At 34.2% G+C, this 55,530-nt stretch overlaps 1 pseudogene; it reads right to left on the bottom strand.

The window, feature by feature from the left end:
• Positions 1-21,174: 21,174 nt before the first annotated feature.
• Positions 21,175-44,928, bottom strand: LOC128033915 (two-component response regulator ORR23-like; annotated as a pseudogene).
• Between the last annotated feature and the right edge of the window lie 10,602 nt (positions 44,929-55,530).

Raw genomic sequence — 55,530 nt, 5'->3', positions numbered from 1 at the left:
AGTGTGGCTTCGGCTGCCATTTGTAATAGTACTCCTAGTTTCTTCAACTCCAGAAGATTCAAACTCCTCATCCATATCAGACCGTAATAAAAATCAATCATTCTTACCTGAAATGATGAAAATATCCAAAGTCAAACACATTTCTATCCAACAACAAAAATCTCTAACCACCAACAACAAATATCCAGAAACACTAGGATCCAAACCACCAACAAAAATCTACAAAAACCTTAAAATAGTAACTCCTAAACCTTAAACTCTAAACCATATACCCTAAACCAAAAACCTTAAACTATAGTGATAATTAATTCAAAATTTTAAAATTAATACTATCTCTTTTACGATTATATAAGGAATCATTTAATATGTAAATTAAAAACACTCAAGAATGTACCCAAAAACTTTTAAATTATTTTAAATAATAGTATTTTAATTTTTCCATTTTTAACAAATATTTTTCTATGTTTTTATTTCAAATTATTTCTACGTGTCATTATTTTTCTAAAGATTTTGAATATTCAATTAAAAATAATTTGAATTTTATTTAATATAAATAAACCAATTAAATAATAAATAGACAGATAAAATATTTTTTGCGGCGCTTTTTCAAAAATGCCGCTAAAAATAGAGCATTAGCGGCGATTCTTCAAAACTACGCCAAATCCCTGAGCATTAGCGGCGCTTTTTAAGAAACGCCGCTAAAGACCTGAGCATTAGCGGCGCTTTTTAAAAACGCCGCTAAAACCCTGAGCATTAGCGGCGCTTTTACAAAAACGCCGCTAAAGCCCCATACATTAGCAACGCTTTTCAAAAAAGCCACTAAAGCCCTCGAAAAATCAGAAATTGGGCTTAGGTTTTTTGCGGCGCTTTTTGGAAAATGCCGCTAATGCTCATTTTTAGCGGCATTTTCCAAAAGCCGCCGCTAATACTCGATCTTTAGCGGCGTTTTTTTAAAAATGCCACTAAAAGCCTTTTTTGGTGTAGTGTAAAATCTCTCTTTAAATGTGAATGATATGTTTGACGAACCATGGTTGGTTTGATGATGAGGCTAAAGGTTTTAGCATAGTATACGCTTGGTTTGATGGAACCCTTTAGCCCAAAGTTTGGTTTTGATGCGATAAATCCTCTTGCAATTGATTATATTTGTTGCTTGTGATCTCATATCCAATTGTCCATTAATACATCTGATAAGCTATAAAAGTAACATATTTTAATTTCATTCTTAATGCGTTTTTGGATGATTAATTATGCAATTTAGTGAATTTGATGCTCTTAATCCTTTAAATTCATGTTTCTATACTTAGGAGAGCATTTGAGAGTGAAATGAGCGAAAAAAGAGCCAGAATCGAAGAAAAATAGCTACTTTCAAGATCCACACGGGCTGGGCTCACATGGGCTAGCCATACACCCATGTGCCATCCCGTGTTGATTTCGCACTCTGCTTCCCAGATACGCGGAAAACCCAATTTTTAGGCTTTCTGAGCATTCTAAATACTATACATATCAATTAGAAGAATAGAGAAAGGGGAAATTAGAGAAGATCGAAGAAAACACTCGAAGAACGCCGTTGGAATCAACTTGGAAGCGGATCGCCCACAAGATCGAAGATCTCCATTTAATTTTTTTCAAAGTTTTATTGAGTTTCTTTATGTCTTATGGTTATCCTAACTTTGAGATGTTTCTATTCAGGATTATGAACTAAATTCCCCAGATACCTAGGGAGGATGAAGCCTATGATGAATCCTCTTATTTAATTTATGTTTTTAGGCAATAAATACTTGATTATTGTTCTCAATTATGTATGCTTATTTCATGTTTTTAATATTTTCAGGATATTAATTCATGTTTAATGTGCTTATTTCAGTGGAGCAAAAGTCCTTGTTTAAGAGTAGATCTAGTATAATTGAGTGGAGTTGTATGCAATCCTAGAAATATGATGACATAAATGTACCGGATTAGAGTCAAATCTAATAGGGGAATCCATAGATTGAGTTAATGCGACGATAGGGGTTTTAATTAGAGAGAGATTTCAATTAATCAACCTAGAGTCTGTTGTTCTTACTCTCGAAAAAGATATTAACACAATTTAGGGATTTCTACGGATCAAACAGCAAGTGAACAAATTGTTTAATTCAAATTCATAATAATAGGTGAAGTCTACGTGGATTTCTTTCCTGGGTATTGTCTATCTCATTGGTTATATTCGATTATTATCCTATTTCATTCTCTATTGCGTTATTAGATAAATTAGTTTAGTAATTTTAGATTAAAACACATCACCCCAATTTGTCGGCTAGATAATAAGAAGACAGTAATTACTAGTACTTTTAGTCCTCATGGATACGATATTCCTTACTCACCATAACTATACTATTATTCGATAGGTGCGCTTGCCTTTGTATTATTTATAGTTAGTTTAGTAACCATCAAGTTTTTGGCGTAGTTTCGGTGACTAAAATATTAGGAACACTTTATTTTTATTAATTTAGCCATTTATTTTTACTTTATTTGATTTTTGTTTTTAGTTTAATTTTTACATTCTAATTTTTATTTTGTTTGCTTTTGGCAGGTTCCTTTATTACTAAGGAGATGGGTGATAATCAAAATAATCAACTACCTCCTGTAATTACTGCAAATCTTGTAGATCCTGTTCTTGTTCCTCGTATTATGTACAATGGTTTGAATCCCTCAACTAGGCAACTAATCGATGTAGTAGCCGGTGGAACTCTGAATAATAAAACACCTGAAGTGGCTCATGAATTTATTGAGGAGATGTCACTGAATAATCATCAGTGGCATGTCATGAGGATGAAACTAATGAAAGCAGCCCGTGTCTTTAATTTAGATGCGATCACCATGTTATCAAATCAGGTAGAAATATTAAACAAGTAATTTGATGATTTATATCTTTTTACGCAGGTAAATTCGGCGATGCAATGCGATGCAAATGGAGGTGGAATAAATAATCCAGAAGATATACCTTTTAGTCCTAGCACAGAGAATGAGCATATCAATTATATAGGTAATAATTCTAGAACCCAACATAACCCTTATAGTAATAACTATAATGCAGGTTGGGGAAACCACCCAAACTTTTCATGGGGTGGTCAAGGAAACCAAAGATCACAAACCCTTTCGAGCTTACAACAACCTTATCAGCCAGAGAAGAAGCTGAACCTTGAAGAGATGTTGACAAAATTTATTTCGGTGTTAGAGACTCATTTTTAAAACATCGAGGCAACTTTAAAAAATCAGCAAGCATATATTCTTTGGCTCAAAAATTAGGTTGAATAGCTTGCTAAATTGGTTTCAGAAAGGCAACAAGGTAGTTCATCTAGTAATACCGAACCTAACCCAAAAAAGCATGAGAAAACAATTACATTAAGGAATGGGAAGGTGTTGGCTGAACCTGAAAAGAAGCTGCAACAGGAAACTGATAAGGAAAATGATGAGGGGGTAAAACCTGAAGAGTTTCAAACACCAGTGCTTAAAGAATATAAACCACCGATCCCATATCCGGCAAAGTTGAAGAAAGACCACATGGATGAACAATTTGGTAAAATTCTTGAACTTTTCAAACAATTGCAAATTAACTTACCTTTTGTTGAAGTTATTTTACAGATGCCCATATATGCAAAATTTTTAAATGAGCTATTAACAAATAAAAGGAAGTTTGAAGAGCTATCCACTGTGGAACTTAATGAGGAATGTTCAGCTATTCTTTAAAATAAACTGCCAACAAAGCTGAAAGATCTAGGAAGTTTTACTATCCATTGTTTTATTGGTAGTTTAAAAATTGAGAAAGCATTAGCTGATTTGGGTGCTAGCATTAATTTGATGCCTTATAAAATGTTCAAGCAACTTGGTCTTGGGGAACCAAAACCCACTAGGATAAGTAGTTAATTAACCCATAGATTTCTTAAATATCCTAGAGGTATTATTAAAGATGTAGTTGTAAAGGTAGATAAATTCATATTCCCTGTTGATTTTGATATGCTTGACATGGATGAGGGTAGTGAGGTGCCTTTAATTTTAAGTCGCCCCTTTTTAGGAACTGCTAGTGCTGTCATTGATGTGGGTGATGGTAAACTTGTGCTTAGGGTAGGTGATGAAGATATTACTTTTAAAATCTATGATGCCATGTGATTCTTTAGAGAACAAGATGATTCATGTTATTGTATTGACTCTATTGATCATGTTAATCAAGATTCATTATAAGAAATTATTCATAAGGACACGTTGGAACTATTTCTTGTTCAAGGAGAGGAGGTATATAACGATAATGCTATGATAAGTGAGGCAAAAATTGATTTAGATTCTAATGAGTCTTCACTGAGAAAGAATAATTATGAGGGCATTGAGGTTAACAATGAAATAAAATTAAAACCCTCCATTGAAGAACCTCCCAAATTGGAACTGAAGTAATTACCCAATCACCTAGAGTATACATTTCTTGGAGACGGTTCTACATTACTAGTGATTATTGCCTCAGATTTAAAGCCAAATGAAAAAGATGAGTTATTACAAGTGTTGAAGGAACATAAAAGAGCTATAGCCTGGAAGATTTTCGATATCAGAGGGATTGATCCTTCTTTTTGCACTCATAAAATTTTAATGGAAGACGAGTACAAACCATGCATGCAAGCTCAAAGAAGGTTAAATCCTAACATGAAGGAAGTTGTTAAGGCTGAGGTAATTAAACTTCTAGATGCTGGAGTTATTTATCCTATTTTTGATAGTACTTTGGTGAGTCCTGTGCAGGTTGTTCCTAAGAAAGGAGGCATGACTGTTGTGACCAACGAGAAAAATGAGTTGATTCTAATAAGAACAGTCACGAGATGGAGTTGACTATAGGAAGTTGAACGATGCCATAAGGAAAGATCATTTTCCTCTACCATTCAAAGATCAAATGTTGGAGAGATTATCTGGTCACATGTATTATTGCTTATTAGATGGACTTTCTGGCTACTTCCAAATCTCGATAGCTCTCGAGGACCAAGAAAAAATGACATTTACATGTTCACTTGGTACGTTTGCTTATCGAAGAATGCCTCTTGGATTGTGTAATGCTCATGCTACTTTTCAGCATTGCATGTTAACAATCTTTGATGAACTTGTAGAAGACATTATGGAGGTATTTATGGATGACTTCTTAGTATTCGGTAATTTTTTCCACCTTTGTCTGAAAAATCTAAAACATGTTTTAATGAGATTGAGGGAACGAACCTTGTGCCCAATTGGGAAAAATGTCACTTCATGGTTTGAGAAGGGATTGTGTTGGGCCATAAAATTTCTAGTAAATGATTGAGGTTGATAGAGCGAAAATTGAAACCATCGAAAAACTATCTCCTCTTGGTTCAGTTAAGGCTATTCGAAGCTTTTTAGGACATGCTGGATTCTATAGAAGATCTATCAAAGATTTTTCTAAAATAGTTAAGCCCTTAACTAATTTGCTAGAAAAAGATGTGCCATTCAATTTTAGTCAGGAATGCTTAGAAGCATTTGATACTATTAAGGAAAAATTAATTAATGCCCCTATTGTGGTTGCACCTGATTGGAATTTACCCTTTGAACTAATGTGTGATGCGAGTGATTTTGCAGTAGGTGTAGTTCTTGGACAGTGAAGAGACAAGCATTTTCAGCCAATCTATTATGCTAGCAAGACTTTGACAGATGTAAAAGAAATTACACTACTACAAAAAAAGAATTGCTAGCTGTGGTTTTTGCATTCAATAAATTTAGACCATATTTAATATTGTCTAAAGTTATTGTTTACACTGACCATTCTACTCTTCGCTATCTTCTAACTAAATTAGATGCAAAACCTCGACTTACAAGGTGTTTTTTATTATTGCAGGAGTTCGATTTGGAAATCCAAGATAAGAAGGGAGCTAAAAATCTTACAGCATATCACCTTTCACTACTAAAGAATCCTCATCTCAAGGAGCTTAATGAGAATGAGATTAATGACTCGTTTCCTGATGAACAACTCATGGTTATAATCGATTCTGAAGTCCCTTGGTTTACGAATATCGTGAATTACATGGCCGCTAACATCTTACCAAAAAGGTTGACACATCATCAAAAGAAGTGATTCTTTGCCGATGTGAAAAATTATTTCTGGGAGACCCTTTTCTTTTTCGTGTATGTGTAGATCAAGTAATTCGAAGGTGTGTTACAAAATTAGGAGCGAATAAAATCTTGGACCATTGCCACTCAGGATCGACAGGAGGACATTACAGTGGAATTAGGACAACACATAAAACGCTTGAATTAGGTTTTTATTGGCCTACATTGTTCAAGGACACTAACAGGTATGTTGCTTCTTGTGATAGATGCCAGAGAATAGGTAACATTTCTAAACATGATGAAATGCCTCAAACTTATATGCTTTTATGTGAAATTTTTTACATTTGGGGCATTGATTTCATGGGCCCATTTCCTAGCTTTTTTGGTAATAAATACATTCTAGTAGTAGTTGATTATATGTCAAAATGGGTAGAAGCTCAAGCTTTACCTACTAATGATGCTAGCGTGGTAGTTTGATTTCTTAAGAAGCACTTTTCTCGATTTGGAACACCTAAAGAGATTATTAGTGATAGAGGTACACATTTTTGTAATGCTCAATTTGATAAGGTCTTAATAAGTATGGAGTGCATCATAGAATGGCTACTCTTTATCACCCTCAAACTAGTGGGCAAGTTGAAGTTGCAAATCGAGAACTCAAATGCATCATAGAAAAAATGGTGGAGACAATAGAAAAGATTGGGTGATAAAAGTGGATGATGCTTTATGGGCTTATAGGACTGCGTATAAGACACCCATAAGAACCTCTCATTACAGACTTGTATATGGAAAGAGTTGTCATTTACCGCTTGAACTCGAACATAAAGCATTTTGGGCAATAAAATTTCTAAACTACGACCTTAAACTTGCAGGTGAGAAAATATTGATGCAACTAAATGAGTTAGACGAGTGGAGAGCTAATGCTTATGAGAACTCGAGACTTTATAAAGAAGCGACAAAGCGATGCCACGACGCTCATTTGAAGCAGCCCAAACAATTCACAGTTGCGGATCGTGTCCTTTTATACAATTCAAAGCTTAAATTATTTCCCGGAAAGCTGAGGTCAAGATGGTCAGGTTCATTCATGGTACAAACCTTTTTCCTGTATGGTACGATAGAGGTAACACATTCGACATATGGCACATTCAAGGTAAATGGATATCGACTCAAATTTTATAGTGGTGACGATTTTAGAGATGATAAAAAGGAGCTTCGACTCCGAGAAGCACCATAGCAATACATTAGGTAAGTCGAGCTTAAACTTTAAATAAACGCTTCTCAGGAGGCAACCCGAATGTCTAACTTTTTCTAATTCTTTTAATTCCATTGCATGCTAATTTAAAATCTTAAAAAAATAAAAAATGTGTGTTTTTGACCCACACGGCCTGGGCACACAGGCGTGTCCCAGGCCATGTGCAAATTGGAGTAGCCGATAGTTCGTCACACGGCCGAGACACACGGGCGTGTCCTTTGCCGTGTACATGAAAAAGTATTCGACAGTGAGTTACACAGCCTGGCGACATGGACATATGACCTACATGGCCTGGACATTCGAGCGTGTCCTTGGCTGTGTGGATTCTGGGACTTAATTTTTCAAAAATTTGAAGGTTACACAGCCTGAAATAGTTAACATAATCGTGCCACACGGCTGTGTGAAACCTGAAGCTATTTTTTTTCAATCTTAAATCAAGTCACAAAGTTACACGGGCAAGACACACGGTCGTGTGCGAGACATGGCCGAGCTACATGGGTGTGGGAGAAGCGAAGCAGAGCACACACGGCGTAGACACATGGACATGTTTGAGGCTGTGTGAAGTTTGGGCTGAAAAATTTTATTGCACACGGGTTGGAAAAGTCCCACACGGGCGTGTGGTCCAACATGGGCCTCACACGTCTGTTTCACCCTTAAAACCCTAGCCTCCTTTCTTTTTCTTTGTTTTGTCTTCTTCCCCAACTAGCCCCTAACCCTAGCCCCCGTTCCCAATTTCTTCCTCTATTCCCACCGCCGTTCCTCCCTCGTCACCGCTGAACCTCTCCCTCACCAGATCGGCCACCTCACCTCACCTCACCTCACCTCACCGCACCACCAACCATGCCCCCACAACCTAGCTCCTCCCTTTCCCTTTCTTTCTTCTTCCCTCCTCGCTGACCCACATTCGACCAAAGCCCTTAACCCCTTCAAACTCCATGCACACAAGGCCCCCTACGACTACCCTCTTTTCCCCTCGCGCCGACCCCTTATCGAACGCTTTCCTTCCCTTTATCCTCACCGCACCACACACAACCAACCCTGTTCCACCACCGTTCCCCTTTCCACGTACACACACACGCCCTTTCAAATGCGTCACCCCTCCACCGTCCATATCGGCCTCCTCCATCCCTTGCGTCGACCATCGCGCGTTTTTGACCGTCAGCACCACCCGTTGGACACCATTACAAACACATAAAGTAAGTCTAAGATTGCCGTTCTCGCTTCAGAAAAGCAGAGGACTCCGGGTGTGACTTCCTTTTTGGGCGCTTCCGCTGAGGCACGCCATCCGTTCCTCCATTTTTCTTAGGGTCTTAAGAGGACTTGTATAAGATTATTCGACTTAGGCCACTCGGCATAGGCTGATGGATTAATTGGGCTGCTTTGTAGCTGGTCCAATTAGCTGATCATGTCTGCGCCATCATTGCTACCACACCGCGGGACTGGTTCTTTTCCATCATCGAGCCCACTTACATGGAGCTTACTTTGGAGTTTTATTCCACATTTACCTTTCAGCAGGTGATGTCGTCTCATGATGAGCCGGGCACCATCACTTTCAGACTCGGTGGCATGGCGCGTCATATGAGTGTCCCTGAGTTCAGTGTTACTTTGAGACTATACACTTAAAAGTTTATGAGTGTCGAGAACTTCCTCCGCCTACATTGACACATCCACTACTCGCCATCTCTTTGCTGGAAAGACCTCATGGTGAGTATGACACCTTATGACGCGAGTCACTCGAAGACGATTTCTCTCCCTCTAGCTCTACAGTATATTAATGCCCTCTTTGCTCACACATTGACCGGTAGGAGAGAGAGCACCAAAGTCATCGGTACCACTGATGCATACTTTCTATGGAGCATGGCCATGGGGCTTATTTTTTATCTAACCTACTTTATCACGCTCTCCTTTCGTCATCAGATACAATGTAGTAGGAAGGGTCCTATCTGTTTAGGCCTTTACGTGACTCGACTCGCATGACACTTCGGTCTCCTTGACACACCATAGCAGTTTTCTTCGCTTACACTTGTCGAGCAGATGTCCCCGTAGAAATTATCGAGCATGACACATATGCAGATAATTGAGCGGCTTCGCAGAGTGGATCCTTCTTAGTATCGATTATTTAATTCTGACCCTCAGAATGAACCGGACACTTCACTGATGAAGCCCCTTTCCATCACGAGGATCCACCTCTTCACCCACCTTCGAGTCACCGTCTTGTTTCCTCTGCTGCTACATTAGAGGACCTCTCCAAGCAGTTCACTCATTTCGAATAGCATCGCTTTCAGAGGTTCGACAGTATTGACGGGACTTTACAGCAGATCTGCCAGCACCTTCATATCTCTTCTTCAGCAGCGGTGACTCACCCTACTGATGCCTCTATCGATGATGATCATTGATTTTATTTATTTTCTGTTATGTTTATGTTTATTTCTACTTTTAGTTGTTTTGTTTTTATTTTTATTTTCTTGTACTTCTTTTAATTATCTCTTGAAATATTTTTTTATGGTTGTTTCTAATCGAGTTATAACCCCTTAATCTTCTTTGTTATTTGTGTTTATTTTCTTATTAGTTTACTTGGAATCCTGCACTACATTTAGATTTGCCTACAATTCAGCTTTTCACCATTCTGGCAAATTCATCCAATATTCAGGGAAGTTTTAGGTTTCTCCCTCTCTTATGAATATTCTATTTATACTATGATTATATCTGTTTGTACATTGAGGACAATGTACATCTTAAGTGTGGGAGGATATTTATATAATTATTAGAAAATCCTTGAATCATGTCTTGTATTTAAGTAATTTTCTCATACTTCCATTAGAATGAATTTTTGTCGATTTGGAATTTTTGTTGATGTGTTTTAGATTAATTTGCCGATAATTGTGTATTGGTTGATTTAAACTTGAAGACATCAGAGAATCAAGCATGATAAACTATTTTTCAGAAATTAAAAAGTTTAGGTTGTTTCCCTAAATTGAAGTATTACCTTGAAGTTTGAGAATTGCAAGTTTGACATAAAAAACCATGAATTTTTGTAAGATTTTGAGCCTTTAGAGCATACATTTATTTTGCTCATTTTATTATTGGTTATGAGTGTGTCAATTTGATTTTTTATTTTAGAACTTGCTTTGATTATACATGTCGAGACCACACATTTGATTTGATATACTGAGATGATAAAGACACTTATATTTTAACCCACTTATCCCATAAAAGCCTACCTTCGTAATTAACCCTTCGTGAACCCCGTTGAGCCTAACACACATTTTCTTGATTTTTCCATTAATGTTAACCCATAATTCAACTTTTCATTGAGACTTTTTCCCGTTTTATTGACTTTCTTTCTGTCAAGATTTGATTTGGTTAGTTTCCTAACTATACTCTTTTGTTTGATTTGTTGAATTATTTCTTATTGTTTTTAAAAAAAGATCGAATATATATATATTTCAAAAAATTAATATTAATTATTAATTAGTCTTATTGATTGAGCTTGAACAGTTAAATTCATATTTTGAGAAGAAGATCATTTTATTATTCTTGAATAGTTCTTAATTCAGCATTTGTTTATTTTTCTAATTTGGAAATTTATCAATTCGATTTTGATTTTAAACAACTTTTTCAGCCGTTCTCCACACCCTTAACCTAAGCCCCACTACAACCTTTTAAAGACCTTTTTGATTTGTGTATCATATCATTTTATAATGGTGGAGATTTGATTTTCATGCAACCCTATGGTAATGACTTTTCTTGTTTGGCTATTGAGTGCTTATTCTTGAACCTTAAACACTTTGATTGATTTGAGTGAATCTTTAGTGGGGATGTCGATTCTTGTCAATTTTGAATTAAAGGTAATTACCTAGATAAAGGGGAAATACCTATGTTTTTGTAACTTTAAAATTTTTTGACTTAGATTGTTTGAATCTTTAGTAATTTTTTACTTGAATTGTCAATGCATAATTATTTGTGAATTATTTTGAGACATTATTGATGAGATTTATAAGTTGAGAAAAATTAATTTTAATTAGAGTTGAGGATTTTGCTTGAGGACAAGCGAATGCTTAAGTGTAGGGATATTTGATAAGCTATAAAAGTAACATATTTTAATCTCATTTTGAATGCTTTTTTGGATGATTAATTATGCAAATTAGTGAATTTGATGATCCTAATAATTTAAATTCATGTTTCTATACTTAAAAGCGCATTTGGGAGCGAAAGTAGTGAACAACGAGCCAAAATGAGATAAAAAAAGCTACTTTCAGGATCCACATGAGCTAGGCATTTCCACACGGGTTGGCCACATGCCCATGTGCCTGCCCAAGTCGTTTTCGCACTCTGCTTCCAAAATACACCAAAAAACCCAATTTTTAGGCTTTCTAAGCATTCTAAATACTATAAATACCAATTAGAAGAATAGAGAAGGGGGAATTAGTGAAGATCGAAGAAAACACTTGAAGAACGCCATTGAAATCAACTTGGAAGTTAATCTCCCTCAAGATCGAAGATCTCCATTTAATTTCTTTTGAAGTTTTATTGAGTTTCTTTATGTCTTGTGATGATCCTAACTTTGAGATGTTTCTATTCAGGATTACGAACTAAATTCTTTAGATACATAGGGAGGATGAAGCCTATGATGAATGCTCTTATTTAATTTATGTTTTTACGCGATAAATACTTGATTCTTGTTCTCAATTATGTATGCTTATTTCGTGTTTTAATATTTTCAGGATATTAATTCATGTTTAATGTGCTTATTTCAGTGGAGCAAAAGTCCCTATTTAAGAGTAGATCTAGCATAATTGAGTGGATTTACATGCAATCCTAAGAATAGGACGACATAAATCTACTGGATTAATGTCAAATCTAATAAGGGAAACCATAGATCGAGTTAATGCGACGATAGAGGTTTTAATTAGAAAGAGATTTCAATTAATCAACCTAGAGTCTGTTGTTCTTACTATCAAAAAAGATATTAACACAATTTAGGGATTTTTATGGATCAAGCAGCAAGTGAATAAATTGTTTAATTCAGATTCATAATAATAGGTGAAGTCTAGGTAGATTCTTTCCTGAGTATTGTCTATCTCATTGGTTATCTTCGATTATTTTCCTATTTTATTCTCTGTTGCGTTAGTAGATAAATTAGTTTAGTAATTTTAGATTAAAACACATCACCCCAATTTGTCGGCTAGATAATAAAAAGTAATTACTAGTACTTTTAGTCCTCGTGGATATGATAATCCCTACTCACCATAGCTATACTGTTATTCGATAGGTGTACTTGCCTTTGTCATATTTATAGTTAGTTTAGTAACCATCAACATCTATTTCCTCTGACATTGCTTGACGCCAAATTTTTTATTTGGCTACTTTTTTATATATGCATAGAGAAACGATAAAAGTGAATGTAGTATGAAAGAGTTTGGGTTTCAAGTTGTCGGTTTTGGATCTAGTAATCATGGAGTGTTGGGTTTGAGCATTTATATTGTGGTCTGTGTAGGATGAAAATTCATTTGTACGTTTAACGAGTGGTTGGGATATTGAGGAAGATGGTGGATTTGTAGTGGTGTTATTGGTAGGAGAAAAGAAAGGACTTGTTGATGGTGTTGTTTGTAAGTCTCTCGATTGTGTAGTAGGCGTGATATTTGGTGTTGGTTGGGATTCTATTGACTTAATAGGTTGTACAAGAGAAAAATAGTAATTGGTGATGGTGGTGGACTGAGAATTGAAGGTTGCCCATCATTTCCTTTGAATGGGAACACTTGTTCATCAAATATGACAAAAAACTTCATTGGTAGGTATTGAAAAACATTTATAACCATGATGAAGAAGATTATAACAAGAAAGACGAGTTTATTTTTAGTATAAGGACGAAGCCATGAATAATAACAACAACAACAATAAAACATGAAGAAAGTTATATTCCAGGTTATGTTGAAAAATTTGTTGATAAGGTGATTTGCACTTTAGCTTTTGAGTGGGTAAGCGATTTATGGTATAAATAACAATGGCAAAAGCATGATTCCAATATTTTGGTGGTATAGAGGATTTGTAAAGATAAGCTCGATCTGTTTCTATAATGTGTCAGTGTTTTTGTTCAACATATTTATTTTTTTGGGTGTTTATGAACAAGAGCTTCTTTGTAGAATGACATTTTAGGAAAGGTAGTGTTGTAGACCTTGATATTTCCCTCCCCTATCTGACTGAAATTGTTTAATGGATTTAACAAAACAAAAAAAAAAGAACTCAACTATAGCTCGGAAATTAACAAAACAGTTGAAAACATCATATTTATGATGAAAAAAAATCCATGTGTACTTAGAATAATGATAAAAAAAAGTAAAAAAAATCAAAAGAAGTAACTAAAGAAGGACTGCATAAATCAGATAGATTAATTTTAATGGTTCTTTTTCTTGATAATCGAAATAATGAAATGATAGCTTATGGCATGCCAACGGAACAAAGAAACTGAATGGAAAGCTAGAGAAACTAGACTTGAAACTAAATGATAGAGTCTATCTTTAATGTATCCATGGTGGGGTGGCTGCTTCATTTTCCAGTCTTTAATGAAAAAAAATTGAGAAAAATTCGATAAAGACATCATTAGAGTTAGTGAACTAACAAACAAATAACAAAATTATGTTAGATTTTGGAACTTGAAGCATAATATCTAACAAAAACTTTCGAGAATTGAGAGAAATATCACTAGAATCAATATGAGTTATGGGTAAGCTTTTACCATTGGCGAATGCCACTTTGTCAATGTTTAGAGTGAATGCCTGTATTTTCTAATTTAGAAGTCAAGTGATGGATTACTCCAGTGTGTGGCATCCCAAACCCAGTCGGAAGGGTTCGACCCAAATCTGAAATGTCACATTAACCACTTACATGACTCTCCTTATTGGCCACAAAAGCACACCACATGAACCACCATTCACACCATACAATACATGCATATTATTCAATTAGCCATTAAAAATAAACATACAACCTTAAGTCATGCTTCATCTGTCACTATCATCGCGATGTGACCTAGAGACCCTTTTTCGTCCTGATGACGCGATAAATGGCGTCCCGATGACAATCCTTCATCGCGGTGTTGTTTATGGCTCGTCATGACATTGACTGGAGTATTTGCAGAAAAATTATAGCAACTTAGATATGACACTTTGACTCTCAACTATACATACCATTTCATGATTTCATGCCAAATTCCTTATTCTAGCATGTCATATAGCATACGTAGAGCATATAAATCATGCTCAATTGCATAAGATCATACATGAACATACTTTGGCATCCAATCCAATTACCTATGCTAGCATGCTTTTCTAAAGTCCCAGTTCAATCTACTCAACATACCAAATTTGCATATAAGGAAATTTTAAGTGTAATATAGGTCCATACCTTGCCCTTTGGCCATTTTGCATTTGTCCAAGCATTCATCCAATCATTTAAACATCTGTAACCACAATTCACTAAGGCACATGCATGCTAATCCACATATAACCTAACCATTCATCTAGCATCATTCATGCAACAATCCAAGCAATAAAAGCATCCAAAAACCAGTTATAAAAGTCCTTAAATAGTCCATGGAATGTCCATTTACAAACCAAAACAAAAACTAAAGTCTAAAACTTAAAAATGTTCCCACATTGCCATTCTTTATTACCTAAGAAAACCATTTCACATACACAATCAAGTTGCTTTGCCTTAGGATCACAAGCTTGCTCACTTCACAACTCCACACAAGCTATTTCTCTACAAAAGAATAAACACAAGAGAGTGTGAGCTTAAACAAGCTCAGTGAGTGCTCAAGATGCTACAATAAACTACAATATCAAGGGTTAAAAACAAGACTCGAAAGCTGATAACACTTATCACCATTAATCATTTAATTATGATGATATATTGACATCTTGTGATTATGAAATATGTATAAAAATATAGCACATTGGATACTCGGATCTCCATCACACCAATGACTCATAGAGTCTAACATGTCCCAAGTAAGTGAGCATTAAGCTAACAATCTCTAATACACCAAACATGCCCCTTTGAATGAAGCTTAGTGTTGTGCGGAAGCGTGTAACAGAGTAAAATTATTGTACTAAAAAATCACACTAAGTTCAATTCCCAAGAAAGAGAGGTGGATCACAAGGATCGCTTAAGTACCAGGTCTTTCCTAGCCAGAATATCCCTCAATCGTAATTTAATAGCACAATAAATCACTACAATCACACTCACAATTCATACAGAATAATACAATAAATAACGCAAGAATTTATCAAGGTTCAGCAAATTTTGCCTACGTCCTCGGGCACTACCAAATATATTTCACTCCAAAATACAAGTGAGAATTTACAAAGAGAGAGAGAGAAAACAATGCCTTAAGTAGAGAATGGCAAATTTGGGATAATGAAGAAGAGAAATGGTTAGGCCTATTTATAGTTGAGGTTCAGGGATCAAAATTGCAATTATCTTATGCCAAATCTCAATCCCACTTTTGGTGCCTTAAATCTCAGATTTTGATACCCATATCTTTCGGATACCTATATCTTTCTGATACCCATATCTTTGACTTTCTATAAATATGGATGATTTCCAATAATCTCTACCTTGAAGATTTGATTTGAATAATCTTATTTTCATACAATTCTCTCTGTATTTTTCAACAACACTTGATAGTGCTTTCTTCAACTGTTAAACATGCCCTTTCATAAACTGATCAAATCGCTTGTACCACTGCCGCGGAGATTGTTTCAATCCATAAAGCGACTTTGTCAGTTTACAAACCCAATTTTCTTTATCAGCAACCTTGAATCCATCTGGCTGAGTCATATAGATTTCCTCTTCCAAATCACTGTGTAAAAATGCAATCTTCACATTGAGCTAAACTAGCTCAAGGTCATATTGCGCAACCAAGGCTAGCAAAATTTGAATAGACGAATGCTTCACAACTGGAGAAAACACTTCATTGTAGTCTATTCCTTCTTTCTGAGCGTAACCCTTTGCTACCAATCTAGCCTTGTATCGAACTTCATTTTTACCAGGAAATCCTTCCTTCTTTGCATATACCCATTTGTATCCAATTGTCTTCTTTCCTTTGGGTAGTGTCACAAACTCCCAAGACCTATTTTTATGAAGAGACTGCATTTCTTCATTCATAGCTTGCTTCCACTTTACACCATCAGGGTTACTTCTTGCTTCTGTGTAAGTAGAAGGAATATCATCATCTGCAATTGGAAGTGCATAGGCCACCATATCATCAAAGCGAGCAGGCATACGAATCTCTCTTCTTGGCCTCCTATATGCAATTGAATCATGTTGCTGTAGAAGTTTTTGGGTCGAAAATTCTTCATCATTTGTTACTTCAATATTAGCTGGATCATTATTAACCTTTTCAAGCTCACCTGCTGCAGAGTGCCACTGGTTTTGTTATCCTTTTGTGAATCCTTGTTCTTCATCATGGTTGATTAATCAAAAGTCACATTTCTACTGAAAACAATCTTCCTTGTATCAGGACACCAGAGACGGTATCCTTTTACTCCACCAGTTATACCCATGAATAATGCTTTCTTTGCTCTTGGGTCTAACTTAGATTCTTTTACATGATAATATGCAGTGGAACCAAAAACATGTAAAGAATCATAATCAGTAGCAGGTTTACCTGCCCACCTCTCCATAGGAGTTTTTCCATTTATTGAAGCTGATGGCAACCGGTTAATTAGATGGCACGCATATGTAACTGCCTCAGCCCAAAATTCCTTGCCCAATCCAGTATTTGACAACATACATCGAACTTTCTCTAATATAGTCTGATTCAGACGTTCTGCCACCCCATTATGTTGTGGTGTATCTCAAACAGTGAAGTGTCGCACAATGCCCTCATCTTGACATACTTGTAGAAGTGGATCATTCTTGTACTCAGTACCATTGTCTGATCGAAGTCGTTTGACCTTTCGACTAGTCTGGGTCTCCACCATCTTCTTCCATTTCATAAATGCTTCCAAAACTTCATTTTTCCTTTTCATTAGATACACCCATACTCTTCTTGAATAATCATCAACAAAAGTAACAAAATAGTGCATACCTCCCAAAGAAGCCACTTTAGTAGGTCCCCACACATCACTGTGAACGTAGTCCAGAATTCCTTTTGTATTGTGAATTGCTGAACCAAATTTTATCCTCGTCGTCTTGCCCAGAACACAATGTTTACAGAATTCCAATTTGCAAGAATTTGCACCTTTCAACAAGCCTTGCTTCGCCAAACTCTTCAAAGCTTTTTCACCAGCATGTCCCAATCGCATATGCCATAAGCTGGTAGCCTCTAAATCTGTATCTTTCGTAGAAGCTGTTGATGTTGATCTAATAACTATACTTCTATTTAAATAGTACAGGTTATTCCTTCTCGTGCCTTCCATCACCGTCAATACCCCAGCTACTACCTTTAGTAATCCATCTCTCAAAGTGATTATGAGCCCTTTAGATTCTAGGACCCCTAATGAGATGAGATTTTTCTTCAAGCTAGGTATGTAGCGAACATCTGTCAAGACTTGAATTGAGTCATCGTGATTCTTCAATTGGATTGTACATACTCCCATTGTCTTACAAGCGTTGTCATTGCCCATAAAAACAACTCCACCTTCTAGTTCTTTAAGACTAGAAAACCAGTCCTTATTAGGACACATATGGTAAGTACATCCCGAATCCAAAATCCACTCATCTGTATGACATGCCATTGCCATGCCAACCAAGCTAAAGTCTGACTCATCATCATGCTCCGCTACACATGCATCAAAAATAGCCTTGCCTTTTTGTAACTTAGGCCAATTCTTTCTCCAATGCCCTTTCTCATGAAAAAAAGCACATTCATCTTTTGCAGGTCTCCCTTTAGACTTACTCCTTCTACCAGATTTGTTGCTGTGCGAACGACCTCTTACTGTTAAGACTTCTGTATTTGTATCTCAGTGATCCTTTTTATCTTTCTTTCGAGTCTTAGATCTATACAACGCACTACAGACTGCATCAAATGTGATTGTATCCTTCCTATGAAGCAATGTGGTGGTAAGATGATCATATTCATCAGAAAGAGAATTCAACAACAGTAATGCCTTATCTTCATCTTCAAATTTCTCATCCAAATTTAGCAAGTTTGCTAAAATTTTATTGAATAGTTCACATGGTCATTCATCGACATACCGGGTGCATACGTGAATCAATAAAGTTTCTTTTTCTTATAAAGCCTATTTTCAAGACTTTTTGTCAGAAACTTTTCTTCCAGTGTATCCCACAACTTCTTCGCTGATGTCTCCCTCATGACAGAGTACTTCTGCTCTTTGGCCAAACATAGGCGAATTGTTCCACATGCCTGTCTATTGATCTTATCCCACTCCTTGTCATCCATCTTGTCAGGTTTTTCTTCAAGGGCTATATCTAGCTCTTGCTGACATAAGACATCCAGGATCTCACATTGCCACATACCAAAATTATTAGTACCATCAAATTTCTCTACTTCAAATTTTGCATTGGTCACAGTAGTCTTTGCTGATGACGATGCCTTTTCCATTTTTCTCCTCAATCCTAACTATTGTACGTGAACAGTGCCGTGAACGATCGTATTCCCCAAGTACGAATCTAGCTCTGATACCAATTATTGTGCGGAAGCGTGTAAAAGAGTAAAATTATTGTACTAAAAAATCACACTAAGTTCAATTCCTAGGAAAGAGAGGTGGATCACAAGGATCGCTTAAGTACCAGGTCTTTCCTAGCCAGAATATCCCTCAATCGTAATTTAATAGCACAATAAATCACTACAATCACACTCACAATTCATGCAGAATAATACAATAAATAACACAAGAATTTAACGAGGTTCAGCAAATTTTTCCTATGTCCTCAGGCACTACCAAATATATTTCACTCCAAAATACAAGTGAGAATTTACAAAGAGAGAGAGAGAGAAAACAATGCCTTAAGTAGAGAATGACAAATTTGGGATAATGAAGAAGAGAAATGGTTAGGCCTATTTATAGTTGAGGTTCAGGGATCAAAATTGCAATTATCTTATGCCAAATCTCAATCCCACTTTTGGTGCCTTAAATCTCAGATTTTGATACCCATATCTTTCTAATACCTATATCTTTCTGATACCCATATCTTTGACTTTCTATAAATATGGATGATTTTCAATACTTAGCTCACATTCTCTTATCTCTCCAACATGTCCCAATATCAAAACACATATATGAATACTCAAGTCTTATGGCATGCCAATTATATCCAATGTTTTCAAAAGATCACAAGGCTAATATATCCACATCACACTTTCATTTTTTGGTTTATGCACACTTACAATTATCATGCTTATCATGATCAAACACTTGCCACATGTTCATGCAATGCACTTCAAGTGCAATCACTTTGCTAATTGAGCCACATAAACTTTCATATTAGATGTGTGTCCATAAAACCAACTGATCATAAGGTACGTTCAGACGTATACTCAACACATATAATCACATTACACACTTAAGCATATCACATTACATGTAAGTTTTATTTGCAAAGTATCATAGATCAAGTAAGAAAACTTACTCTTAGAACTTAGGAAAGGTGATTAGGCTACCTAAGCTCCCATTTAACACTTTGATTTTAGCATTAATTATAGCACACTAGTTCACTCACCTTTGCAACATTTGCTTCCATGAGAAAAGCTCAAGTAAGCTTTTGTTTGCCGTTGTCCTTACTTGTATAAGCTCCCAATTGATTTGGCACTTTGGATACACATAAAAAACAATTCATATACATTACAAGCAACATAATGCACAATTAAATCATCCTAGAATCACAGATCTAAGCTTTTCATTCATAATACAAAAAACTAGCTAGTTTTGCCAAAATAGAAGTCTCGACACTCAAATCTCGTTTCTAATCCTTAAGTTTGTTTTCAGAATTCCTAAATATCATTTAATTACAGATCTAAACTATCAATTTCATTAAATTACTTAGATCTAACTTTTTCAAAAAATTAAGATTGTATGAATATTAAATAGGGAAAACGTCCAATTCATTAAGGATTTGTTAAATTAAGTTTAGAAAATTTTAATTAAATCAAAATGAGTTGAAAATAACTTTAAAATAGTAACTTATCTTACTATTACGAGATCTACCATTTTCATGCAAAAAATCAGTTTAAAATTATTAGATCTAGTGAAATATTGATTAAATCAATTAAAACTCGAATTGAAATAACAACATACTTACGCCACGTTTGGTTAACTGGAATGGAATAGGGTTGTAATGTAATAGAGCTGTAATGGAATAGAGCTGTAATATAGATGTAACAAAATCGAGCTGTAATCAATAATTCAATTGTTTGGTTGAATGGAATGGAATAGAACTGTAATAGTATTCTTGTGTTTGCTTGAATAGAATAAAGATTGTAATAGAATATGAAAAAATTGAAATGACCAAAGCACCCTTAACAAAAAATTTTAAGTAGATGATTATTGTTATTGTTATTAAATTTTAATTGGATTATTATTACATATAATTTAATAAAACAAAACAAATAATTTAATCATATTTTAATATAATTATTATTAAATATAATTTAATAAAATATATAATTTATTAATTATGTTTTTATTTTTGTAATAAAATTTTTAATATAATTATTTTTTAAAAGCATTATGTTTTTATTTTTGTAAAATAATTATATTTTACATCCAACAATTACATTACAAGCACACATCACAGTCATCAATTTGTGTTATGCCACTCTAGAAAGACTTTGATGACACTCGAAAAATAACTAATAATTCATATTAGAGACTTCTTAATTGATCGAGTCATTAGGCATTCGCTTGACTGACTGAATGATTCGTATTGCCATTATAATCATGCCTGCTATCTCCCCATTGTTGCTTTGTTGCGTAATCCATATTTACAATGATATAATTATTTAGACCAACATTAGAGATGTCTCCTTTAAAGTCCTCCAAATTTGCTGACATTGCCTTGAAAGAATAAAGATCAAGAAGGTCGGTACTAAGGGAAAATTGATTTCCAAATGCACCACTATGTTTTGTTTGTTGTGTGTTTGATTGTAACAACAAAGGGTTGCTTGAGGAAACAGGTAGAGTATTACACGAGCCACCAACTGCCACTCTGGCATCTTGGAAGTTCAGATCATTAACGTGATTAAATTCTCCACAACCCTTTGTGGGCTTGTTCTGCGACGATTAATTGAGATCTATCGATGTTGGGATCCCTTGAAACAAAGTTCCATCTTGATTCTAATTTGTTGGTACCACGGCTGGCTGGATCTTCCTAGAACCATTGATAGGATTGTTCGATGTTTGAGAATGTCTAGGTTGAATTATGCTAGAATAAATCCCACGTGGGCTTAAATCAATTGAAGAGTTCAGAATCCCAAACATTCCACCTGGTTGATAATATGGCAGAAAGGCACTTGAAATCTTTCCCGGTCTAGTCAATATGCGAAGATATCCAAAGCCGTCTAGTGGACCCCTGCGCAAGTAAGACGAATCTTTACTGCCTAATGGAGCAACATTGTTGAGTCCTATGCAAAGCCTATATTTCTATAAGACAACATAAGATAGTAAGCTTAAATACGGCACACTTTTATAAAAGTTCATACTTCAAGTATATGCAATTCTCCCATGTGTATGGCCCACTCTTAACTTTCACAACAGCTTGAATTGAAGTTGCAATAACTTCATTAACAATGTGTTAATTCTAAAAAGGAGTAAAATGGTAACAAAACACTCTACTAAAACTAGTAGATTGCTTGTTACATTTTCCCTTGTGAGCCATCAACATTCATGGTCAAGAACTTTCTTCGGAACATCCTCTAAATCATTTAAATAAAGAAAAAATGAATGTTAAAACTAAAAATGAACCTGGTATGCTGTGTCATAGTAAGAGACTCTAATCAAAACAACATAAATCTCACTATGAAGACCCAATTGGTTGACAGTTGAAACAAACTTCCGATGCACCTCTACAGACCAAACAACTCAAGGCTTTTCTTGGATTGAGGGATCCTCATCTTTTTGTTTGTTATCTTGATTCAGTGCATTAATGTGATCTTTGAAGTCAATTTTTTTTCTCACAACGTGTTGCCATATGTTTTTTAGCTCATCGATACAAACTGGATTCAATAAGTAGTCACAAGTGCCATGAGTAATCCCCTTTGTAATAGCCAATTTTAACCCGGGGCCCAAATTAACCAATCAAATCCAATAAAACTTGGGCCAATCCTGACCCAATTGCATTTGGCCCAATAAGGCCCAAGTGTGCTAACCCTAGCCTAACCGTAGCGATGAGTTAGCAAGAGCCACCGCGACGTCAGAAGAACCTTCAAAGGCAGCACGCCCACGCTTGATGACCTCCCAAACCGTCCCACATATTCATTGCACGCCCACTCGCACAACGCCACACATCTACAAGCCACGACAACACTAATAGGATATACACACAAAAAAACAGTTGTAAAAGGATTTAGGGACGGCTATATAAAGGCCAATGATTTTCTCAGAACTTGGTTAGAAAAATTTTGTACTAAAAGAGAAAAATCTTGTATTGGAAAAATACTTTGAAATACAAGCAAAGAATCAAAACAATTTTTAAGGTAGTTTTCTTTGTGTTTTATTTATTTATCTACTTTTTTTTCTTTGCTTCTCTGTTTTTGGTGCAAAAGAAAAGCAAAAAGAAAAGGACGAAACTTACCGAATCGGAGTCGGCGAAGCTTGAACGGCGGTGGCGTGGCGATAGTTAGGGCTTTAAAGAAGGCCTAGCAGATCCCTCTTTCCTCCCTCTGTTGTTTTAAAAAGAAAAAGGAAGATGAAGCAATTTTGCGCCTATTGTCAACTGCAGAGTAGGCTTTTAATTGGAGATGAAAAGGGTTTTAAACACCGATGGGTTATTTGCGCTTTTAATCCTTCATTTTATCCCATCATTTCAAAATCATTGTGGTTTGTTTTCAAATTTTGCCATGAAATGTTAAATTTGTTTTATTTTAATCCATTGTTGCGTGGAGTTTTGGACAGAGGATTAATTTCACTTTCGGTCCTCCACTGTTAACTGCATGTTCCATTTGATCCATTGGTATTTTGTTTATTTGATTTGCCCTGAAACTTCAATTATTTTCAATTTAATCCATAATCTTTCATTTTAAGTTTTTTAGTTTATTTTATTAATATAGTTATTATTATTTTATTATTACTATTATTATTATATTTATTATACTTACATATATACACGCATGTGTACTTTATAATATATGTGTATATTTTATTTCTAAATGTTTTAAATATATATATATATATATAGTGCGTATATATTTTATTACCATATTTTATATATATATAGTTTATATATATTATAGACATTCATATTTTTATAATTATTTATGTTTTCATGTTTTATAATTCATATGATTATACATTTTTATAATATGTACAAATCATATACTTCATTATTACTTTATTTTTCTTAGTTTTATATGCATACGTACATATACTTACATTTTATGATTTTCACATCGTTTTCATTTTTTAAAAGAAATTAAAATATATATTTTTTACATATATGCATATACATATATTATTCAAAACTTTTATAAATATATTTTCCATATATTTTATATATACATATATACCTATATTTTCATAATTATTAATATATTATGCTTACGTTTTATTTTTATGACAACTCATTATATTTTATGATTATGTTCTTTTTATAATTTTGTATACATATATAGGTATATTTTAAATTAGAGTAATGATTTCATGTTACGCATTAGCGTTTTATCATACTTTTAAAGAAAAATCTATTTTTGCTTCACAAAGCATTAAAATCGTTTTTTTAATTTTTAAATATTTAGCAATCATGGTTCTCGAGAAAGATCGTGTCCTAACTTCATCGGATCGTGATCATTTTTTCGATGAATTTAACGAGCTAAGTATTTATTTTACAATAAATTTGCAATTTTCAAATAAAACCTTATTCTCGGGAATTCAAAATGTCGGGTCCTAACTTACTGGTCGTGACATTTCGTTATCTCAAAATAAGAATTTCTAAAACAAAAAATAATATTCGGTATTTTGAAGATATAAAATATTGTGCCCTAACTTACTGGGTGTGATGTTTTATTTCTTTGAAATGAGAATGTTTTATCATTTTAGATCCATTCACGGGTTAAAAATTTCTATTTAAAATCTTTTCAAATTTTCGACATCAAGACATTAAATAATCAATTTGGTACCGATTTTTGGGCGTTACGAGGGTGCTAACCCTTCCTCGTGCGTAACTGACTCCCGAACCTGTTTTCTCAAATTTCGCAGGCCAAAATTGTTTTTAAGGTGAGCGGATCACACCTCAATCAAGGATCGGTGGCGACTCCAATTTTCATTTTCAAAGTCGATAACTTATTTTTGTTTTCAAAAAAATGGTTTCGACAGCTTGGCGACTCCACTGGGGACCATTAGAGAGTCGAGCCATGAATTGATTATCTTTTGTCTTTTTTGTCGAAAATTAAAGTTGTTTTAAAACCTGATTTTCTCTTTGCATTCATTAGTTTTAATTGTCATATGCTTGTTTGGTTGGTTTAAGTCTGTCGGTTTATTTGCATTTTTACATTTCATGGTCAATTTTACCCCTCTAAGTGGAAGTGAGAAACTAGTCCTTCGTGAGGTTTTCACCTCCGTGTAGGATAGTGGATCACTTTCGGAATACATCTGTACCTATGTCTTCGTGAGATTTTCATCTCCGTGCAGCCATAGGGAAATGTATTCCCCTGAACCGAACTTGGTCCATATGAGCCTATAATGGGTGAGGATCGAGGAATCTGCTGGTTTGGGTACCCTTGCTCTAGAAGCCAAAACCTCATATAGTGAACCTTAGGAACCCACCCTAGGTAGAATTACTTTGAACCTTAGTAGACACCTAATTAGGAGTTTTTACTATTTCTTAGTTGTATTGTATTTAATTGTTACTAACTTTTTGTGTTCTACTCTGATTGCATGGCATTACAATTACATGGCATTCCATTATAAAGAGGCGTTTCGTATTCAGTTGCTAGACAGAAAGTTTATCATGGGAAATGGGTTTCTTGATAAAGTGGAAGATAATACGGCTGCCTGAATATATTCCAAGAAACGCTAGAAGGGTGATGGATGAATACATGACTTTACTTCGTGCCTCAAGGTCAAGCTGATTATTCAAGAGTTTCTGACATTTCAACCTCCTTAAAGAAGCTGATAACCCTTACGGGGATAGGCAGACGTTGGATCATAACCAGGATCAAGCAAAAAGGAGGTAGAAGAGATACCCCTTTTGAAGAATTTACAAGATTTATCTTAGCATCGAGATGAAGAAGTAGAAAATGTCTTCGCCTGGAGTATGAGGGCAAAGTCGTAAATATATATCCGCTTTATGTAAAGAAATTTGTCTTCTAGTAAAGTTTTCTAAATGGAATTGAATTAGAATCAACGTCTCTTTTTGCATTCATCTCTTGCATTTGCATTACATTGCATCATATGCATTAAAATCCACCGAAAAAGCCTAATTGAGTAAAATTATTTCAGTTAATTTGGAAAACCAACATCCTCACGGCATCCAAGCAAAGACTAGACAAATGGACCAAAGTTTGGAGAAATTAGAGCAAATGCAAGTTCAGATACAGGAGCAATTGACCAAATTTCAGCAAGATATGAGAGATCAGTTGTTAGAATTCCAAAGAAATATAATGTGCCAGTTAACCCAGTTATTGGCTAAAGGGTTAGAAAGAGGAAAGACCCTAGTGACCCACTTTGGGGATAATAATGAGGACTCTACATATCCTTCAGGCTTCACCTCAACAAATACCCAAGCACAACCAAATGCATATCCACAAAGGGTAATTGTTAACATCCGACCCCAATATCGCATCAAAGACCTCGACACCGGTGAATTTCCAGATTGGCTCAGGTTCCAACTCGATAGGCGATTCAGCTAATCCTATTGTCATTGATGATCAAGCAGAAATAGAACAGACGATGGTGGAGTTCCTAAAACAGTTTGAAGATCATTACAAACGGAAGGGGCGAGAGTGGAACTCTCAAATCAATACTTTAAAGGCCCCAAGGAAAAAGGGGAATAATGGGGATAATGTAGGTAGATATAAAAAGGGTCACTCAAAACCAATCACTGTAGGCCGACCAAAGACAGAAATCACTAACCGTCAGAGCCCTTTAAAGCGAGAATCTTACACGAAGACAAATACAGAAGGACTTCAGTTCACGCCTATACCGATGTCTTATAGTGAGCTGTATCAAAGCCTATTTAATGCACATGTGGTGTCTCCCTTCTATTTGAAACCGATGTTGCCCCCATTTCCTAAATGGTATAATGCAAATGCTCAGTGTGAATACCATGTAGGAATTGTGGGGCATTCGATAGAAAATTGCACCGCTTTCAAGAAATTGGTTGAAAGGCTCATCAATATGGACATTGTCAGATTTGAGGATTCATCGAGTGCAGGAAATTCACTACCCAATCATTATTGATAATGGGGTTAATGTGATGTATGAAGAAGTGTTGAGAGGCGTTCACATCAATGCCATACATGAAGACACAATTGAAAAGGGACCTTATTAGATATCCATCCTTATAAACTTGGGAGTGTCCTAAATAATCAGACTGCAAAAGAAATCTCTGTAGTATTTAGGACTTGTTAGAGTAATGTTCAAAACACACTTGTTGCTTTTAGCCTAGAGGCAATAAGAATTCCTTTGTGAAATAGGCTCATGTCTGAATGTCGTTATTTTAATGAAATGCATCCTTGCGATCATTTTTGAACCAATATTCTTTCAGTCTATTTGAATAGTTATTCTTTCATTCTTTTGGATTTTCTTCCACATCATTCATTCATTCATAATCATATTGTACAAATAGTTCTTCATAAATTTATACATTCTTTTGTATATTCTTTGGTATTTATTATGGGCCCCCAAATATCAATGACATGAATGACACTGCTACAGATTTAGAATCTCCTTTTGAGCAAGACATGTGTTTAGAGGGATCTCATGACTTTGAAGATGACATAGATCGTAGTCTAACTCCAGACTTGTTGAGGATGGTAGAGCAAGAAGAGAAACAAATTTTACCTCTTGAAGAGACAATGGAGATTGTAACCTTGAGGGAACATGCATAACCGGAGAAACAAAGTAAGACCTTGTTGAGTTACCTTAAGGGTTCAAAGATGTTATCGCATGGTCATACCAGGACGTGCCCGAGTTAAGTACTAATATTGTAATTTGAGCAACAGCACAACGTCAAAAATCTGCAGTATGTTCAAGATTCACATCATGAACGATGTAGTTAGAATTCTTTACCGGGGCAATACCTTCTTCTCTGGCTTATTCCGTTGAAGTCAAGTTGTAACTTTTTCTGTATTTTTGTTAGATTTGATTCTAATTGAAGAGGAAGATCTAAAATTTTCTCGTCATAGTTAAATTTCACCCCAAAAGGCTCTCTGAGAGAAACCTGATGCCAAAGAAGATCTTTCGCATACAAAATGAAAGTAGAAGTTATCGGGAAGACCTTATCTGGAATAATATTGATTCTGATTGAAAGAGATGACCAGGACTTGCCTAATCCTATAAGTGCAGATTCAATCCAAAAAAAAAGAGAGAAAAAAAAACAAAAAAAAGGGGAAAAAGAAAAAAAAAGAACCCCGCTGTGGCAATGCCTTTCTCTTTAGCTTATCACAGTTTTCCATTGAAGTTGAAATTCTTTTTCTCCGGGTATTGGCTGAGCTGAAGTAGGATGAAGATCCAATCTCGATAAGATCAGTTGAACTTAATTGAAGGAAAAAGGCTATTCATCACGGTCAGATGTACCAAAAACGGATGATGCGAGCTTACAACAAAAAGGTTCGTCCCAGAAAATTCCACGAGGGAAACCTGATATTGAAAAAGATCCTTCCTCTACAAAAGGATTTTAGAGAAAAATGAGTGCCAAAGTGGGAATGTCCTTATATTGTAAAGAAGACCTTTTTTGGAGGAGCACTGATTTTGAGTGAGACAGATAGTAAAAACTTGTCTAATCCTGTAAACTCAGAATCAATTAAGAAATGCTTCGCTTAAAGAAGGAGAGGACCAAGGTAAAAACCTGCAAAGGGCACTTTGAGTCACAAAAAAAAAGAAGAAAAAAAGATGTGAAAAATAAAAAATGAAAAATGGAAAAAGTAAAAGTGGAGAGGCTAAGGTGAAAACCTGCAAAGGGCGCCTTAGACTAAAGGGGATTTGAGTTGAAAACCCGAAAAGGGCGGCTCAAATATTGATCAAAATGGGGCATGAAGTAATAAGAGTAGCTTAAATTTTGATCAGATTAGGGCATGTGGCGATCTTGCTATGCCCGAATCAGCAGGAAAAGGTACGCGACATCTTGGAGCATGGACAGAGTATTGTAGATCTCCTAAACACATGTCAAACTCAGAATGGTCTTCAGGAAGTTTGTACAGAGAAGTTCAAGCTGCGTTATCTGGGGCACCTAGTTTTCATACTATTTATTTTGAATTTGTTGTTCTTGGAATACTTCATTCTTTTCCAAGATACGCATTCCCAATCAATTTCTTTGTTATCCTTCTTTACTATTTTTGATAATTTATTCCTTTCGAGCTATGCTCAAAACTAACTTTATTCTTATCCATTGTTATGACCTTTTTGCAAGCATGTTGCATTGGAAAAATGATTAATGGACTAATAAAACTTTCACAAGGGAAGTTTTGCATATTACTCTAGAAGTTTCTAAACAATATAGGAGCCTAAAACAGGACTGTTGTTTAGAACGCACCAGGTTTAAAGGTTGGAAATCTGAGAAGGAAAAGTCTAAATTAGGACTTTATTTTTGATTTTGTTGTCAAAAACATTGAACAAAATGACAGAATGATAGGTTGGTGGCAACGCTTAGATGAACAAGCAAGCAATAATCACCAAGTAATAAAAAGGGGTTTCTTTGGAGAGAAGAATCCTTCATTCGTGCATAGGCATTTGGGTATGACACCCTGAGATTGGTATGAAAGACCAAAGAGCTTCACATTTTGCATCCTTGAATTGCGATAGATGAGGATTGAGAAAAGACCAAAATTTTCTACCATTGGGTTACAGCGGGAGAAAGATGGTACAAATTTTACGTCCCAATGGATGAAACTTTGAGGTTTACAGTGAGGGGCAATTTGATCAAGCGTTTATTTGGAGATGTGATCCGAGCAAAAGACGTTGTAGCACGTCAGTGATACGACTTTAATAAACTTCGAGTAATGACAACCTAAGCGGGATCATTCTCGGGGAGTAAAATTTTGCATTCATGCAAACACCATTCACACATGTCTAGTTAGGAGCATTTGATTCATTTTGATCATGCCATCCTAATCATTAGGCATAATTAGGTTCATTATACAGGCCATGTTCTCCGGAGAACAGATCAGTGAAAGTAGCAGATCTTGCCTTCCTGCATCGACAGCGAAGGAGATTGAAGATACTAATTCTATCTCCCTGGTTGGCAGTGGAATAGATTGAAGATTTCAGATCTTATCTCCCTAGGCATTAGTGGAGCAGATCGAAGATGGCAGATTTTACCTCCTTATGGTTACAGTGGAGTACATTGAAGCCGTAATTCTATCTCCCTAGTTGGCAGTGGAATAGATTGAAGATTTCAGATCTTATCTCCCTAAGCATTAGTGGAGCAGATCGAAGATGGCAGATTTTACCTCCCTGTGGTTACAGTGGAGTACATTGAAGCCGTAATTCTATCTCCCTGGTTGGCAGTGGAATAGATTGAAGATTTCAGATCTTATCTCCCTAGGCATTAGTGGAGCAGATCGAAGATGGCAGATTTTACCTCCCTGTGGTTACAGTGGAGTACATTGAAGCCGTAATTCTATCTCCCTGGTTGGCAGTGGAATAGATTGAAGATTTCAGATCTTATCTCCTTAGGCATTAGTAGAGTAGATCAAAGATGGCAGATTTTACCTCCCTGAGGTTACAATGGAGTACATTGAAGCCAGTAATTCTATCTCCCTGGTTGGCAATGGAATAGATTGAAGATTTCAGATCTTATCTCCTTAAGCGGTAGTGGAGTAGATCGAAGATGGCAAATTTTACCTCCCTGTGGTTACAGTGGAGTACATTGAAGCCGTAATTCTATTTCCCTGGTTGGCAGTGGAATAGATTGAAGATTTCAGATCTTATCTCCTTAAGCGGTAGTGGAGCAGATCGAAGATGGCGAATTTTACCTCCCTGGGGTTACAGTGGAGTACATTGAAGCCAATAATTCTATCCCCCTAGTTGGCAGTTGAATAGATTGCAGATTTCAGATCTTATTTCCCTAAGCATTAGTGGAGCAGATCGAAGATGGCAGATTTTACCTCCCTGGGGTTACAGTGGAGTACATTGAAGCCAGTAATTCTATCTCCCTGGTTGACAGTGGAATCGATCGAAGAATAGAAGATTTTATCTCCCTAAGCCGTAGTGGAATAGACTGATGACGGCAGATCTTGTTTCCTCGACATTGTAATTGGATAAATTGAAGAAGATAATCCTATTTCTCTGAAGTTGCAGTGGAGCGGATTAACACTACGGATCTTATCTCTATGAATTGCAAAGGAGCAGGTCGCGTCAACTTTCAGTGGAATAAATTGAAGCTACAAGTCATATCTCCTTGAAGTTGCAATGGAGCAGACTAAAGATAGCAAATTTTGTTCTTTTGAGAAGTTACAGGGTACAAGTCCTATCTCCTTGATGTTGTAGTGGAGTGGATTAAAGCACTGATTTCTATACCTCTGAAGACGCAGTAGGTTGGAATGAGGCTACTTGAATAGTGCCAAGGCCCAACATGACCGGGAAAAATTGGCCATTTTTGAGTCTTTGCTATGTTCCCATTACATGACAACGAGCAAGGAGGGGCAGCTGTAATAGCCAATTTTAACCCGGGGCCCAACTATACTCACTACAACTGACCCAAAGGCCAAATTACAACCTAACCCAATTACAAGGCCCAATTGGCCTAAGATAACAGAAGCCCTAAGCAGCAGGTAGCCTCAGCAGCGCACGTTCCCACATTGCAGCAACCGCCCATCACCCACGTCATTTCACCCATGATCAGTAACTCCGCATAACGCCGATTCCACCTGCAATAAATCAAAAAACAGAGGGATTGATTAAAGGGGGGCAGTAGAGGAAAAGAAAAAAAAGAAAAATAGTTTTTGTAAGTTTTGGGTACGTCTAAAAGGATTTTTGAATCTGTAAAGGGGTTAGAAATTTTTTGTATTGAAAATTAAAAAATAAAATAAAAGAAAACAGAAAAGCAAGGATTTTGAAGGTGTTTGATTTTTCTTTTGTTTTTTCCTCTGTTCTTTTTTACCTTTTTATATTTTATTTTGTTTTTCTTGTACTTCTCAAAACAAAGATAACGGAAAAGGAGAAAGAAAGGAGGACATACTGTCGTGAGAGTCGTCGGAGGGTGTCCTCGCTTCGTCTTGAGTCCTGAAACGCAGAGGGGGGTGAGTCTGTTGTTGTGTTTTCAAACAAAAGAAAAGTGACCTAGTTTTGTTTTAAAACAAGTTTTAAATGGCTTTTATGCAATATATTAAAACAAAGGCTGTTTAATGGCTATGGATCCGGTGTTTTGACCCTTGATGGGAAATTTAGCATTGAGTCCTCGCTTTTATGAAGTTTGTTTAATTATTTTTATATATTTGCAATTTTAACCATACGTTTTATTTCTTTTCAATTCGATCCATGTTCTTTGTCATGTTGTTTGGGATGTTTGGGTAAATTTCTTTTGGGTCCTCCACCGTTGATTGCGTGTTCTAAATGGTCCATTCAGATTTTATTTATTTCAAATTTACCCTAATTTTTAATTAAAGTGTAAATTAGTCCTTTTGTCATTTTTTTCACTATTATTATATTATTATTTATTGTAATTATTATTATACTTACGTATATATATGCATATGTGTTTTATAATATATTTTATGTATATATTTTAAATGTTTTTAAATCATATACATATTTTATTATTATTACATTTTTTTATTTTCATAGTTTTTATATATACGTACATACATTATCACTTTATAATATTTATACATTTTCCATATTTTTAATTCTATATATATATATATATTTCTTTTATAATGTACATATTTATACACTATTCAAAATTATTATAAAAATATTGTTCACATGTTTTTTTATATATATATTTTCATATTTTCATAATTTACTAATATATTATATTTATACATTTTATGTTTATTATTTTTAAAATGTATGTGCATATTTTATATATCTTATTATTGATTCATTTTCATGGTTTTTGTATACATATATATATGAATTAACATTTTATCATACTTTTAAAGAAAATATATTTTGGTTTCCTTAGCATTAAAATCCTCATATTTTTATAAATTTTCAAAATATTTGGCATTCATGGTTCTCGAGAAAGATCGTGTCCTAACTTACTGGATTGTGATCATTTTTCGATGAATTTAGAAAGCCAAGTATTTATTTTGCAATAGATTTACAATTTCCAAATAAAAGCTTATTCTCGGGAATCCAAAAATGTCGGGTCCTAACTTACTGGTCATGACATTTTATCTTCTCGAAATAAGAATTTTTAAAATCAAAAGATAAACTTGATTTTGAAGATTTAAAAATATTGTGCCCTAACTCACTGGGTGTGATGTTTTATTTCTTTGAAATTAGGATGTCTTATTTTTAAGTCGTTAGAGTTAAAAGTTTGCTTTTTAAAATCTTTTTAAATTTTCGACACTAAGATATTAAATAATCAAATTTGGTACTGATTTTTGGGCGTTACGAGGGTGCTAACCCTTCCTCGTGCGTAACTGACTCCCGAACCTGTTTTCTCAAATTTTGCAGACCAGAATTATTTTTTTTTGTGAGCCGATCACACCTTAATCAAGGATCGGTGGCGACTCCAGTTTTTGTTTTTAAAGTCGATAACTTATTTTTGTTTTCAAATAACTTGTTTTAAAACAAAACTAGGTCACTTTTCTTTTTGTTTGAAAACACAACAGCAGACTCAAATTTCTCTCGCTGTTTGAGACTCGGACGAGCGAGGACACCCTCCGACGACTCTCACGACGGTACGTCCTCCTTTCTTTCTCCTTTTCCGTTATCTTTGTTTTGAGAAGTACAAGAAAAACAAAATAAAATATAAAAAGGTAAAAAAGAACAGAGGAAAAAACAAAAGAAAAATCAAACACCTTCAAAATCCTTGCTTTTCTGTTTTCTTTTATTTTCTTTTTTAATTTTCAATACAAAGAATTTCTAACCCCTTTACAGATTCAAAAATCCTTTTAGACGTACCCAAAATTTACAAAAACTATTTTTCTTTTTTTTCTTTTTCCTCTACTGCCCCCCTTTGATCAATCCCTCTGTTTTTTGATTTATTGCAGGTGGAATCGGCGTTATGCGGAGTTACTGATCATGGGTGAAACGACGTGGGTGATGGGCGGTTCTTTAACGTGGGAACGTCTTGTGCGCCGAGGCTACCTACTGCTTAGGGCTTCTGTTATCTTAGGCCAATTGGGCCTTGTAATTGGGTTAGGTTGTAATTTGGCCTTTGGATCAGTTTTAGTGAGTATAGTTGGGCCCCGGGTTAAAATTAGCTATTACACCCTTCTTTACAAGCTTTGTATGGCCATGAGCTGACAACACTGGAATTTCATTAAGAAAAAGAAAATATGGTAAATCATTCTCAAACACTTCTAATCTACTAATCAAATTTAGATCTAGAATAATTATGGGTTTATAAAACCATCAAACTTCACCCAATTTTTTTTCTTTCATTCCACAAATAATTCAAACGAAAATAGAGGGGAAAGAGCAAAATAAAATGGGAATAATTTAGTGCCATAAAATGAAAAAAAAGGGTTAATACTTACTGATTACAGGTAGGTCCATTTCAAGTCCCACGAGTTCAAGAAGCTTAAAGGCATCCATGTCTGGCATGTTAACACTAGTAATAACCAAGTCATATCTGCTCCTGTTTTCCCTCAACATTTTGAGGGCCGTAGTTTCCTGATTGGTTATGGAAACTGCAGAAAAAAAAACATACATGATATATAAAAAAGAAGCCCACTGTCTTAGTATTGTTACAAGTTAAACCTAGCATTCTACAATTACAAAGACCCTAATCTAAATGCTCACTTCAAAGCACAAGACACAGATCCTTCTGATAGAAGAATTTATTTAACATTTTGAGAATAATAAATAAAACTTTGAATTAAAGATTGAGAATAAATAGAACAGTAAACACGTAACTATTGAGAAGAATCTAGAAGTAAATTTTAATCTTTGAGAAAAGAATAAAGAAAAATTTTCAAGACTATGCATTATGCATATATCAATTCAAAGAACTAAAACGCAGGTTGTCACATTTTTATTCTTTCTTTTTCTTCTTCTTTGGGAACAAAGCTTCCATAATTTTTGGTGATACAATCTGGCTTTGTCTTTGCATATTGTATCCGCTGCACCAAATTAATCATATAGTCAATCAAACCTAAGAATCATTACAACTAAAACTGTATATAAATTAGGCTTGGAAAAAAGCAATCGATTGCAATCAAAAGTGATGCACAAAATAAATCAAGTTTGGTTCAAGCAGCCACCCGCAGGATAGAACAAGTTTTGTTCAAGCTGCAAATGGTGTTATTGATGAGTAGCAAAAGTCTTCCATGGTTGCAGAAGTAACAATAGCCCTAATTTATATAGGAAAAAAAATAAAATGGCTCCTAAAATTTCAATAAAATGGGTTCTCAGTAAATAATAGAATAATTCCAACAACATTAGTACAAAATAGATTTCAATTAGTGGGAATACAGTAATAGTGGAATCACAAAACAAATGCAACACAAACATTATTAAAAATTGAAATTAAACTTCAAATACTAAATACATACTATAACTAAAAATTATACCCAATATAAAAAAAACAAGAAAATTAAACTTACAATTCTAACAAGATTGAGTGCCTTTTGTCCAAAGCCAGCTAAATCTCTTTTCTTCCACAAGTGATGCTCGTTCTTTCCAGCCTTCTTCACTGGTTTCTTACACCCTAAAAAATTTCGTATCTTTGGACTTCTAATTCAAGATTTTGATAAATTGAATTCAATCTTAGACCCACTTCTCAACAACTCTGGAAATGCTCAGTGATTGTTTACCCAACTTTTGTGTCCATTTAATATAGGGAGTTCTGCAAATTAAAAACCCATGACTTATTGAAAAAGCTCTTCATTTTGAACCTAGAAAAAAATTCAACCTTTTTAAATTTCAAATATTTAGTAAAATAAGATGGCAACCTAGAAAAGGAAAATGAAACCTGAAAGTTTCAATTTATCAATTTTGTTTTTGAGCCATGTAGATAATGGATAACTCCTTGATGAATACAACTATAAGTCATTGATTTACTTTTCTATTCAAGAGAGAAAAAAAACCTTACCATCAAAACAAGCAGGGCCTTGGTAAGCACCAGGCAATTCCAGTGATGGGTTGGGATTACAGAGGAGTGGTAAACAAAGTGTGAGCCTTTGGCCTTCAATTTGATTTGCTTCTTTTTAGGTTGAGCGTGAGATTATTGCTGGCCAAAGAAAAAAAAGTGAAACTATTGAGAAATTTCAGTCTAAGGGTGTTTTCGGAGGGGAAAAGAAGTGTCATTCGATAGAGGCTGGAATAGCCAATTCGAAACTTTCTCCCCTGAATGGCTATTCAATGATTTTCAGAATGAAGCTGTAATTGCCATTCAGCATTTTAAACTTTCCAATGAACCAAACCTCTACTTTATTGTAGAATCTGGAAGCGTCCCGTAATGGCTTTGCCATTACATTGAACCAAAGGAAGTGTTAGTTTGATCATAAGAAGTCAGATGTTACCTCAATTTGAAGAAATAAAAAAGTTGAGGATCAAACTCGAGCTAAAACGTGCTAAGAACAATGATGAAATTGAAGGAGAAAAGACGAGTTTTCTTTAAAATTGAAAAGAAAACTTGTGTTTGGAGGGCTAGAAAATCAAAGAGGATGAATCAGTTATGAGAGAAAAGCTTTAATTTGATGTTTGAGAAATTTTTGAATGAGGTGAGAAATGAGAGGGAACGGACGATGGGGGTTGTTAAATAAGCAACTAATTTTTAAAAATTGGGCAATTTCCATTTTAACTACCTCCAATTTCTTCCCTTTTTCAAATTAGTCATTGTTTTCAATTAAAACTCATTTCCTAAATTATTTTCAAATTCGATCTCGTTTTTAAAATCTGTTTTAACCAAATTATTTCTCGGACACCTAATTTTAATTTCCTAACCTATTTTTTAAAATTCTAATTATTTTAATATTTTATTTTATTTATTCTTATTTATTTTAATAATCTAACCTAACCTAATTTTTAGTTCACTAACCCTCGATTTACTAACTTGATTTTTGGGATGTGACATAGTGTTAATGATCCATGGTTTGTGTGGCGCCCCAAACTTGGCCAGGATGGTCCAACCTGAATCCAGAACGTCACAGTAGCCACTTACATGACTTTTCTTACCAACCACCGAACACACCAGAAAACCACCGTTCACACCTCACAATATTCACGCAACAAATTTAAATGCATAAACATCAATAATATAGTCTAGGGTAAACATATAAACTCTAAATCATGCTTTTGTTGTGCTACTCTCATCAATAAACAAATTCGTCTTTTCTCATGCAATATACAAATCATACATAACTCAATAAGTGAAGCATACATACAATTTAAAGCGTTTGAACGTAGACTATATTTAAAAGAAACAATTCAAAACGATAAGAAGTATTCATTTAACTACAAAACAAAATTTAAAGATTAATTCGTAAGTTTAGTAAAATAATTTGAAAAATATTTCTATAAAATCGAAAGTAAAATTATGAAATTAACCAAATAGGACTTAATCATGAAAAATTTCAAGTCATTTCATTGCATTTAAGGACTCCAGTTATATAGCATAAAAATTAGGACTGTCGAAACCGATTTTTTGAAAAAAACAAAATTTTTAGGTTGTCGACTTAAAAAATGAAAATTGGGAGTCGCCACCAATCTTTTTATTAAGGTGTGATTGGATCACCTAAAAACGACTTTGGTCTACGAATTTTAGAAAAACGGGTCCGGAGTCGATTACGTATGAGGAAGGATTAGCACCTCATTACGCCCAAAAATTGGTACCTAGTCAATTAATTAATATCTTAAGGTCGAAAATTTTAAAAATATAACCTTTAAAAACTTAAAACAATGCGTATTAAGACCCTTTTCAATTTAGAGAAGCAAAAAAAATGCCACACCCAATACGTTAGGGCACAACATTCTAATTTCCTCCAAGATGAATTAGGTCAGAATACTTATACAATAAAACTTTAAAAGAACATCCACTCATCCAAGATTTAAGAAATCACACCCAATACGTTAGGGCACGATCCCTTTAGAATCCTAAACTCAGAATATTTCATTTACTTTAAAAGAACATCCACTTATCCAAGATTTAAGAAATCACACCCAATACGTTAGGGCACAATTCCTTTAGAATCTCAAACTCGGAATATTTCCTTCATGATTTAAAAGAAAGTCTGCTTATCCAAGATTTAAGAAATCACACCCAATACGTTAGGGCACAATTCCTTTAAAATCCCAAACTCGGCATATTTCCTTTATGATTTTTAAAAAATCTTCATTTCGAGAAATCAATGCGTCACATCCAATACGTTAGGACACAACGTGTTGAATTCCCAATAATGAGTTCTTATTTTTTTAATTAAAGAGAAATGCTCGATTGTTAGATTTAACGAAGAAAATCGGAACCCAATACGTTAGGGCTCAATTTCCTTGAAAATCCTAAATACAAGCACTATCTCAATTTTGAAAAGTTTGAAATCGAGTAAAAAATGATGTGATGTTACATTAAATATACAATGCAATAATAAATAAATAAACAAGTGAAAGACATAAGCAAAACTATAAAATATAAAAAAATAAAGGATATAAAGTGTGCTTATAATAAGTACATTGAAGTTATGGAGAATACAAGACATACATGGATTTATATGAAGATATAGACTATAAGATTCATATAAAATATAATGCATTTATAAAAAGAAATATATAAATATATATATTATAAAATTTGTGTAAAAAAATAAATAGGTAGTTAAACATTTTCAAAAATAAATAAATAAAATAGATATATACGTGTATATATATAAATATAAAAGAACATTCATTAGAAAAAATAATATGTATACATGTACATATAAAATATCTATAGATTAAAAATAATTAAATAATATCTACATTATCAAAATTGAATAAAATAAATAAATATGTGTATATATATAAATATCAGAAAAATATTAATTGAAAAATATAATATGTACATATATATAAAAATAATTATATACATATATAGATTATAAAATGATAATTACATATATACAAAAAATGATAATAATTAAATTAATTAATTTAAAAATATTAAAAAACTATGAAGAAAACATGTACAAGTATACGTGTACATATTTACAAAAGTAAAACAAGTTTTGAAATTAAAAATATAAAAGTATATATATTATAAAAATGTTTGTATGTACATAAAAATAATAATAATAATAATAATAATAATAATAATAATAATAATAATAATAATAATAATGATGATGATGATGAGGAAGATGAGAAAATAAAATTTAAAAAAAAACGAATTGCAAAAAAACAAATAGTTAAAAAAAACTAAAATAACAAGAAATAAATGAAATTTAAGCAAAATAATTGGCGAAATCGCGACACGCGAATTACATGGAGGGCCAAATCGAAAATAATCCGCCTCCCAAAACAAAGTCGTTTATTAGCATGATTTAAAACAGTTTTTTAGAAAAAAAACATCGTTTAAACATAAAAAAGAAAAAAAAAAAAAACAAAGGCTCTCTACTAGGGTTTTAACCCCACCGACACTACTGCTCACTCTTGCCAATGCTCCGATTGCGACAGAGACGGCACAAATCCGGCGATTCCAACTTGAGGAGTAAGCCCTTTCCTCCTTTCTTTATATTTTAAGCAAAAATAAATAAAGAAATAAAGAAACTAAAAATATATATACATCTATGTATAAATAAAAAATAAAAGAACGATAATCCTCAAGGTAATATAGAGAGAAAAAAACCTTTGTATTCAAAAAAGAAAATTTTCCTTCTCTCTCTTTTCAGTCTCCTCCCATTTTTACATTACATTCAGTGGCTTTATATAGCCATTCTAAAAAAATCATATAAAGAAGAAACAAATCTCTTTTATTTGATTTGTGAATCTTTGATTTCATTTCCTTTTTTTTTCTTGCTTGATATGCTTGATTTGATTTTGCAATCCTTGATTTTCTTTCCTTTCTTGTTTGTTTCCTTGCGGTGAAGATCGATGACGCTTTCGGATCATGGGCAAAAGTCTTCTTAGAAACCCTAGGGTTTCGCAAATGATTTGAGCCATTTGAATTTGGGCCATTTTCAAATTGGGCCACCGTTTTAAATTGGTTTTGGGCCTTATGGCCCGTTTGTAATTTTGGGCCTTTTACCCAGGCCAAAATCGGGTATTACAGCTGCCCCTCTTTGCTCGTTGTCGTGTAACAGGAACAGAGCAAAGACTTTAAAAATGCCCGATTTTGTCCGGTCTTTGGTATTTTTCTTCTTCAAAAAGCTTCACCTCTTCCTACTGCATCTTCAGTAGTATAGGAGCTAGTGCTTCAATCTATTTCACTGCAATTAGTCTACTCCACTGCAATTTCAGGGAGATAAGGCTTGCAATCTTCAATCTATTCCACTAATGCTTAGGGAGATAAGATCTGAAATCTTCAATCTATTCCACTGTTGTCCAGGGGAGTAGAATTACTGGCTTCAATGTACTCCATTATAACCACAGGGAGGTAAAATCCGCCATCTTCGATCTGCTCCACTACTGCTTAGGGAGATAAGATCTGAAATCTTCAATCTATTCCACTGTTGTCCAGGGAAGTAGAATTACTGGCTTCAATGTACTCCATTATAACCACAGGGAGGTAAAATCCGCCATCTTCGATCTGCTCCACTACTGCTTAGGGAGATAAGACCTAAAATCTTCAATCTATTCCACTGTTGTCTAGGGAAGTAGAGTTACTGGCTTCAATGTACTCCACTGTAACCACAGGGAGGTAAAATCCGCCATCTTCGATCTGCTCCACTACTGCTTAGGGAGATAAGATCTGAAATCTTCAATCTATTCCACTGTTGTCCAGGGAAGTAGAATTACTGGCTTCAATGTACTCCATTATAACCACGGGAGGTAAAATCCGCCATCTTCGATCTGCTCCACTCTGCTTAGGGAGATAAGACCTAAAATCTTCAATCTATTCCATCGATGTCAGGGAAGTAGAGTTATCGGCTTCAATGTACTCCACTTTGTAACCACGGGAGGTAAAATCCGCCATCTTCGATCTGCTCCACTCATCGCTAGGGAGATAAGATCTGAAATCTTCAATCTATTCCATTGTTGTCCGGGGAAGTAGAATTATCGGTTTCAATGTACTCCACTTGTAACCACGGGAGGTAAAATCGCCATCTTCGATCCGCTTCACTACTTGCTTAGGAGATAAGATCTGAAATCTTCAATCTATTCCATCTGTTGCCCGGGGAAGTAGAATTACTAGCTTCAATGTACTCCATCAGTAACCACAAGGAGGTAAAATCCGCCATCTTCAATCGCTTCATTGTCAATGCAGAAGGCAAGATTTGCTATCTTTAACTTGCTCCACTACAACCGAGGAAGGCAATGCTTTATTTTCGATCGCTTTGCCGTCAATGCAGGAAGGCAAGATCTACTCTTTCACCGATCATTCTCTGTGGAACATGACCAGTATAATGAACCTAATTATGCCTAATGATTAGGATGGCATGATCAAAATGCATCAAATGCTCCTAACTAGACATGTGTGAATGGTGTTAGCATGAATGCAAAATTTATTTTTTCGAGAATGATCCCACTTAGGTTGTCCTCACTCGAAGTTTATTAAGGCTTTGTGGTGACGTGCTACAACGCCTTCTTGCTTGACCGGCTTTTCTGAAGAATCATTTAGCGATCGCCCCCACGTGAACCTCCAAGTTTAATCCATTGGGGTGCAAAAATTCATACCATTGTTCTCCCACTGTAACCCAAGAGTTTATGGCTTTTCTTCAATCCTATCCTATCACAATTCAAGGATACAGGATCTAAATCTTTCTAGTCTTTTACACCATTCCCAAGGTGTCGCATTTAAAAGCTCATGCACAAATGAAGGCTCTCTTCTCCGAGGTAACCTCTTTCTATTGCCTGGTGATCATTACTTGCTTGTTGATTTAGGCTTTGTCATCAACACAACATCCAATGTTTTTGAAAACAAAATCCAAAGAGAAAGTCCTAGTTTAGACTCTTCCTTTTCAGATTTCCAACCTTTAAAAACTTGGTGCGTTCTAAACAATAGTCCTGTTTTAGGTTCCCGTATTATTTAGAAACTTCTAGAGTAATATGCAAAACTTCCTTCATGAAAGTTTTATTAGTCCATTAATCGTTATTCTAATGCAACATGCTTGCAAAAAGGGTATATCAATAGATGAGAATACAATTGGTTCTGTGCATAGCTCGAAAGGAATATATTATCAAAAATAGTAAATAAGGATAGCAAAGAAATTGATTGAGAATGTGTATCTTGGAAAAGAATGAAGTATCCCAAAAATAACAAACTCAGTATAAATAGTATGAATATTGGGTGCCCCAAATATCGCAGCTTGAGCTTCTCTGTACAAACTTTCTGAAGATCCTTCTGAGTTTGACATGTGTTTAGGAGATCCACAGTACTCTGCCAATGCCTCAAGATGTTGCCTACCTTTTCCTGATAATTCAGGTATAACAAGATCACCACATGCCCCAATCTGGTTAAACTTTGAGTTTCTTTAATCACTTCGTGCCCCATTTTGATCAATATTTGAGCCGCCCTTTTCGGGTTTTCAACTCAAATCCCCTTTGGTCTCAAAGTGCCCTTTGCAGGTTTTCACTTTGGCCTCTCCATTTTTCCTTTTTTTTTGTTTTGTTTTTTTTGTTTTTTTGTTTTTTTTTTGAATCTGAACTCATAGGATTAGACAAGTCTTCGTTATCCCTTTCGATCAAAACCAATGCAAGATCTTCTTTGTGATCAAATTTCTTTCATAGAGTTTTTTTTTTGGGCGAAAACTTTGGATCTTCCTCTTCAATTGGGATGAAATCCAACAACAGAGAAATGGCAACTTGAATTCGACGGGCTAAACCCTGATGAGCCAAAGAAGAAAGCATTGCCCCGGCAAAGAATTATAGATGCATCGTTCATGATGTTAATCTTGAACATACTGTAAATTCTTGATATCGTATTGTTGTTCCGATTACAATATCGGTGCTTACTCGAGCATATCCTGATATGAACATATGAAGACATCTTTAAACTCTTTGAAGTAACTTCAACAAGGTCATGCTTCATTTCTTCGGTTATGCACGCTATCTTAAGGTCACAATCTTCATTGTCCCCTCATGAAGTAAGATTTCATTCCTGTTCTACCATCCTCAACAAGTCTGAAAATAGGCTACAATCTATATCATCTTTAAAGTCATGAGATCCCTCTAAACACAGATCTCACTCAAAAGAAACTTCTGAGTCCGTATCAGCATCACTCATGTCGTTGATATCAGGGGACCCATAGTAGGTACCAAAGAATATACAAAAAAATGTATGAATAATCATTTATACAATTATGAATGAATAGAATAATATGGAAGAAGATCCGAAAGAATGAAAGTATAATTATTCGAAAAAGAATGAAAGAATATTGGCTTAAAAAAATGAATGCAAAGATGTATTTTATTAGAATAACAACGTTCAGACATGAGCCTATTTCATAAAGGAATTCTTATTGCCTCTAGGCTGAAGGCAACAAGTGTGTTTTAAACATTACTCTGAGTAATCTCTAAATACTACAGGGGTTTCTTCTGCAGTCTAATTATTTAAAACACTCCCAAGTCTATAAGGGCAAAAATCTGACAAGGTCTCTTCTTCAGTTGTTTCATCGTGAACACTTCTCAACACGCCTTCATATTCAATCATGACTGGGTACTAAATGAACCATCTATCTTGACAATACCCATGTTGATGAATTTTTCAACTAGCTTTTTGAAGGTAATGCAATTTTCTATAGAATGCCCCGTAATGCCTGCATGATAATCACATTGTGCACTTGCATCATACCATTTGGGATACGGGGGCTGTGGAGGCTTCACATGTAAAGGAGCAACAACATGCGCATTGAATAAGCTTTGATACAGCTCATTGTACGACATTGGAATTGGTGTGAACTGGAGCTTTTCAGTACCTGGCTTCACACCTAATTCTTGTATTGATGAACCCTGTTGATTAGCAATCGATTTGCCGTACGTATTCACGTTGTGCACCTCATTTCCCTTTTCTTTTGAGGCTTGCCTTCTATTATTTCCTCCAGCATCAATCTTTCCGCTCCTTATGGCGCTTTCAATCATTTCACCATTCATGATTATGTCAGAAAAGCTTTTTGTTGCACTCCCTAACATATGTGTGATGAATGGTGCCTTCAATGTGTTGACGAAAAGCATCGTCATCTCTCTTTCTAGCAGAGATGGCTGAACTTGGACAGCAACCTCCCTCCATCTCTGTGCGTACTGCCTGAAACTTTCACTAGGCTTCTTCTCTATGTTTTGCAGAGTAATTCTATCAAGTACCATGTCAGTCACATGACTGTACTGCTTTACAAACGCCTGTGCCAAATCTCTCCATGAGTTAATATGGGTACGGTTCAATCGATTGTACCATTTGGATGCTGCCTCTGCGAGGCTATCCTGGAAGCAATGAATCAAGAGTTGGTCATTATTGACATAACCGGTCATTCTTCTGCAGAACATAGTAATATGAGCTTCGGGGCTACTGGTTCCATTATATTTCTCAAACTCTGGCATTTTGAATTTGTAAGGGAGCACTAAATCCAGAACCAAGCTTAATTCTTTAGCGTCAATTCCATGGTAGCCCTCAGTACTTTCCATCGCTCTAAGTTTTTCCTCCAGCCACTTGTACTTTTCCTCTAGCTGTTTTGGCAATTCATCATTCATTTTCTCTTTTCCAGCCGTCTCATCGAAATCAGGGATAGCAGGATTAACAAAGTTGGCTTCGGGGTTAGAGCCTGATCCCGCCTGGAAATTCATTTGCGTTGCAACGTCACCCGGAGGATTAATGGTAACAGAGGACCTACGCGGGTATATCTCAACTTGTTGGGGTGTAAAGTCCGGAGGATAGACAAGTCCCTCATTGTCACCTTCTTCATTGTTGAGCACCAATCCCTTTCCTTTGTCAACTCCTCCAGCCAATAACTGAGTCAACTTAGCCATCATACTCCCTTGAGATTCCATTATCTTTTCCATCATCTTTTGTTGAATCTTTTCTAATTGCTCATTCATGTGCTATTGCATTTCTTTCTGGAACTGTTCTAGCCTTTGGTCCATGTCTCTAGTTTTGGATCGAGTTCCGTACCAGTGTTTGATAGCTTGATTGGTTTCCAGATTAACTGATGAGTAATTTAGATTAATTAGAATCCCTTAATATATTTATTAATGCATATGAAACAATGCAATGCATGAAATGAAATGCCATGTCATGCAAATAAAACACCAAAAGTCAGTATAACATAGAAACACAAGATATAATTAAGAAATAGTAAAGATCCCTAATTGGATATCTACTAGGGTTTAGTATTATTCTACCTAGGGTGGATTCCTAAGGTTCATTATATGAAGTTTGGCTTCTAGAGTAAAGGTACCCGAACCAGCAAATTCCTCAATCCTCACCCATTATAGGCTCATATGGACCAAGTTCAGTTCAGGGGAATACATTTCCCTATGGCTGCACAGAGATGAAAAAATCTCACGAAGACATAGGTACGGATGTATCCCGAAAGCAATCCACTATCCTACACGGAGGTAAAAACCTCACGAAGGCATAGTTTTTCACTCCCACTTAAAAGGGTAACATTGCTCAACTCATGAAATGTATAATGCAAACAATGTTTGAACAAATAGATAATGAATGCAAAAGGATGTCATGAGTTTATTTTAAAATATTTTCTCGACCATAAGACAAAAATTAATCAACTTTCTGGCTCGACTCTCTTCTTTTTTTTTAAAAAAAATGTCCCCAGCGGAGTCGCCAAGCTGTCGAAACCGATTTTTTGAAAAAAAACAAAATTTTTAGGTTGTCGACTTAAAAAATGAAAATTGGGAGTCGCCACCAATCTTTTTATTAAGGTGTGATTGGATCACCTAAAAACGACTTTGGTTTACGAATTTTAAAAAAACGGGTCCGGGAGTCGGTTACGTATGAGGAAGGATTAGCACCCTCATTACGCCCAAAAATTGGTACCTAGTCAATTAATTAATATCTTAAGGTCGAAAATTTTAAAAATATAACCTTTAAAAACTTAAAACGATGCGTATTAAGACCTTTTTCAATTTAGAGAAGCAAAAAAAATGCCACACCCAATACGTTAGGGCACAACATTCTAATTTCCTCCAAGATGAATTAGGTCAGAATACTTATACAATAAAACTTTAAAATAACATCCACTAATCCAAGATTTAAGAAATCACACCCAATACGTTAGGGCACGATCCCTTTAGAATCCTAAACTCGGAATATTTCCTTTACTTTAAAAGAACATCCACTTATCCAAGATTTAAGAAATCACACCCAATACGTTAGGGCACAATTCCTTTAGAATCTCAAACTCGGAATATTTCCTTCATGATTTAAAAGAAAGTCCGCTTATCCAAGATTTAAGAAATCACACCCAATACGTTAGGGCACAATTCCTTTAAAATCCCAAACTCGGAATATTTCCTTTATGATTTTTAAAAAATCTTCATTTCGAGAAATCAATGCGTCACATCCAATACGTTAGGACACAACGTGTTGAATTCCCAATAATGAGTTCTTATTTTTTAATTAAAGAGAAATGCTCGATTGTTAGATTTAACGAAGAAAATCGAACCCAATACATTAGGGCTCAATTTCCTTGAAAATCCTAAATACAAGCACTATCTCAATTTTGAAAAGTTTGAAATCGAGTAAAAAAATGATGTGATGTTACATTAAATATACAATGCAATAATAAATAAATAAACAAGTGAAAGACATAAGCAAAACTATAAAATATAAAAAAAATAAAGGATATAAAGTGTGCTTATAATAAGTACATTGAAGTTATGGAGAATACAAGACATACATGGATTTATATGAAGATATAGACTATAAGATTCATATAAAATATAACGATTTATAAAAAGAAATATATAAATATATATATTATAAAATTTGTGTAAAAAAATAAATAGGTAGTTAAACATTTTCAAAAATAAATAAATAAAATAGATATATACATGTATATATATAAATATAAAAGAACATTCATTAGAAAAAATAATATGTATACATGTACATATAAAATATCTATAGATTAAAAATAATTAAATAATATCTACATTATCAAAATTGAATAAAATAAATAAATATGTGTATATATATAAATATGAGAAAATATTAATTGAAAAATATAATATGTACATATATATAAAAATAATTATATACATATATAGATTATAAAACGATAATTACATATATACAAAAAATGATAATAATTAAATTAATTAATTTAAAAATATTAAAAACTATGAAGAAAACATGAACAAGTATACGTGTACATATTTACAAAAGTAAAAACAAGTTTTTGAAATTAAAATATAAAAGTATATATATTATAAAAATGTTTGTATGTACATAAAAAAATAATAATAATAATAATGATGATGAGGAAGATGAGAAAATAAAATTAAAAAAAACGAATTGCAAAAAAACAAATAGTTAAAAAAAACTAAAATAACAAGAAATAAATGAAATTTAAGCAAAATAATGGGCGAAATCGTGACACGCGAATTACATGGAGGCCAAATCGAAATAATTCGCCTCCCCAAACAAAGGTCGTTTCATTAGCATGATTTAAAACAGTTTTTAGAAAAAACATCGTTTAAAGATAAAAAAAGAAAACAAAAAAAAACAAAGGCTCTCTACTAGGGTTTTTAACCCCAGCCCCCTGACACCACCGTTCACTCTTGCCAATGCTCCGATTGCGACAGAGACGGCACAAATCCGGCGATTCCAACTTGAGGAGTAAGCCCTTTCCTCCTTTCTTTTTATTTTAAGCAAAAATAAATAAAGAAATAAAGAAACTAAAAATATATATACATCTACGTATAAATAAAAAATAAAAGAACGATAATCCTCAAGGTAATATAGAGAGAAAAAAATCTTTGTATTCAAAAAAGAAAATTTTCCTTCTCTTTCTTGTCAGTCTCCTCCCATTTTTACATTACATTCAGTGGCTTTATATAGCCATTCTAAAAAAATCATATAAAGAAGAAACAAATCTCTTTTATTTGATTTGTGAATCTTTGATTTCATTTCCTTTTTTTTTCTTGCTTGATATGCTTGATTTGATTTTGCAATCCTTGATTTTCTTTCCTTTCTTGTTTGTTTCCTTGCAGGTGAAGATCGATGACGCTCGTGACTACGGCGCAAAGTCTTCTTAGAAACCCTAGGGTTTCTGCAAATGATTTGAGCCACTGAATTTGGGCCATTTTCGAAATTGGGCCACCGTTTTAAATTGGTTTTGGGCCTTATGGCCCGTTTGTAATTTTGGGCCTTTTACCCGGGCCAAAATCGGGTATTACAAGGACTATATTGCAAAACTATAAAAACATGGCTCAATCACTCAGTATGTCAGGTCGTAACCATGTAACATTCCTGGTCCTGATGTCGATCCCTCGTCACAATGTATTTCCAACGTCGTCTCCAATTTTTGCAGAAAACATCCCAAAACTACATATGACACTTTGTCACATTTCCAAGCATACCAATTTGTGCACTTATCCTAATTTCTCTAATCTAACATATCATATAACATACATAGATCGTATTACGCATGCTCACACATTTCAAAACTTACCAACACACAATTTGACATCCAAGGTAAGTAGTTATGCTAGCATGCAATTCCTAACTTCATAAATCAATTAATTAGCATACCGATTTTACATTACCATCATTTTTATGTGCACCAAATGTCTATTTCATACCAATAATTCATTTAAAACTTGCTACAATATCCAACATGCACTAAAAACATCTTTATCATTATTCACCTATAGGCATACAAATCATTATTCATGCAACTCAAACCATCATAACATGCATATTCAAAATCAACATTCTCAAGCAATCAATGACCAAAAGCCATTTATAAAAGTCTATAAACAGTCCTTAAAATGTCCATCACAACCTAAGAAAATATCAAAGCCTAACTCCCCAATTAAGGTCCTATATTGCCTTCCTTATTGAAGTAGAAAACACAACACATACTCAAAAAAGTTTGGCCTTGCTTTCGATCACTTGGATGACTCAATTCTCCTCCAACAAAGCAAATATTTATCTGTAAAATATACATAAAGTGTGAGCTTTTACAAGCTCGGTGAGTGCTCAAAATGGCCACAAATAACCCACAATATCAAGGTTATAAGAAAGTATACTATATCATTCACTCATGGATAGCATTAAGCATAACTCCTATCAATCACATTGATATCACATTTATAAGAAACATGTATAAACATATATGCATTGGATAAGCGAATCTCCCAACACACCAAATGACTCATAAAGTCTGTACTAGTCCCATAAAAGTGTAGAATGAAGCTAACACTCTCCAAACACCAACCAGTCCTATTTAATGGAGCTAAGCTTAACATTTCCTTATCTCTCCAAACCAATCCTGGGGCCTCAATGCCCAAATACATAAGCAAATAATGGTGAGTACTCACAATTCTATGGCATTGCAATGATATCCAATGGTTCCAAAAGATCACAAGTTTAACATATCCATTTAAACACACATGTACTTATTGTTTTATGCACAGTTTCACATATCGTATAACACATATCCATATCACTTAATCAAATCTCATATAAGGCATTTTCAAGTGCTTACATAATGCTCAAAGAGCCACATTAGATTGATCTCATATTTTGTGCATAAATACCAACAAGCTCATATCATATTCAGTCATAATCACATAACATTTTCATTAAAATTTCATGATAATTTGTTGAGAAATGTGACCATATTGTAGTAAACATGTAATTATTTTTATGTATTTGAATGATGAATAAATAAATAAAGTTAATTTCACATTTCACTATTATGTCTTTTGTGTTTTTGGCTTTCATGTTTTGCATGCATAGTGAAATTATGACAAGAAAATGTTAGCTCATTTATTGTCTAAGTTCAAACTGATGATAAGTGGAATTGTAAGAACGTTTATATTGCAAGAAAGACAACTTACTTCAATAGATAATCTAAATGAGTCTGTAATCTCGTAAAAAAAATCAAAGTGAGCATTTGATTCAAAAACTTAAAAGGATTATTATGTGATCTAAAATTTCAATCGGGGAGATGGCTAGGCTTGGCTATCGGAGCAGTTGACTCCTCGGGTAGAGACATAGATGTATTCATTGGAACAATGATACATTAGGCTAGACCTAAGTTGAATTAATTCTGAATCCATTTGTGAATTAATTTACTTGTGAAGTTCATGATGTGATTTACTTAAATCCTGAATTAGTCATTGACTATGCATATGTAACTCATGTGTTTTGATATAAGTGGAGGCTTATGCTTTAAAGATGATCGAGACCATATCCGGTATGTTGGGTACATGACTTGTATATGTCATAAATGAAATTCATAACTCGATTACAGAGTTGACAATATCCTCTCATTGGCATTGTGTGGATTAATAAATATGAAATGTGGCCACGGGTTGCTTGTTCTTGAACAAGCAATTTATCACAGTCATTTGTTGGCAGTGATCATATTAATCATTAAGAAGACACAATGGTGACAATGAGATAAAATAGGATTGTATTGAGTGAATGAATTTAACCAAAAAAAATCAAAGATATCATATGGGGGTAACACACAGCTGACAAAGTCATTGAACAAAGATGTTGGATGAATTGCTTTCATAAAGAGAGTACGATAAGGAGTTTTCAATCATGGTACTTCTTGTAGATTGAATCCATTATTAAGTAATTGTGAATTATTAAAACGATACTTCTGGACATAATTGCAATTACTAGAGCCTAATTATGTATGTCTGATTGGTCCTTTCACTAGCTCAAAAAAAGTTTGATCGAATTGCATTTGAATCAAAATAAAATTTTACAACTTTGGAAATAATTTAATTGAGTCGATTTATTCGATATGAAATTAAATTAGGCAATCATGAGAATTGTTCAACTAGAGAATTTGATTAAAGAATTTTCTTGAAAAAATAATTTATAAAATCTAAGTGATTTTTGGGATAATTAATTTTGATCAAGTAAAATTAATTAATCAAATTAATTAAAATAAATATGATATTTTTTGAAATTAATTCAAGTAAGACAATTGGCCCAATGAGTAATTAAACTTGAAAATTGGACCTGAGATCGAAAATTGAGCCCGAGAACTCAAAATCAAGATCGAGACCAAGAAACTAGTTGAATCGGGTCGATGGTCCAACTGGTGGCTGGATCGGACCAGTCAGGTAGTCATTGGCCCGAACTGAACCAACAATAGCCGAACCGACTTGGGGTGTTGTGAAGGTGTCGCACTTGCGATGGCACCACCGTGGCCAGCAGGTGGTCCTTCGGCGATTGAGTAGTGTAGAAATCACACTCCTAGTGGCTCTATCAAACAATTGATTTCAAGTTAACTATTCCAAAAATAATACTATTTTAATATATTTGATATTAAATTAAATTTAATACGTATCGTAATATTGTTTTATTAATTTTATATTAAAGTGATATTTTAGTATTAAATTTAATCTAATATTTATCTTGATAAGTATTAGATTAATTTATTAGTAAAGTGATTAAGTTTAATCATAGTTGAACTCTCTAAACTCTCACTATATAAAAAGAGTTATGGCTCATTACTTTTCACAGACTTGAATTCAAGAGAAAGTTATAGAGAGAAAATTCTCTGAAGAAATTATTTTAGAAGATTTCTAGAGATAATTTTCTTATTTACAACTTGACCTAGAATTTTAGAGAAATTGTGAAATTACCCCATTGGTAATTTTGTGGAAAATTTTCTAATTTGAAACGAGCCCATACTCGGCAGACATGAGCTTCAAGATAGCAGAGAAGACTATTCGGTCGAAGCGTTCATCCTACGAATCGAAAAGGTACAATTTTGATTAAGTTTTTGTTACTTTAGATATCACAACCAAGTTCTTGTTTTGGAAAATTTTTTAAAACTCTAGTTTTCCCCTTAAACTTTTTCCATCATAGTTCTCATAGCATATCACATCTCATATACTTAATTTGCATAATGATAATAGATCGAATAAGGATACTTACACTCAGAACTTAGGATAAGTGTTTAGGTTAGGATAAGTGTTTAGGTTAACCTAAGCTCCTTAATAATGCTTTGAATTGTGCCTAGAAGCAGCAATTCTGGTCACTCATCAGATTGCTTTCGATCAAACATCAAAGGCTAGGTAAACTTCTCTTTGCCCTTTGCCTTGCTTGTAGAACCTCCCGATTGATCTGGAACTTTGCATACATAATAAAAAAATTGCACACTCATTAATTACAACCTTATTCACATCCAAACCATAGAAAAATCATTGACCTACCTACTTTCTTATTACTACTGAAAATTAACTAGTTTTTGCCGAAATAAGAGATTTCTTGCCAAATCTTCATTTCTAAACCTAAAATCTAATTTCAAACATCCTAAATACAATTTAGTTATAGATTTAAGCTGTCAATTTCATCTAATTAGTCAAATTTAACTTTTCCGAAAAATCAAGCTCTCATGAACTTTTAAAAGAGGGAAAACGTTTGATTCTTAAATATTCATTAAAAATAAATTAAATTGAGTTGAAACACCTTCTCATTAGTTCAAAATGAGTCAAAAATCACCTTAAAATAGTAGGTTTACTTATGATTTCGGGATTCACCATTTTTGAATCAAAGTTTGGTTTAAAAACGTTAGATCTATTGAAATCTCCATACAATCAAGTAAAACTCAAATTGAATTAACAACATGCTTTGTTTGATCATAAAAGGTTAGAATGTTGCCTCAATTTGTTAAAAATAATGAACTATGAATCTAATTTGTGGATGAACGTAAGAAGAACAATGGCAAAATTGTTAGATAAATCATAGTTTTTTCTTTGAAATTGGAGGTTATTTTGGTGTTTGGGAGGTTAGAGAGTTTGACTTGCTTGGCTAATTTGAAAGGAAAACTTAGATTGAGATTTTTAGAGAGATTTCAAATGGAAGAGATAAAAGAGGGAAAGTGACGGTTGGTTGTTTAAATAGCCAACCATTTTTCAAAAATTGGGCAATTACCATTTTAACCACTTTAGATTTCCACATATTTTCAAACCAGTCCAAATTTAATTAAAAACTCATTTCATCAATTATTTTCAAAACCGACTTCATATTCAAAATCTGTTTTAAATTAATTAATAATCGAACGCTTAATTTTAATTTCCCTACCTAAATCTTAATCATGTTTATTACTTCAATATTTTTACCAAATTATTAATACGAACCTAATTCCAGTATTCGATCCACTAACCCGATTTTTGGAATGTGACAATTTGGTCGATGGAGCAAGCGATGAGGTGTAGTTGGCTGTCAATTTGGAGTAGTAACTAGTGTAGTTAATATATTTAGGGCTTAGACATTGTTTGGAGGTATGCCTGCGACTTTAACTGTTGTAACAAGTAAGAATTAAAGTTTTAATAATGGGGGAGTTGAATGCCCATGGTCATAATTGGACTGATAACCCCCCACGTCTATTTCCGCAGCTTTTACCTTGTGTATCACCAGCAACATTTTGCCAAGCAGTATAGTAGGCAATGGCAAAAGAATGGAGTGTCATTTAAACATTTTTGTTGTATTTATTCCGAAAGGGGTAAGCCAAATAAATCATCAAAGGAGATAAAAGTTAACCTTACTTCGATATTGTGGATAAATGGTCTATAATCTAAACAAACATCGAGTGCAACAAGCTGATCAAATATTCGCTTGGCATGATCCATATAGGTGATAATGAATTCATTGTCCTGAGACAAATCATAAAGAGTATATTTTTTAGAGTGTGAACTTGAGTTTTGGTCCTGAAGCATAAGTAACATGTAGTCGAGATTTGGAGTATTATCAGGTCTTTAAGGAGAGGCTTGGAGACATCAATGTGATGAATTGATTGTTGCCCACAAAGGAATGAGATAAATTGCTTTTTTTTTTTTGAAGAAGAAGAAGATAATTTGAGGAAGTAAGCTTGATTGGGTAGCCATGGGAAGGATAAAAAAATGGTGTAATTGTGTATGGAAAATTTGATACCATAAGTAAAAGCTAAGTCTACTTTAGCGACATACTAAAAGAGTTACTGTTATTATGGTATTTATAATGGTTACAAGGATAGACTTGCTAAATTTGAATTCAAAATGTATAATAAAGAAAATCCTAATTTTAAATTCAAATAATGTAAAAAATATCCCTGTAAATTTGGATGATATGTTCGACTAAGTTTGTTTATTTAGAGAGTGTCTAACTATTTTTCTTGATAGTCGACTGAGTCTTAGTTCAATTGACATCGGCATTGTTTTCAGTGTAGGAGGACGTGGGTTTGAGTGCACTGAAATGCATTATCCTCCTATTTAAGGGTTGGAGAGAGACTATGGGTAGTTTTAAACATTGTATCAAAAAGAGCAGATATGATAAGAACCTATAATAAGATTACTGTTAAAAAAACAACTATTCTCCTTAATAACATACATGGTGAGAACTAAAATAAATCAAACTAATTGAAAGGTATAAAGCTTAATTGAAACCGACTCTATCCAATTATAAATACTATTTGATTAGTTTCCAATATGGTAACTAGAAAAATAATCACATATTAACCATGCTTTATTTATTTAACAATTTTAATGACATGAGCAGGTTGTCATGTTTCAAATTAACCTCTCATTTTCTATGTTGTCAAAACCAAATAAATCTACCGTTATCACAATACTATACCATTTAAACATCAGCTTTCTATTTCAAATCAACAATTAGGATATTTATGAATATTTGATATGTTTATTTTATGAATCAAATTTTATAATTATCTATTTATAAAGTTATTTTTATCGATATATATTGTAACACCTTATACCCAACCTAGTCGCCAAGCCTGAATATTAGGATGCCACACCACCATCTCATGTTATACACAAGGAAAAGCTCATTCTAATGGAACGTCCTCCATTTTAGTGTTCGCATAGGTTTTAAGTCAATCATACTCTCTAACATCATTGTTACATGCTAAACATACATCAAATAGTCTTATAATAATAATTAAACATGCATAAGGTCAATTTAGCAAAAATCTCAAAACTGATTACGTAGGTATCGATATTGAAGGTGAGGTATCAATAATTCTCTCAAGTGGTATCGATACAGCTTAGAAAATCAATACCAAAACTGCTTACTGTTTCTCACTTAAAAACCCAAACCTCAAAAATTATCGGTACCTCTTCCAAAGTATGGATATTTCTACCTTAAGTATCGATGCCAATTTACGATTCTAGCTTCCTGCACATTTCAAAATCACAAAGGTATCGATTTTACAACACGAATATCGATACCTCTACTTCAGATAAGAAAAATATAACATACATAAGCATAAAAGTCATTCTAACTTGTACCAATTCATCAAGCTATCATATTATCATCAAATAAACATCAAAATGACCGTAATAGTAGTCTCAAATATCAAAAATAAGTTCAAACGATAAATGAGCGATTCAATTCTCAAAATACTAAGAGCAATTAAGCTATGAAATTTCCAAAAGACCATGACAAATATCATTAAAAGTCAACCACATTGCCCTATTCCCAAAACA

Source organism: Gossypium raimondii, chromosome 10, assembly GCF_025698545.1.
Source record: "Gossypium raimondii isolate GPD5lz chromosome 10, ASM2569854v1, whole genome shotgun sequence".
NCBI lineage: Eukaryota > Viridiplantae > Streptophyta > Magnoliopsida > Malvales > Malvaceae > Gossypium > Gossypium raimondii.
This window is presented reverse-complemented; position numbering and strand designations above follow the sequence as displayed.